This window comes from Plectropomus leopardus, chromosome 5 (genome assembly GCF_008729295.1).
Source record: "Plectropomus leopardus isolate mb chromosome 5, YSFRI_Pleo_2.0, whole genome shotgun sequence".
Classification (NCBI taxonomy): Eukaryota; Metazoa; Chordata; class Actinopteri; order Perciformes; family Serranidae; genus Plectropomus; species Plectropomus leopardus.
The window spans coordinates 37,002,563-37,073,376 of record NC_056467.1 but is presented as its reverse complement, the minus strand read 5'-3'; the positions used below and the strand labels follow the sequence as shown (position 1 = coordinate 37,073,376).

Sequence of the window (70,814 nt, the reverse complement as noted above, 5' to 3'; positions counted from 1 at the left end):
TTATCATCGTGCTCCAGAGCACTGCGAACTGTTAGGTACCTTTAAGAGCATTACTGACCAGCACATTAATGGCAGATCAATGGGTGGTCAACAACAAAATACTGTAATTTGTCATCTGCCAGGAGGTTTTTCCAAAAACAGGTGCAAACTATTGCTGAGTGCTGACACCTCACTGCTACCTGTGGTGATGTTGGGAGTGTAGGTAACCTCTCTGAACCTCAGACAGGTCCGCAGACACTCTCACACTCTGGTGAGGATGTACCAGAGTAAACTTTGGACTGGGGTTGAGTAAAGATAACAAACAGGAAAAGGTGAGGGAGTGCAAAAATAGAGCCTTCATTTCTCTGAACCTTTGGAAGAACTAGAACAATTTTCTTTGCCAGTTTAAGTTGAAATATAGGTGGTCTGGTGAAACCTTAACATGCAGGGACAGCCATATTTAGTATTCTTAGTAATTAGTAATTTAGTATTCCTTTAAAATTGAGTCAAATTGTGCAAAGTTCTGACCAATATGACAGTAAACTGGAGGAGGGGCAGGAGCAAAATGCTAACTTGGGCAGAAAGAGATGCATTTGGCCTCGGCACAGGTCAGTCAGTATTCCAGAAACAGCCTGATCAAACAGAGAGTGAAGCCAAGCCAAACACCTCTGGACTTCAGTCTGGCACAGAGAGGCAGAGATCACAGTGCACACAGTCAGTACATCAACCTAGCACACTCTGAAACGTACCATAAAGCAGAGGTCCCCAGCCTTTCTGGCCTGTAACCCCTTAAAAGGAGGCAAAGCATGTGCCAAACAGCAGTGACAAGTTAAACTTAAGAGTAATTTATTAGTTAGTTTTATCTGAATAACTTTGAAAGGCTTAAGGGGATAAAAAAGGAACCAGTAATTCATAAGAAAAAAAGCAGAAATTAGAGAAAAGTTGTAAAAAATTAACAGTTCTGTGTAGCAGATTTTTTTCCTGTTGTTCTATCTTGGCAATAACAATCCTTTGATATGACCTGCAAACTTTGGGAACCACTGCTCTATAGGTCTTAAAAACTATAGCCTGAACGCAACACTGTGTACTTGTCAAAAATCAAATACATCAGTATTGCCATACATGTTGCAAGATGTGGAAAATCAAACTCTAGTGTGAAACTTTTATATTTGGTTGTACTATACAATCTCTAAGCTCAAATCAGAAGGTTCTGTGCTAATGCAACATTTCTGTATCTAATATGTTATCATTTTTCAGCACGACTAAACTGAAATACCCATACTGGTAAAAGGCAAAGAAAACCAGTATCTGTCCGTCTCTATTTAAAACACGCTGTTGCTCATAGATACAGAAATAGAGAGGAGTAAATGGAGGAGAGAGAAAGAGCAGGAGTCCAAAAGGCAAAAATCACAGACAGACTGAGACACAGACAAATAAACCACATTACAGAGAGCTGAGGCATAACAGGAAGGTCCTTTGTTGTGTTTACTTCAAATAGCTTGCATGTTGTTTATCCATTCTGTTAGTTAGAGTTCCTCGTATTGTATCGCACTTGCACAAACAAAAACAAACCTGTTGTGATGTGAAAACCTTGCATCTCACAGACGGAGCAAAACAGCGATGTATTTATCTCAATGGCAATGCAGTTTTGATTTCATCCAATAGAGCATTGAGTGGGTTTTATAACCCCGAATGGTTAAAGCATTTTCTCAGGCAGCAGAGGAGCCATATAATCCTTTGGCTGACCACAAAATCGGCAAATATAGAGATTTTCACCTGACGGCAGTGAAATGTAATACTCTATATACTGCTTGAATCTGACAGACAAAAGTCAAAATGCATCTCCATTTGCGGGAATACTGTTAAAGAAGATGGTACATGCATGCACACACACAACTATAGCATCCTAAAATAGTGTGATGGAAAAATCTATACTGGTGTCCAGTTATTTCCGCGCTGCTGCGCCGTGGCCTGGTGATACAACAAGGATACAATAGTCACCTCATATTGTGACCACATGTCAGTCATTTGCCAAGCTGCAGCATCACCATGCAGGCTTTAATCATTTGAATAAGGGCAGGGGGCAACGGAGTGGAAGCTCTTTTGGATGGTGCATTACTGTTGATCCCAGCTAATCCAAACCACTTGTGAACAGAGGTCATTCAGACCACAGAAATGTTGAGATGAAACACTCAGTATGAGAATTTGTGCACAAAATGTAATATATATCAAAATGTCCTGCACAATTCTATGCGTTTTTTTAACTATTTAGTTTGGATAAACAGCATGTCCCTACTGTATTATTGGTCACTGCGGCAAGGGGGGAAGTAAAAAGCAATTTAACAGAAAACCATAACAGTCGTAATGGAGCACAACAACACTCAGGACGTCAATATTCCTGCAAAGCACTACCTCTGTTGAGAAATGCATCGGTATTAAGTAGCACATGATATTAAATAGGAATGATATTGATGATATTGATTAAATATTCATGTTGAAATGAGAGTGATGTATTTTAGTAAGAGACAGAGGGAGAAACAAAGAGGTAACTGATTTTATTGTCAGACTATATGACAGTTTAGTTATAATCTGTCCTTAGATGACCAAAACTTTATCTATATACAAGCTACAACTCACAAAAAATAACCATGTTTCAGTTTATTACCCTACAATGGTTTTGATTTACAGTTACAAATATGATAGATTTACATATAAGGAGGCTTACTCTGAAGTTTATTCCATTGTACTCTGATTTATTGGGGGCAGAGAACCAACTTGAATTTCATTTTCGTTCAATTTGTTTAAATTAAGGGAGAGGTTCCTGAAGTACATAATGACTAAAAATAGACCAAAGCTGAAACTTGCTAACCAAACCACATAATACAGGGTGAGTCGATTTCAGATTTTCACGGGGAGCAAACCACAGAGACTGGAGTCAGACAAACACTGTCTGGGATGATGACAGAGCTCTCATCTGCATCCTGCTACCCTCAGTTAGCAAATCTGATTCATCCATTCGTGTGTGTGTGTGTGTGTGTGTGTGTATGTGTGTGTGTGTGTGTGTGTATAGTTGCGTGTGTGTATGTGAGAGAGAGACAGAGAGTGTCAGTCAGGTTGCATCAGCCTCCTGAAACTGCAAAAATCAGGCAGCCCTCAGTTGAAAGGCATGTGGGCGATTACGAGTGCAAAGACAACAATGCGTATGTATAAAAATAGACGTGAAGGGAAACACCTTAACCTATGGACACACAATCACAAACACCTCACTAAACTAACACAATTACAGATCACAACCCTGTGGTTTCATGAGCGCCTTGGCCAACTAAAACTGGTCTGACCCTGATTAGCAGGAATGGCACCCTTGGGCGTCTCTCGCACTACAGATTAGTTTAAAGCCTCTAGCTCTTACTAGAGAAATGACAGAGGCACATTGACAGGGAGAGCACATGCATGTGTCAGTGTGTTTATGTTCAAATGAAAGTATTTGTGAATAAGGGTTTGGGAGTTCACTTGCTTCTCTGTGTGAGTCATTGTGTTTGTGTGTGTTTATGTCTGTATGTATGAGTTTGGGTGAAGATGTGTGGATGCCTCCCTGTGATGCTGGGTTTTGGGTGTGTGGAAGGCAGAGTAGGGAGTGGCGCAGAAGGAAAATGTATGAGAACATTCAGAGAAATTAGAAGTTTTCTGGGTACAATGAAAGCAAATAACTGCCAAAACACGGCAGCAGCCAAGATTACGGAAATCCTAAAGAAACCACCTAACCATTGTTCTCCATCACATTTTTATGTGTTCCTTTAACACAAGCAATCAGAGTTAAAATAACATGCAGGCAAATGTCTATGTGATGTTAAACATGCAGTGGCAACTCCCAAATCTCTCACTCTCTCATGGACAAAGGAGAAACTGTGAACAAACGCTCTCACCCAAGAACAGCCAATCACTGCTGTTGCTCAGGGTGCTAATTGGGGTTTCTTAATTCTCAATTAATGAACGCCACAGCCGCTGAACAGTGTGTGCAATGGGATACGAGTTATAACAGGGAGGCAGGTGGATAGACAGACAAGATGTGAAAACAAACAGGAAGATAAAGAGACAGACAGCCAACGCTTGCAGGCATTAAATATGAGAGACGCTAGAGATTACCACTGCGTGTGATAAATACAGAGCCAAACATATCAGGCTGTTTGGTCCCACACAGACATAGGAAGTGGTTAGTGCAAGGGTCAGCCTTCTTAGTCCAGTGGGAGATGCAAGGACAACCACACCCGTCCAACCAACCGCTAGTAGCTCACAATACACACACAACTTGGGTGTGAAATGCAATCTGCGATTGCAGCACACACATACACACACACACACACACACACACACACACACACACACTCAAATACCTAGTTGGCATACCCTCAGTCATATGACTTTGGAGCCAATTCACGCAAGGGGATCGGCTTTCCGCCACAAACGAGAGGAGCAGATGCTAAAGAAAGAGACACTCAGGGATCAAATTGCATACAGAGAAGCACACATATAAAAATATGCATGCATAATGACACACAGATGCAAAGGAAGATATATTTGTTGCAGTGATACATCCACACCGCCATGATATGCAGAAAGCACACAAACACAAACATGAACATAAATAGAGTTGAGCTACAGCCAAGCAGCCAAGCTGTGCCTCTTAGTGTCTGTGGCATAACATGCTGTGTCTTTCTAAACACATATGCAGACCCACACGCATGCAACATTAATCCAGTAAGGTACATAGATTTGGTGAAATGGATCAGACATCAGTCAGAAGGAATACATATTTAAATGTAATCATGACTGTTTGTGTGTGTGTGTGTGTGTGTGTGTGTGTCTGTTATATACTGAAAAAGCAGCAACCTCCATATGCCATTAATGATTGAAAGTTTGTCTGTTGGTCAATTTGAGTTTCTTGCCATAAACATCAGAGCTACAGTCAACCCACCAGCCATCTTCTTTAAATGCAGTCTTGTTCCTCCTCTGCTGGAACGCTATGTGACCCTGATCCTGTCCTATCTCAGGCCTGTGGTAATTAATCATTTTGAAGGCACAAAATGTTGAACATGTGAGCAGGGAGAGTTTCTTACAGGTGCCGGTACACAGAAAATGATTGCCACCTTGCTAAAAGTATAGACCCTGATACGTCACTGGTAGCTGGTAATGCTGCTGTTTATGAAAACAGAGAAAGCAAGTGTTGCAGGACTTTGCTGATATGCTGTCTTCTGCTGTTGCGATTTCTCTTACGTAGGCTGTAGGCATCCTTTTGCAGTTGTTAGTATGCTTGTGTTTCATTCAAAACTTATGTTTCATGCTATCATTCGATCAAACAAGTCATCAATTAAAAAAGAACCAAACTACTTGAGGTGCTCTGTAGGCTAACATTAGCAGCCTGTGTTCCTACTCCGCTAGTCTACACTGATATTAGAGATGCAGTAACAAGTACAGCAAGTTGGCTGCTGGATTCAAGTTAAATTTTGGGCATCGTATGCCATCAAAGAGGGGGAATGCAGCATAGAAATATGTCAAAATGTAGGACTGTCATGCCCACAACACATTATAAGCTAAGACAATGGTCATCATAATTTTTAAAATCCTTATTAACAAAGAAAATACAGCTGTGCAAAACAGACGGGTAAGGGCTAAGTGGTTTGATGTATTGAGGTGTATTGGTCTTGGGACAAAAAAACCCATATAAGAAACTATTTTGCCATGAAGAAGCATAATTGAGTGATTTTGTTAAATAATTACAATCTAAAAACACTTTCCATACCAAAAATGAAGCTGATCTTGCTGCCTAAAAACCTCTGGCCCAGAACTCTTTCCCCATATTCTGTCAACAGTGAGATTGTGTAATAGGCCTCCCTATCAGTGCAGCCGTCCTGGATCTCTGAACACAACCCCCTGTCAAACCCTGGCCTCAGCCCAGCTCAGAGCTGTCTGAGCAGCCACGACTGGATGAAGACACTTCCCGCCTCAAATGAACCCTTATCTCCTCTCGCCCTCTTGGTCCGACCCTGCCCTGTCCTGTCCTCGCTGGCGTCATGACTGACACCTTCTTATCCAAGTCTCTCACCACACATAAACAGCTCGTTCCTTTAAATATGGTCTTGTAAAGGTGTTGTACCTTCTGCATACATGGAATTAGGAGTGTGTACAAAAAACTGTTGCAGACAAACACTATGTGTTTATTTTGAATTAATATAATTTTTGTATTGTTTAATGGACCAAACTAATGATGACATTTGTTTGCTGACTGTAATTCAGACCAGCTGCAGAGAGCTAATCACACTCACTCTCACACACATACAGTAAAAACAGAGAGAGTGCTAGTGACACAGTGCAGTGGGTTACCACATTAGAGGAAGTTAAGACAGATGTTCAAAGCAGCCTTACATGTGAAATCAGTTGTGGCTGTTTTTTTATGCTCTGAGAGGCTAACAAAGCTCTTTCATCAAGAAGGAAGAAGCTTAGCTATTTCTATTTAAATTTTTTCTATTTAAATCATTTCTTTATCAGTTTTCCAGTTTAAACTTAGAAGAGGAAGTGGGAAATATGGAAGGCTGATTTAGCATGTTTACAGTCATATGCAGTCTGACATCCTCTCCCTCACTCACTGTCTTTCTCAAACTCTCTCTCTCACTCCCTCACCCAGCTCTGCTCTAGTTTCCCCTCAGCCAAAACCCCTTCACGTCCCTCTTCCTCAGGATCTGCACTCTTTTTTCCTTCATTCTCTTTACTCTCCACAGCTCAGTTTCTCTCTTATTCAATTTCAAACAATCTTCGTCTCCTCTTTTCTCCTCTCTCCTCCAAGCACACAAGGCCTATGCTCCTTAACGTTCCCCTCGCTGCCTCAATCTGCTTTCTGCTCTTGCATTGACATTCTTTGCTCACTGACACCCTGTTTAAAAAACAACCAAAGAGGCAGCCAATGAGAGAGAAACAAACTGTACAGTTGCCATCACCAGCACAATCACTTGCTTCTCTCCCTCCCCTCCCCCCCATCGTGTTTTCTCTCTCTCCACAACTTACTTAAGAGGACAAACATCATGTGGTGCTGGTAAGAGACGAAGACACTGTTGTATGCTGACTGAGTCTCTGTTAGTGTTTTTTCTTTTCTGTGTGAATTCCTGAGTTGCAAGCCAAGGATGTGTGCGTTCATGACAACTCTCTATCCCTGCATACATGCATGCATAAACATATAAACAATGCAATCTATGTGCACACATCTCACAGCCTCAAGTGACTCTGGATCCAGTTGTGGACAGACGTGGGCTCAGAACAGACTGTATATGTGTGTGTGTTTGCTTGTGTCAATATGTGTGTGCATGTGACCATATGTGTGTGCGCACAGTATTGCTTAACTCACACAAAGACACAGCTTCTTATATGACTCCCAGCTGTGTGGACTTGGCCCACTAGACGGCTATCCAGCAGCCAGGAATGTTTGGTGCGCAACTGTACTGGAAAGCCCCAGTTATCCCCCCCCCATACACACACACACACACTCACACACACTCAGCCTCCTCTGGAGACAACCCACTCCTCTGAGCAGGGGCAGACAGAGGGACGGGCCTCACCCCAAAGGAAGAATGGTTCAAATTCCACAGCTGATAGAAAAACAACAGAGGAGTGGGATGGAGCGGAGGAACTGATGTCAACTCTATCAGACCCCCACCCCCCAACACACACACATACACACACATACACACACATATACACACACACACACACACACACACACCATCTTCTATGCTCACAGTGAGGAAAAACAAAGAGGAACGAACAAAAAAAAAGGAAATATTTGACTCTTGTGGGCATTGTTAGTGTAGCTGATATCTGGATGCTGGATTGGCTGTTGAAGCCATAGTTGAACAGTAGAGTCACTCACTGTCCACAAAACCAAACAGTGGCTGCTGTAGATACTGTATGGTTTTGTGGACAGTGAGTGACTCCACTGTTCAACTATGGCTTCAAGCTGGACTCACTCATCCAGGCTGCAGTATGTGGAGATATCATATTCTGTATTTGACAAAGACTTTTAGAAAGAATGTACTGACTCACTAATTGATCGCTGTATCGCCAAAGAAAACCTGATAGTAAAGCAGACCTGGGTTTAGCCAAATAAAGTTACATAATTCCGCCGTTTTTAAATATTCCCACAGTGAAATGCAGTGAGACTGAGATACTTATGGTGAGATGAGTCTAAAATTGTTGCAATTAAAGTATCTGGCAGCACTGAATTACTATAATATGGAATGCAACTATATTATATGAGTATTTGGAATTATGATCACTTTTATTGATAAAAAGTCATTTTTACTGTTTTTTTTTTTCTTGAATGTAACTGCAACCATTTGTCATTTTAATATTGTATAATATCATTTTAATATTCTTGTGTGTGTATTTTAACTTAATATATCAGTACTTTAAGGAGAACAAAAGCAAAACAGACATTAAAATGGAGTTGCCATAAAATAAACTACCCCTTGGGGGCTGAAACCACATGACTTTTATTAGTGTTGTAATTTTTTCTTGGGTTGACTCAAATTTCTATTTTTAATTTCTATTTTTAAAGCATAAGCAGATGTACAGGCATAATTTAAAAACCAGGGAAGTTCAGTCTTAGGTTTTAAGTGCAAAACTGTGAGCAAACCAAACTAACTGAACCGTTATGCAACCCTCAGCCCAATCTGTCCACATGTGGTCTGTATTGTAGAGCGTTGTTTTGCGAGCATACACACTTTTAAGAGTTAGGACACAGCTACGTGTAATGATCTTCGTGGCTCCTACCTTTGAAAGACATTCACCTCTGGAATCAGCTCAGGTCTCTCCACCCTTGACGTCCACTTTCACTTCACACCTCTCCGCTGCGCTTTTCCCTTCAGTTTATTCTGGGCAGCGCGCGCCTCTCCCGCTTCTCCCCATCAAACTGCAAGGCACAAACACATGCGATCACTTCAGAGCATTCCTCTGGATGACAACATCTAATCACAACTCACAGGTTTTAACACTTGCTCCGTCTCAGCCTGGACTTGAGCGTCCTCAAATGATCGGCTTCGTTTCTAAATGTCGGCTGAAGATCTGCCAGAACTGAAAAATACTCCCGACTGTTGCAGCCGAGAGACGCCAGGAGGAATGTAATTACATGAAGACTGCTGCATATTGCAAAAGTAGCAGACATGCTCTTGTTTGCAGGCGCCCCCCTGCTATTGTGCTCTGCGATATGTCTGGGCTGTTGTCCGCCTGTGGTCCTGATGCGAGTTTTTTCCACGTCCCTTTGTTGTTTCTGTCACACCTACAAGGAGGGAGCACATGGAGGAGGGGACCCTTACATCGACTTTCTTTTGTCTGTCTGTTTGTTTTTACACAGCAGCGTTGCTCGTCATGGCTGAACAGTCTTTTTTCTTAATTATTGATTCGGCTTTACATCACAGATGCATTCAACGATTCTTATCAGCTCGCATGCATTTCATCCTCGACGCATCTGTATGATCTCCTCTCTAATGATTTATTTTTCTTTGATTTTTCTTTGATGATAATAGTCCGTTTCCTTCTACCGCGCCCATGTTTTTTATTCTAGTCTCTTATCTCACCAAATTTCTCGCCTGAAGTTTAGTCCTCGCTGGGGAGTGGAGCTGACGCTGCTGTCTTTCTCCTCTCCTCCCCTTTCCTTCTCTCGTTGTCTCTCCCAAGCGGTGGCAGAGCCCAGTTATGTTTCACTCTAGACCAGCCTTCACCCACGGCACGCCAGCGCCTATCAACGAGGCGCAGTGACGACAGCCTCATTGCTAGTCACCAGTGCCACACCCATCCATTCATAAAGACGCGAGAGTGCCAGCCTCCGCGCCGGACAGTGCGCACTGGGAGGAGATAGTCAAATATGCATTATGTTTCTATTGGGACTGGCACATTACGATGTTCTGTTAGGGCCTGTACATGCCTCATATTGTGCGTCTCATATTCTAAATAAGGAATTTACATTATGTTTTTAGTGGGCTACTCTGACAGGTTTACTGCCATGTTTGATTTGTTTTACTCTCTCAGAAAACATCAGTAGTCATTTTCAACAGGCATAGAAGCTTTGAACCACAAGCATGAATACCTTGATTTTTGTCAGATATGACCTACTTGTGCAAGTCCTACTTAGTGGTGGAATGTGACTAACATTTACTCAAGTACTGTAAGAACAAATGTGAGATAGTTTACTTGTACTTGAGAATTTTCTTTTAATGCCACTTTAAACTTTTACTCCACTAAATTTCAGAAGGTAATTTTGTCATTTTTACTTCACTTGCCTACTTTTAGGCTATCCGATAGCTTAAAATCCACTAACAACACCACGGTAGAAAAGTAGTTTTTTGTATAAATGGAGGATCAGTGATGATGGGGAGAGGGTCAAGTTTGATGGTGGATGATGTAAATTCCAAGGGACGCAAACGACAGACCACAGGTGAGATGCCTAGTAGCCTGGCCGGACAACAGACGGGAGACTCAGAGACCAAAGGTGGATGATCAAACAATGCATTGTCAGAGGAACTGATGACAAGCTTGTGGTCCATGGTAAGTGTATGTTCAGCGATAAACTTAACTTGGAAACGAGTGCTCAAAACGAAAAGGTTGTGAGAATTGAGACAAACGGGACAAGGGGGTATGCTCAGTTCCAGACAACTCGTTAGTCGAGATGTTCCGACTTCTTACTAGAAAAAGTACAATGAAACACCACTCAAAGTCAGAATTCCTACTTGTGAACTTGGGGCAAATCCATGTACCCCAACTTCAGCGGTCTGATGTCACACAACAATGGCGGCATTCATAGAGGCGCACATTGTAAATGGTAAGAAATCAAACAAAAGGCAATGTAAAGTATATTTTCATGTATTTAATTAAAATAATACATCTACTCTCATAAAGGAAAGCCTGTTCTGCATATAAATTGGTGTCATAATATATCAGACTATACTGAAATAAAATACATTAGCCTAGCTATTAGCACACAGGCTAGTGAATGACATGTTTTGATATGTTTCCAAGTATAAAAATGTCATAAAAGAAAATGTATAATGGCGTCTTATACCTTGTGCGTTGTTAATCCTCTGTTTCGCTCATATGTGTCCAATTGTCCACAGAGTAGCCACACAAACACCAGTTTGTACCTGCCTGTCATGTTTTTTCGTTACGTTTGGTGTTGCGCACCTGGAACTCTTGGAAAATTGGAAATTTCAACTGGGAAATTCTGTCCTCCAACTTTGAATGGAACACAGCATCAGACACATCTATATAAGTCACGGCAAGTGACTGAATTAATGAGGCACAGGTGGTTAACTTAAGGGGGTGCAGGTGATATGAATCAGTGGGAGAGAGAAGCTGGTCTTGTTCCTGAACCTCATAATAACTACATTTAGCTTATTGTCTGAAAATTTATTGGCAACTATTTCAATAAACATTTAAGCCATTTTCAGTTTTATTTATTTATGTTTTTTATTTTATTTTTCAGTTTGTTTTCTTTTTGTTTTGTTTTTTTTTTGTTTTTTTTAAAGATTTTTCTATGCTTTGGGATCTTTTACTTTTGATATTTTCAATACATTTTCCTCATAATACTTACTTAATTTTACTTAAGTAACATTTTCAATGCAGAACTTTTACTTTTAACCTTCTTAAGGAACCGAATACTTCCTTCACCACTGGTCTAACTGGTTAAGAACTATACCCTTTGGTATAGGCTGTATACATGTAAACTCACAGTGAGGCTAAACAAAATCATGTAATGCACCATTTGTCATTATAAATAAATTGCGTTGTATTGGGCAACATTTTTAGGTTTCACATGTGGACAATTGGAGCTGAAACTATTGATGTATTAGGAGATGGCAAATAATTCATCAATTTAAGATGTCTTTTTAGCTCATTATGATGGTAAACAAGATATCCTCTGGTTTTGGACTATTGGTTTGACAAAACAAGACATTTAAAGACAAAAAGACACCCCCTTAGGCTTTGGAAATCTATGATGGCCACCGTTTATGGATCACATCCTTAATTGATTAGTCAAGAAAATGACTTAAAATTAACCAGTTGCTGCCTTATCACAACACAATGTGATGTTTCATATACTGTGATAGCAATACATACATTTGCATAGGCTAATACATTGTGAAAAATCACAGGAACATGTTCCTGTGATCTTGCTCAAGAGTTTACTGCTTCGAAAAGCCAGTCCTCCTTGCTCAGTTGGTCACACTGCTGACTTCATCATGTCCATTTGCTGAACCTGCCTGTGTGTGCAAGGTTGCATAACAGCATTTTTACACCTTTGTGTTTGTCCTTACAACAACTCATCCAAATAATTTGAAAGTATATGGGTGGATGTTTTAAGTCTAGCAAAACACTATTGTGTTGTACAGTAGGGAGCCACCCTTAGGGAGGATGCTGCTCATAGCCATTGTTTATTGCAGATACTGTGTACAGTAGAAACTATTAATCACTAGTCAGTCATCTGCCATGTTTTTGTCAACATTGTTAATTTGTAGCCATTTAAAAAAAAAATCAAGGTAAATTAATTTTTTGAGAACATTATTCACTGGCCAAATTCTTCTGACACTGATACCAAGGAGATGCCCAGTAAAACCACAGCACATCCTCTTTGACGATGCACTTGCCGGCATCATGACAGCAGCACACAACTTCCTTCTGTATGGGTCCCTTTGGGTCCCTTTCTCTGGAGAGACTCCTTTAGTTGTCACCAGCTGACAGAAGCCAGACAGCTCGAGTAAAGCTTAGAGGCTCTCTGTGTTTTCAAGGCTTTGCTGAACTCAGTTATAAAGATCTAAATCAAATTACAAAATATTAAACTTCCACTCATAAACAAGCAGGGAAAGGACAGCAATGTACAAAATGTCACAAGACAGGAAAAAAATCACTCTAATTCAGTCTTCAGTGTCTACTTATTTATTAGAGCTGTCAAAAAAGCATTTCAGCATTAGCCTTCATCAGCATTTATATATTTTTTCTAAAAAAGAATGCCATTCTCTGTCTATGTACTCTGTCCTGAACTTGGCAAAAGCATAAATGTCAGGCTGCGGGGCTGTGAGAGGCCCCCTGTCTCTCATAGATTCTCTAAGACTCCTGCTCAGCCAAGCATCTGAAACAGCCATTGTCCTGTGAAGGGAACTGAGCGACCTGCCCAGGCTTGCTCCTATCTCAGCATGCATGCAAGTCCTAGGCAACCATCCTCTGGCTGTGGCCAGCAAAACATGGGAGTCATCAGACACACACTCCAATATAGACGCCAGGTGGTGGAAAATCATGCTGTAGCCGTGACATAGATACAACTGGGATGAACTGCTACTGTGAATGGTAAAAAAGAAAAAAAAACTAATTTCTTTTCTACGTACAATGTTTCTAAGTTCTGCTGACATTCAGCACGGTACAGTAAAGGTCATATCCACTTGTCTGCTCTCATAAGCCCCTTTGTCCCCTCTCTTCTTCATGCTGCACACAGGTGTACCCAACCTTTATCTCAAAGTGTCTTATACAGCATTTTTCCAATGCCAGTCGCCTCTGCTATAGGACTATTGATGCAGCCATGGGCACAATAGGGGCATAATGGGGGCGTCCACATGGTTCACCCCTCTCTCGGTCTATCGCTCTCCTGAGGGGGCAAACTGCTGATCCCACGGGTGTGAAAGGCCTGCGTCGGCTAAATTTCTACAAACAAACACAGAACACATGACACACACATACACAAATACACATAAAAGCGCATGCAGACCCATAAACAAAAAATACAAAGCTCACACACTCACATACACACAGAACGGTGATCTTTGTCCCAGCTCAGATCGATTTCACTCAGCAACTCTGTACCTCCACTGTGGCATGTTAGGAGAGCCACAATGGCCTTTGACACCAGCCATCGAATGGCCACAATGACATCTAACTTTGGCCGCCGACTGACCACAATAGGCCTCTCTTTGCCTCAGAGCCTCTGCTATTCTTCTGCCTGATCTCACGGACAAAGCCGTGTTACAGAAGTACCAATTGAGCTTGAACAATCGCTCACAAAGGAGGCACTGACTTGGTGTTTCCAGCCTTCTTTGCCAACTGCACCACATGCCGAGCGGTGTAGTGTGAAGGTAAATTGGCAATCATACGTAGCCATGCTCAGAAAGATGATTACAACTTGACTTTGTAGCACAGTTATTGATTTGTAAACATTTTTTTCATGAGATTTTCCAATTAATAAACCACACTGAGATTATATTTATAATATCAAATACCATAAATATGAACTGTCTCAAGATATATTTTAATCTTATTTCTTCAAAATACATGCAATATCATTTAGAATGCTTGTGCAAGTAAGGAGACATATATTTTAGGGGATCTCAGCAAGCATGCAATTTTAAGTGATTATAGCATTATTTTTTTTTACCATCTTCATCTTGATCAGTTCTTAGATGCCCTGTTTTTATTTGTACAGTGACAGTCTGCTTTAATATATGAAGGGGCATTAAAATGTAAGTTGAGCTGCATATTTTTTATGCTTGCACAAAATTAAATGTATTTAATTCAATAAAAAAACAGAAGAGAACAGAAGAGAAGAAAATGCAGAAAGACATATTATTTGTCATTGTTTTTCCAAATAAACATCTCAGAAAGAAAACAGGAAACATGACTGAAATTAAACAGTAATGACTGTGCGTCAGACACAGAGAAAGCACAAGCTTCTCTCACCCCATGATGAGCCAGAAAGTGATGGGTCTCCAGAGTCCTACATATTAATCAACTACAGGTCCCTAATCTGCTCTTCCAGGAACTGGCATAGTGGAGCAAAACACTCCCTCAAAACACCATAACACCATCCTATCTGCTGCAGTACTTCCTATCTTGGTGTTGTGCATTTTGGGGGTGTTTTTCTGCTATAACCTCTTATGCCTGTCGATGGACTGATGACCTGAAGTGCCAGGAAATGTGAAACTAAAGTGTCACAGACCCCCCTGGTATTCGTTTTTAAAATGTAACTCAAATTAATACGCATCAACCAGGAAGAGACTCAAAATGACCACAAAGAGACACAGAAGTCCACAAATTGATGCAAAGGAACTGTAAAGGCACATAAAATAATTATGTAAAAAAAAAAAAATGGCAAAACAACCAAAAAGTCACACATGATGAATACAAAGGGACAAAAAAACATCCATAAGGAGATGCAAAATTACCTGAAAGACACAAAACGCTGACAAACACACAACACAACCACACAGAAACAAAAAACACCATAAAGAGACTCAAACCAACCAAAGTGAAACAAAACAATAAAAAAGACACAAAATTACCTCAGCAACATAAAATCACTTCAATAAGACACAAAACTAACTCAAAGGAACAAACAATTGCAAAAGACACAAAAAAACACATTAAAAAAAAAAATTACCAATAATAAACTCACAATTTACCTCAGAGGGGCACAAAAAGACCACAGAGAGATTCAAAGGAACTGTAAAGACACACAAAATAACTATGGAAACATGTAAAACAAGCAAAAAAAAAAAAAAACCACACAAAACCCCAACAGAAACAAAAAAAATACCACAAGGAGACACAAAATGACCATAAAGTGATAAAACAACCAAAAATGACACATAACAACCACAAAGACACACGAAACTACCACAAAGTCTGTCTAATTGGAGATAGTGGGTCCTTTTGCATAGTGGTGCCCAGGGACCCATTGTTTCATAATTTGCCCATGCTTTTACCATTTATTTTCTGCACCTTGTTTTTATTTGGTCTGTAGTTTACAGTATGATGTGCATTTATATGTTACATTTAGTTATTGGACCTGGCCATTGTGCCCAAATAAAGCTGTACTTGAACCCTGAACCAGTTTGATTCAAAGAAATGCTGCATGACCTCTCATGACCTCACCAGGTTTGTACCATGCACGGCTTGTGCATGTGCATATGTTTACCTTGAAAAAGCCGGGATTTGTGTAATTCTTTGTGGTGACTGAGGGGCCAGATGTCACTTTGTCAGCATGGACAGAGATCAGAGAAAGGATGACATAACCCCTACCATGAGTTCATCCCTCATTCTCTTTATACATCTATCCACCTCCATGAAGGGGTGCAATCCAGTCCTGGGCCAGCATCCACCCAGTTATGGGCACCTGGCCTCCTTGGCCCACACTCCAGGCTGTCAGCATCCCTCCCGGGTGTCACTTAGGTGCTATGAATAGACACTGGCGTATGCTCAGTGCTGTCAGCTGGGCATTGGCACGTGTGGCTCATGTCAGCACGGCCACAACGCAATGCTCCTGACTGGCGTCACTGCACTGACAGCACATTCGGGTCGCCATGGAAACAGGGATGAGCACAGCTACCTCTGCCCTGACATCCACTGGTTGTGTTTTCCAGACAAACTCTGATCTCTTTGTCTCTCTCTGTTTCTTCCTGTCTTTCTCTCCCCCATCTTTTCCCTTCTCTTTCATATTTCTTCCTTTCTTGCTCTCTCTTGCTTGTTTTTTTATTTCTCCTCCTCTTGTTTACGTGACTTTTGACATTTAGGAGGGAACAGGAGGTTTGCAATTCTATCCGGAGGGCTTTATATTTATGAGCTCTTTGTCATTTTCTCATTGTTCTAATTAAAAATACAGGAACACACCCATGAAGTGATCATATTGTATTGATGCAAGGTCTGGGCCTTCATGTCTCATTTGGATACTGAGTAAATGTGTGTATGTCTTGCAATAATTTCCCCACCGGTGAGTCAATGGCAAAAGCAGGAGCTCCTTAAAGTCTTCCAAGTACATGAGGTCTGTCACGTCTCTCGTCTCCTCTGACTGTCTCTCATAGCCAAACTTCTCTCTCTTTTCCTCCCTCCATCCACACAGGCATGCTGTGTGGGAGTGACTGGCCTTAATGGAAGGGTGTTTGGGGTCAGTGCATTTTTCACAGAGGTCCGACAGCTTTCTCGGGACAAATGAGCAGATTGCAATGTTTGTACTTCTGCTCCATTTACCTTCATATCATTTACTGTGTCCTGGCTGGCAGGCAGATGGTCAGATGGGTGGAGGGGGCAGGTACTAAGTTAATAAAACAAAAACAAAGACAGGAGTTACTTTGCAGCTGCAGTACAGTGGTTTTGAAGGGTTTTTTTTAATCTCCTGAGAGCGTGAGTGTGTGACACAGATCTCTGCTTTAAAAGTTTGACTGGTTTATATCAATAAATTGATAATCCTCCTTCTCTTCCTTCAGCTTTTCATGTTCTTGCTAAGCATTGTCATCATGATTTCAATGATTTCATCATTTAATATTTACATTTTGAGCAAAACCTCCTGTCATACCGTTAGATTTGGCATAACAAGTACTGTTCTTAACTGCATTAACTGCAGAAGAGTTGAGTTCATCTATTAAAACTACTTACTGTAATGGGAAAATATATATAACAGTCAGACAGAAAGGCAAAATGTACACACAACTTGTCTCTTTCTTAGCCTCACTTTCTATACACCATGTGAGAGAACTGTTACATGATACTACAACACTCTTTTCAAAGGAGTCATTTATATCTCAGTCATTGAAGGCTTGTTTGTGTAGAGAGAGTTGAGCAAGAAAACAAATTATCTAGCAATAATTAAGTTGGAGCCAGTCAGTTAAAGTTTAAATCTCTCGAACACTACTTCTGTGAGTCGTCGTCCATGTAAAGTTATGAGTATGGGTTTGTTTTTGTGGGCACACAGTTAATATGTGTGCATGTGGTAATTTTGAGTGACAGAACAGCTGGGGAATGGGTTGCGTAAAAGGGGGTCAATAGGGCACAACTCCAGCTCATCTTTTCTGATATGAAAACTTGTGTTTAAAATTTAAAGAAAAATGTTTGAGTCAAAAGAAATTACTACCAATTTATGGTTAAAAATTCTAAATTTTAAACAATATGATCACTACAGATTGTAGACACAGTGTCCAACAGTAATAGACCACACCATGCTTATACAGGGATACAGCCAAGACTGTCAATGTGTGGCAGCACCTTAAATGAGCTGCTGAGTTACCAAACCCCTGGCATGAAAAAGGCTACTCAAACATAGACGGATGAAAAGCATGCACTTAAAATAGAGCTTCCACAATGATAATTAGAATAAAAATTATACTGTCTCTGAAGAAGTACTTTGACATTTTAAGTTGATACTTTTTGTTTAATTCAAATCCCTCGTCTTTGTACTTTAACTTTCATAGACTGGGCTTTGCTTAACTTGTTCAAACAAATGCTGCTTTGATTAATGAACTCCAATTCAACCACTAACACACACATGCACACACATGCACGTGACACATGCACACTAGAGCTGAACTTAAGACCCTCTGTTGAAACACAGCAGGTGCTGTATGAAGCTGCCCTCTTTGTGGTGCTGCTAAAGGGTAACGTAAGAATCAGTTTCATTTTGCGCTTTCTACATTAAAAAAAAAAGACAAAGAGTGCAGTTATTAAGTGACCCTACACATTTTTCTCTCACCACACTTTTTACTACTGATAGATGCACTTTTTTGTTTCTTTGCTGCTGAACATGGTGCATCTTGACACTTACACTTATAATGACTATTTCTCTATATCTGTTTTTCACTGGTGCACCAGATAATTCCCTGTATGATGTTACTGCAGTGTTTGTGTCCCTGGGCTTTATCTATGGATGCCAATTAGGAATGGTTGTGCGCACTGAGGTGAATGCCAAGTTGGTCCACTCATAAAGCCTGCATTTCTCTCTCTCTCTCTCTCTCTCTCTCTCTCTCTCTCTTCCTCTGTCTGACACACACACACACACACACTCTCACAATGTGCCCATGCAGAGAAACAAAGAACACACATAACCCTATGTTTGATGGAAATGTTTATGTACTTCAAATTCAGGTTGTGCCCTGAAGACGCCCATTCATCTCTTTCATATTAACCCTATTAGCAGTCTCACTGATAGAGCACGATGATATGGGTTGCCAGGATATTGCAGTTATTATTGCTGTGACTCTATTTTGAGACTCAATAACTCTCTCACCCAAACACTAGAGGCAATGAGAGGGGTATTTATGTGTGAGAAAAAGAGTGGTTGGAATTAAAAACAACCAAATCTTGTTCAGTTTCACTAAGCAGATGTCTAAAAATTGACCATGAGAGTGAACTGTTATGTTATTTTTTCTGAGAGGAATAAACAACACAAAGCCTGCCAGGTAGTTTTTTTTCTCACAATTAAATATATTATTATTAAGATAAAATCTCCTACTGAAAGAAGGGTGTGAAAACAAGTCATCCTTTTTTTACAGGAATTAGCACTGATCATTTTATTAGAATAAATATTCGCCCAAGCTAAACCTAGATACTCATGCACAAACACACATACATAATTGTACACAGACACAATGATTCAAAACTGAGACAAGGCTGACTTTATTTGGAAGCCTGTTTAGAAAATGAATCCATCATCGTTTGAATGATGCCATCTGCACATATTGTCGCATACACACATAAGGATGTGCACAAACACACACTCCAACGTCAGCACATCAACGTCAGACAATCCAAACACTGCCCAGTGCTAGGCAACCATGCCATCCCAGTGCAGATGGCAGGGTCTGATCATGTTTATTTTACTCTAATCTAATGCACTTAAGTCCCTTTGCCTGCCTTCGAAATGACGTTACTGGGGATATTCAAGCTGTGCATGTGTGTGCGAGCAGAGAGGTCAGGACAAGAGGTCAGTGTCCATTTAACCCTGCATTAACTTCCTGATTTTAACAATTTCAATCGCATAACACGACTCATCAAAAACAAAGTTCTATTATACCCAAACTTGTTGGAAACCTAAAATTCATAAATACATGAAATGTCGGATCTTTTAACAAGACTTTTAACAGCCTTTTCATTCAGAATAATTCCAATCTGGTCTGAAGACATATTAAATGTGCCCTTATATTTTGTTTATCAGTGGAGTTGGGACTTGTCTTCTGAGCTTAGTCTTAGTCTCATGAGCTGTAGTTTCCAAGGAAGATCTGGGATACAATGAGTCAGTTTGTACATTGAGCCATTTCCCCCAAATCAGAAGCCCACAAAGACAGGAAGTGGATTGTCCTGCCATGACGTGTGGGTGTGGTTTTCCATGGTGGTTACATGATGCCCGAGACTGTGGTTGTGGCAGTGGGTTGGTTGCCATGACTTTACTGTAATATAGTTTGGTAAAACAAAGCTGAACCATTACAGTACCATCAACCCGTTTCTGTCATCAGTGGATATTCACAGACTAGATGACCTTTCCAAATCATCAAGCCACTTCAGTCTATCCACATTCCAATTAGCTTAATCACCAAGATGAGATCACAGATATTTACACACCCTTTCTCTTCTTGTTAACCTGTTCCACCTGTCATATTGGGCTGCATATCGTTTGACTATGTCAGTCACATAGACTAATTAAAGTTTGTAATATAATTACAAAAACAAACTGACAAAAGCTATTTTCTTATTATTTGCAAATGTTATTTGATCTAGTTCTGGTTTGCACCTCTATGTCTGCACATCTGTCTGTCAGCATTGACAGATTTTCAGGTCTGTCAGTGTGTAGGACCCCCCGCCCCCTTCCCCTTTCACTGTGTTTAAAGAGGAAGATCTATTTATACAGGAGCTGGTTTCCTGGTTGCTTCGTCAGAGAGCTGGTCTGTCTGTGGCAGCAGGCTGGAGGGGCTTTAGGCTCTTCATCCCCCCTGGTGAGGCTCTATCCCAGTAGGCTTAGCAACCCAGGCCTAGGCAGCTGCCACAAGGCTGGATGGGCATGGGATAAATTGCTTTTTCTCCACCAGAATAATGAAGAAACACACAAACAAACAGCCTAAAAGGATATTTATGCTTTGGTGTGCACTCATACAGATACCTCCCACACCCAGTAACACTTAAGGTCATATGATGGATGAACTAGGATTGGTATGGTATTTGACAGCCCGGGCTTGGTCGATACCCATGTATGGCTTGGTTTTGCACTTCCCAAACTTGTCTTGTTGGTCAATCAACTTTAGATGATAAAAATGGGAGACTTCATGTCTTGATAGCTGAACAGCTGAAAAAAAGACCAGTGCCTTAAAGGCACTGGTCTTTTTTTCAGGGAAAATTGCCTGAATTAAGAAATCCAATGAGTTTTTTACATGGCTGAGTTCAGTCAGTGTTTGTGAACACATGCTACTCTCTCTCTCAAAGCCAACAACCAGAGAAGTCTCATACTTGCGATTTCACCAAATAAACAGTCTAGTGCGGCTTCATAGACAATTACAGGGAGAATGATTTTGTGGACCTACAATATGTTTGTTTTCTGTTCTATACTCAAATCGGCTTTATTCTATTGTAGAGTTCTCACTTTATGAAACAGAAAATGTACCCATATAGACCAAATCACAGTGTTTGTTTACAGTAACTTCCCTTGCATCACGTACAGAAAATCAAATGATTGGAGCAAACACTGCCTCAAGTGGTTCATTTTTAGCCACCTAAAAAGAAAAACACCAAAAGAAACATTCATTCAGTTTAATTGTTCGCTTTATTCACCATATTTTCACCACTTTACCTTGCTGTTAGATAATTTTACTTCAAAGAACATGGGAGTTAATGCTGCCTTGACTGGATGGTGTGTAAGTCAGTGCAGATAAATATTTCAAATATAGTCTACACTCATACTGATATATTTTTTTAAGTGGCTAAAACATGTTTTGCGGCAGCCCCCATCAGCAGCAGTACTTTACATAGTTTCTGTGACAGATTTAGTTTATCAAAACTGGCAAAGCAACACAGTCTAAGAATAAGCAGAACAGGAATGTCAGATGTGACTGTCACAAACTGGCTCAGTGAATGTGACAAAGAGGGACTCCACACAAGAGATGTTGTAAAAACCAATCATAATTAAGAGAGATACTTAAATGACCAATGAAGTGTCACTTAGCAAAGTCAGTAATGAAAGCCATGTGTTTCAGGTGTGCTGCCTGATGAGGCTGGCCAGGACATCCTCCAAGACAGTGGGAGAGTTGTCACACAGACCAACATATTTAATTAGATTAATATCTTTACACATTACAGTTACGGCTGAAAATTTCAACAGAAACAAGCAAGTTTGCCGATTTCACCTGTCTGCACAACTGAATCAGTTGCCAGTTCACTACCCCAGAGGTGATTGTTGTTGTTACCCTGACATCACAGCAATCAGGTCTATATTCAAATCATTCCCCTGCATGGTTTCAGTCAATGCATTTACATGATGTTAGAAAAAGTCAAATTATTATGTTAGTCCAACTAAAATCGGACTAAATCGAATTTCTCAAAGTAACTAACACACCGAGGTAATTTGATTGGAAGTCGAGCTATGCATGTAAATGTCCTGAGTATAACATCTTTCCCAATTCATTATCTATGGAGCAGCTCCAGAGTTTATACGCTTGGACATCACAAATTTGAGTTTTACTTTTATTTTAGGATGGTTTGGGGCTATAGGAATATATGAGTAGGGAGAATGTTGCTCTATTATCCTTAGTACATAACACACATGTGTACAGTCCAAATAGATTCCCATCCAAATCTGAGAACAGTTCATACTGAGGTCCGATCTCCCAAACATTGTGTTTTCAGCTGTGTGTAACACCTAAGAGCCAACTATTGACAACTATTGTAGCAGTACACAGCGTGAGTGGCCCTGAGGCTGTGTACGGGACGAGAGTGTCCCACAGAACTATTGACTTTGTTAACAAGGAATAAATGACTTGTTTTTCTCCATGTTTTTCTGTGAAAAGTGATGTCATATTCCCCTTCTCTGCTCTTAAACAAGCTCTTTTACACCACTTTGCACTTCCTCTGCTCTTTCAGTCCTTTGCTTATTTCATGTGTCACTTTTGACCAACCTTGCCCTCCCTCCACACTGTTCCAGTTAAGTTATGTAATCTCAGTGTCCATATCATTTTGGACCTCATATTGACAGCTTAGTCCTCCACTGAGCCAACTGTAGTTAGCCACCCCACCCGAGGCAGCTGGGAAGCATGACACAACATGACATACTGAAAATTATTGATTCCATGAAGAAATGTGTTCGTGTCACTGTGGTGCATGTTTGTGCGTAACAATTGAGGTAGCCATCAACATTAACATGACTTTTAAATTGGTACCTACTAAATTTGTGTTACATAATCTGCCTTGTGTGTGGGTTCAAAACAGTCTTGTCAGTTGATGTTATGTGACCAGTGTTGACTGCAAACCAGAAAAGACTAGAACTCATGGGATTTAACACACGCTTAGCCCTAAACTGACAAACAGCATACAATTCCTCGCTGACCTGATTCTTCTGATGTTTGCACGATAAAGTGGGCGAGATTACAATGATACCTGGTTGCCTGATCTGACCTTAAAAAAACATCATGTGACCTGTCATGGAGAAAAATTTACAGCTGAGTTGGCAAGATTTGTTTTCAGACAGAGCTTCATCAGCTCCTCTTGACAGATCGTTGATTCAAAATCTCTTTCGTCTTTTGTAATGTTTTGTTTTGCGCTAATTTTGGAAAGTAATTTTGAAAAAATGGTCAATGATATAAGGCGTCATTTGTTTTAATAAAGGCCTTTTTTGTTGTTTTGTGTAATTTTCTAGTTTAGTTCACTGTAACTACAACAAACTGCTCTATTTACCACATTGAAATGCCTTTAAACTGAAAAGAAGCATAACCAATAAGCATGGATAACAAGTACATCATAGACATCAAAGAAACAGTTGGGGAAAAAAACCACATTTACCTCAGATGTATATGTCTTAAACTATAAAAGCAATTGTAATAAAAACAAAATACATAAAAATAAATATCTAACTATAAACTAAAGTCTGTAATGTTAGACTTGTGGACATGAGCAAGATGATGCAAAGGAGGACTTCAAGAAATAAGATAATACAATGAAAAGAACATGTTTATGAACTCCCTTTCAGATCATAATAACTGGTTGGCATGAGTGTCTTGTGGTCTGCAAACCATATCCAATCACAATGTGGAGTTTCTGAAATAGTCAGTCTTCAGTTAGTAACCTTTTGTGCAGCTTCACCCTGTCCTCCACTGAAATCTCTTTGCACTACACTGTTAGTGTCCTGTTCAAGAACATTTGACCCACGGCTCCATCTATTGGTCCATTTGTAAAGTGCAAAATTAAAATCCACACACAAGAGCTTTCTCTACAAAAATGTTTACTGGTACAGTTGCTTCAAACAATAATTATCTTTGTAACAATAATAGACTATTTTATTACTTTTTAAAGCTACATTCACATACATGTAAAGGGTTGTACTTGAAATATTTACAGAAACTTTAACACATTACTTTTGCATTATCTTGTAATATGCTAATCTCCTTTTACCCTTGTAGACATAGAGACAGAAATGCCATGACACAAGATTATATTAAATAATCTCTTTTCTGTGTTCCCTCTTGTTATCCTTCCACAATCAAATTTGCCAAGTTCATATTCATATCCTTAGCTTCAATTAGAGCGAAGTCCTACGTTTGGGTGTAACGGATAATCTCACTCAGATCATAGCCTGTCACTGCAAAGGCATAACCATCACCGTCACAGAACTTGGCGCCACAGATCTGTGTATCTGTCACACACTCATTGTGCAAATGGGCAACCTAAAAGCAAATGAGGAAAACATGCCATCAGGGTCGTATATAATCTTACCTAATATGAATTAAACCCAAGGGTACATTGTGCTGTGTTCTGATTTAAGACCAGTTACCTCAACAGTGTTGGTCTCTGGGGTCAGCGTCAGGTGCCACACCCTGACTAGAGAGTCCTCAGCAGCAGACAAAAGCTAAAGCAGAAGTAAAATCAAGACGCATGACATAAGTAAAATGTAATAAAAATAACCAAAAACTTCTCAAACATGCTTTGAGCTAAATAAACTTAACAATTTAAGTAGTTATTGTGCTAAAGTAGAAAATGTATGAATCGATTCCTATAGTTTTCTGTTTGCCATTTTAAATAATAAATGCAAATAAAATAAAGTTTTTCTTTGACTCATTACGTTTACTCAGCTTACCAGCCCAGAAAAAGGAGCAATGTCCAGTGAGTATATCCAGCGAGCGTGGGCGTTAACCTCAGCATGCAGGATTCCCGTCACTGCCTCATAAAGACGAATCTGGCCTGTGCCGTAACCTGCCACCACTGTACCTTTCCACAGCTTGACAGATGAGCAGCTCATACTAAGGGCAGAGAGGAAGATGGAGGATGATTGCCATCGGGAAATTAAGGGAAAAAAGATAATGGGAATCAGATTAGAGCGATGAGGGGAAAGGAAGAAAAAAAACAAGGACAGTGGAAAAGAACATAATGTAGATGTCGATAAGTGCAACAATGCTTGGAAAAGAGAGAGAGATAGAGAGGAAAGTAAGAGCAGAAGAGGAGTGATGATGATGGAGTTTTAGTGCAGGTCACTTTATTTGAGACCACATTGCATACCAAACATGACAAAACTAAAATGCAATCAACGTCTTACTCAAAGCCAGGGATGTTGTTGAGTAGCTGAAATTCCTCCCCTGACTTCCACACACACAGATTTCCCCCATCATCTGCACTGACCAGATCAGCTATGCACTCCTGAAGGGAGAGAGACCACAACAGAGTGGAAGGGATTATGGAACTGGTTTTAGTTCCTCGAAGTATTGCATAAAGTCGTAATTTATTTATGTATGTCTGTCATTATTGGAAAAGGTAAAGCAAATATCTCACATCAACAAAGGTTCACATAGGCAGAATGCAGACAATAAACAAGCACAAACACACAAACACACACACACACACACACACACACACACACACACACACACACACAAACGTTATACCTGGCTGCCAGAGCACTCTGAAGCAATGTCAGTGATGGACTCCTTGTGTTCCTCCAGGACCTCAGACAGGGTAATATTACTGCCTTTACTGGGAACATCAAACACTAGAATTGCACCAGATGAAACGCCTAAAGAAAGGGAAAGAGATGGTGGCCTATTAAGTTTTGTCCTGTCTTTTGAATACCAGTATAGATATTTCACTTAGCACTTACCCACACATATATAACTCTCCATCACTGCCGATATCCCACGAGCAAACACGGCCTGAGCTGAGACACAGATACATTTTGTGGGTATTTGGTATAAAAATACATTTGGTGACATGTATGACTGCACAAACATAATAAGAACATGTGGTGTTTCACCACCCCTTGGATCAACAGACACCAGGAGATGGAGCCAGAGCAAGGAACAACAGCCCTGTAGAAACAGATGCCAGCGGGGGATTGTGGTGGCTGATCAGTATGTCCCCTGCCACATGCAGCAATCATGGGGAGAACCAGCTGAAGCTTATCTTCAATCAACTCAGCAAGCCTCAGGCAGAGAGGGGAAGGACAGAGGAATGACCTGTAAATAGGCCCTCTCTCACATGCCAACAGCTGATACCTATTGTAGCTGAAGTTTTATTGTTGCCTTCACCTCACAGTGTGACTTGTTTTTGTTATAAACCTGAAAGTGGTGTTGATTGATCAATCATCTCAGTATAAAAGCTGAAGTCCCTAAGCGCAAACCAAACAAAGCAGAAACAACTTGTTCATGTGTACAGTGTCTTCACTGCCATTTGTGATTGTGTGGATACAACAGTGTAGGTGTGGATGACAAATAAATGATTGATTGATTCATTCATTCATTCATTGAAAATTGTTCATTTCATTATAATAATCAAGTCCTCCTACTGATGTTCTTAATTATGTTTGCATTATGAGGATGGATTAAACTACACTGAAACATTTCCAGGAACAGCAAAGTATACTTGTGTCATATTCTATTGTATCATATTTCACCAAATTATATGTTATTGTATTGCATCATATAATCTCTATCTTTATGGTTTTCATGCAAATAACTTAACAGGTCAATCTTTTAGTGCCTATGATAATAATGATACTACTACTACTACTACTACTATAACTACTGATACTACTACTACTACTACTACTACTACTACTACTACTAATTATAACTATTACTACTAATAATAATAATAATAAACATTTATGGCGCATGCTCTGTTGCAGCAGCACAGTCTGTCACTGGATTACACACACTGCCTCCAAAATCATCCACTCCCCTACACCTAACCTCTCAGACTTGAACCACAGAACAATCATACTCCTCGGACAAACAATAGCCCATGATTCTCATCGCCCCTTCAATTCACACTTCATACCGCAGCTTCACAAAGTGCATTAAAATAAAACAAAGAAACATGCAGTTACAATAATTAAAGCGTTGTTAAGAGCGAGAAAAAATAGTGTGCACAGAGGCAAATATAGGTATAGAAAATCTATAGTTTATATGTAAGTTTACCTGTGGCTGTTTCCGGAGTATCCAGTGCATGCCAGTACACCATGATGGAGCCATCAGATTCATACATCTAAAACAATGGATTTATATGAAAGTAAAAGGCTGCAAAAACACACATTAATACATTTGTTTGGGGTCATATATAAAAAACATGACACAAATATAAAACGCCACCGACTATAAGTTCACAAGTAGCAGTGCCTCACCCAAATGTAGTGACTCCCAATGACAGCAGAGAAGAGCAGAAACACACAAAAACTCACCTGGATGCCTTTCTGTGAGGTCACCACCAGCAGATCACGAGAAGGCAGAGGACAAAATGCAGCCTGTTACAAGAAAACACAGGATTTCATTTATTTTTATGTCATAGCCAAAAGCATATGCAGTATGATATAGTATACATATAGTGGTCTTTTTTTCTTTGTTTAGAGATGCACTCAAGTGCACCGGACTGGAAATTAAACAGTGACTATGTGCTTGCATTCAACATATCCCCTTTTCATTTTACTGTGTTGATATTATCTTGTTTTATGGATTTCTCTATGAGCTGAGTCCTTAATAAAGTTTTGAATTGAATTAAACTGAATTAAATTGAATTAAAAGTGTTTGAGGGCGTTTGCATCCATATTGGGGAACAGAGCAGGATTTGCAGCATTTTTTATTCATATAGTCCCCCAAATTTTTGATATTACAGCAGGGCACTGATACTAAATGCACAAAGACAATTGATACGTTTGTATTTTCTGTCCCCTAAAACTGGGGCGCTATGTAGAACCATCGATTCCTACAGTGTTTATCTGATCTGAATACATACATTCTCAAATCAAAGTCAATGTTGGGAGTTGAGACGTGTATAAGTTCCAAAAACTGACTCTGACTCACTGTCCCACCTGCTGCTCACTGTGTACAACAGCAAAGGGAGATGTCAAGAACAAGGCGCTCAAGTCGCTCTGTGGCCTGACCTGCATGATTAACGATGTGCTTGTGACGACATTGGGCTCCTTGGACTGCAGCTGACGGTGGGAATAGTTGAGACCGTCCCAGGACGCGCTGACCATGTTGACCACGTTAGCATGGACCACTGTGAAGTAGGTGAGGCGCCGGGGGGCGATGCGTAGCACGCCGAGGTTGTTGTACAGCGCCGAGGCGCTGTTTTTGATCTGGATGCTCTTCTCTTTGTGATACATCGAGCTGTCTTCTGTTTGCAGCGCAGTTTGTTTAAACGACGGTGGGCTATTTGGTAACAATATAAAAGAAGAAGATATCACTAACAGCAATTACAGTCTGGATAAATAGGACTGGCAACTTCATTAAGAAATCGCATGGGCGTCCATCATTTGACAGCAATTGGCAACGCTAGGTGCTTAGCATTAGCAGCAAGCTAACCCAGGTATGTTAGCGAGAAGCCAATTGCAGCGTAAATAAAAGAGCCCGACGTTACTTTTCTGTGACAAATCGCATGAAATATTGCTTCAGATTACACAACGATAGGTCCTGCAGCCAGTGACGCTGTCACAATCGATCATTACTTATAAAGTCAATGTTAAATAAGCATTTTCTAGCTCTTGTTAGCAACAGGATTACCTCCGCGTCGTCCGCAGCCATAGAGACAACGCCGCCTCTACGTAATACGTCATCATTGCGCCCTCGGTTGCTGAGCAACCATAGACTACACAAAAAAGGGCACAAAGAGGAGTGTGTGGTAAGCTTGTAAACAGTTAAAAATCTTATATAATTGATTATTGTTAAGAAGCAGCCTGTACACGGTAGTGTTGCTGTCGAATGTTAACCGTTTACCTACAATGAACTTATCTAAAGTGAAATGATATACATATATACACAGTTACACCAAGTAATGTGTATCTATCAAACGTTAACTAACTGACAAAATTAACTTTAGCTCGCTTGTTAATAGACTATAAGACTCGTTTTAATTAAAATAAAATAAACAATATCCTATGAATATGGTCGACATGTCTAACATGACATTTTATTAAAATGCTGTTTAATGATGATATGAACTGGAAGGTTGGGATTTTACATCTCACAAAAATAAGTAACCTAACGTTACGTCAAGTGGAAAATGTTATGCATACACTGCACTAAAATTACTAAGTCAAACCTTTGAAACCTGAGAAAAATAGCTGTAGCCCCTTTTCTTTCTGTATCATAATTTTAAATACGCAATTAAAAGACTACATAAAATATAAATGCATTATTATTATAATGTCTATTTTAAATATAGTTTTCTGGACATTTTTCTCTCATTTTATATATCATATATCATAATATATAATCTTACAATCAAAATGTTTTGTTTTTTCTATCAAGCTTCACATCTGCCTCTAAACCAAGATGCCCCGCTCTGCAACCAAGCAAAGACGTGCGTCGTCTGTCCAAGTGACTACACCTCCAACACAGGACCTGGAAGTGGAAGATATTGTACCTGGTCGCTTAACTCAAGCCCAGTGGACGGACATGTTGATCCAAGAGGATGCAGATGAGGCAGTGGGGGAGATCATGGAGGACCTGCTGAGCATGGTCATGGAGGGCTGTTTTAAAGTGTACATTGAAAGACAGGTAAAACTAAAAAGGCACATAAGCTTTCTGTTTTGATTTCACTGAAATTTGAACATAATGTTACTGATTGACCCTCATGGAGAGACCAGTGCATCTATTTTTCTTCCTGTAACCAATTTTAACCACACATTGTGTTTGTACATATAACATCCATCATGTTGATTGTGTTTGTCCTTAAGATAGCACCTTTCTCTGCATCCTGGGCCAAGAGCTACCTCACACAGACTATAGAACAGCAAATCTTGTGCCCAGATGAAGGAGAAGCAACAGATGAAATATCTAAAACAGAAGACTCTGAGCCTCTGCCAGCAATTTCTGACCCCTGGGTTCAAGGATGTGTACCTGTTGTAAATGCTCCCCCTCGACCTCACTCCATCTCAAGACAGGTACGCACTACAGTACTCTCTTCAAATTTCAACCCAGAGATTATCTGTATCCATTTCTACAGCTCAGCTAAATCTAAATTCTATTTCTACCCAGCAGGGGGCTGATGTTCCAGTGAAAACAGAGCCACAAGTCAACCAGCAATGTCATGTTATAGCCCAAAGAAACAGCTCTCCAAAGCAATCTGAAAAGGGAACAAGTCCCAGGAGGCCTGTCAGTTACCAGTGCTTTCAAGTTCCTAGTCCTCCCCGACTACCAAAAACTGATCTAAAGAAAAAGCGCCGCGTTAATGTACATTTCAAGCCTGTTCCAAGCAAATTACTGCCTCCCCAGCCCTGTTCAGAAGAAAAAAATAATGAGGTGGAAGGTAAAGATCGGACACATTCTGTTTATAACCATAAAGCAGGATCATCATATCAGCGTGAGAACTACCAAGGCTTACCAAAGCTTGATCACTCCTGCCTGCCTCGACACTGCATCTTTCCTCAGTACGACATTGTGGATAACAACTACGCAAAACCCAACTCCAAGAAACCAAGTGGACTTTCCAAACTAGATAAATTTAACAAGCAGCAAGCTGAGTGGACAGTAACCTCACTGAAGCAACTAACCAGCTCCAAAGATCAGCCGGTAAAGTTTCAGGGGAGAAATGAGGCAGATGTCTGGCTGAAGAAATTGTCTTCTCCTAGACATAGCAAGGAAAGGATTGTGTCCTCTGGGCCTCTGAGGCTGGACACGATGGAGTTGGCCAAGGGTGTGTCTCTCCTGGATCCCCAGGCAGTTGAAATGAGCCCTCTGAAATGTAACCCTCTAACAAAATCTATCAATCTGAAGCAGATACAAAGTGATGCAGCTGTGCCGCTGTTCTCCGTGGATCAAGTTACTGCAGGTCCACCACCTCAGGTCACCCCATTCTTTCAATCCAAGAGCTAGAAGAGTTTGTACAATTTAAGGATCGCACATGTCTGTGGTTGTATTTAGAGCAGAATGAGCTATATGTTAACACATGGCCATTTTACAAGATGGGGCCTCATAATCTATTAAAACACTTTCAGATCCCCGTGCTTTCTGTTTATATTGTGCTTTTTGTGGTATAGACAAAAAATTGACAAAATTGTAATGTATCCAATTATCAGACACACCAAAATAGCATGAGACAAAAATACAAGAAAAGGCAAATGATATATCCCAATAATAGTGGTTACTGAAATTGAATTGGTGTATGGAATTATGCTGTGTGCTGCAGAATGTGCCAGTTGCAGCTGGAGCAGCTCCCTGTGATTGAGGTGATGATCAAAATGATCAGTAACAGAATATTCAAATTTGAAAGGTTATTACAGTGTGCGCAGAGCTAACTGGGGAAAGTAAAGTAGCATTTACTAACATAAAAGTGAAAATGCACCTATATCGCTAACGTTGGAGGGGAAGGTAATGTTACTATAGAGTTGACAGGAAGTAAACAGCTGTGACTTTTAATAAAAGGTCACACTATACTGTGTCACAGCCCAGGCTCAGTGAGCTGGACGAAGAAGGAGATCACACAAGATTACAACAATTTAGACAATATTTTTGTTTGAAACTTAGCAACAAAGGGATGGTAAATGAATCTGCAGTCTGTATATCAGTGGTGTTTGTAATGTGCAATGTATGTATGGTTTTATAAATGCAAAACAAATAAGGCAACCAAACCAAAATGGTATATGGTGATGCAGAGAGAGAGACAGAATGAGGGGCCAGTCTTAATAACTTAAGCCCAGCTTGCCCAGGTGGAACTGATCAAGCTGATGACCATCTCTTCCTGCAAGACACCTGCAAAGAGGGAAGTACAAAACAGCAAGGAGCACTGACAGGGTCAGGGGTTGTCAGAATTGTGCAAGTAGATAAAAGTAAAGTGGCATAGTTATGACCTGACTTGTTGAGCTGGTATCCAGTGTTGTGGTCAAAGTCAATCAATATGGGATATAGATGCTCGCGTTTTTCACTCAAGTTTTGTGGTTTAACTGCATTTTTTAGGCAACAGACCATTTTACCCTTCAAAATAAAAGTGTCACATTGTCACATGACAGAGATCTAAATCTGACATTTATTCACGTATAGTTTATGTGGGACGCAGTGTAAAAACAATTGTAATGCAGCAAAATAACATTTCAAGCAGTGATTACAGTTTGTAAAGGCCTATTTAATGTGTAATTTATGTAAATAGCAGAAAAACCACTGTGTATAATACACACAGACTAAATTAAAGTGTATTCACTGCATGAGTTTTCTTTTTTAACCACTAAATGCATTAAAATGTAAGAGCCTTTTCCCTGACGCTGCAGTGGCTCTCCAACAGCAATCGCACGGGAGCGTGCTCATGCAACCTAACATGCTGAAAACTGGCTGGACGCTCGACGTGCAGCGAGCCAATCACCATTCATCTCCGCCGCTTCTGCACCAATCGGGAAAAGTTTTGTCGGTAGCATGTTTAACTGACCCTTTGCACATGTGAAAGCGCAATAATGGGAAAGCAGTGTTGATTAAAACTTTCAAAATATCGGGATTACAATCACGCGGAAGGTAGATCAGACATGAAGAAGAAGCAGACGGTGTCTGAGGACCCCACAGAGGTAAGACTGACGATATTTATCGTGTTTTTAGCTGATTGGAGGCTACCGCTTCGTTAACACACGGGACAGTAATGTGGTTCAACGTTGTTGCATGCATGCTTCGCCTACAATTTGGCAACTACACCTTTGCTTCTTGTGCAGTGTCTGATTAAGATAAATTAAATGTGTAACAGCTGGGCTACGGTCAGTAATACTTATTATCCAACGTTGGACAAACGCCAGATTTAACGGCACGATAACACAATGCTATTTAGTTAGCTCAGTTTTTAAATTATATCCTGATTATTCTGATTTCTCAGTGGAAATGAATGACAGGGTCGAAGTCAAAGTGTCTTTCTTACACATATATTCTACAGATCTTTTAGTAAATCAGTCAATTTTGCCTGCTACAATCCTAACGTGTAATTGCGTTAAGGTGGAAAGGCCGTCACAAACCTGATGTCTTGCAGCCTGGCATTAGAAAAATACGACTTGTATAGTAACAGGCAAAACTGATGGTTTTTATGAAATGTGGACACCTTTCTTACATTTTCTGAATGGCCGTGTGTATATGCCTGCTTTTAGACAAATGGGTTCAACCACCATCACCCAAAAGGAAGCTTGTAACTTACACAGCTGGAGAAAAATGGCTACTAGTAGGAAGAGAGAACAGGATTATAACTGTTTTGCACTTTCCTTATTTTTAATTAGTCAAGGAATTATGTTTGTGTGATTTTTGGTTTTAATGTATTATGGTATGTATGTAGGCACTGATGTACAAGTAGTTATTTATATATCTTTATGTTATCTTGTTATTATTTATTTAAATTAATGTATTATTAATGTTTATTCATTATAATTATTTACTTTTTTTTAATTTATTTTTTACGTTTACCCATAACTATTTGCTTAATTATATTTGATAACATGTTAGTCTAAGTTTATCCTCATACCAAGAAATATTTGTTATATGGGACCGAAGGGATGGGGTTTGTTGTTTGTTCTGTTTGTTCAAAATGAACAACAAAGCTGATGAACATAATTTGGAGGGGAAAAAAAACAACAAAAAGTTGAATCAAACTGAGCTTCTAAACATTGCTGCCAATACACGTGTTGTTATTTCACAGATGATTCTCTCAGAGAGCCACGAGCAGGAGGAAAATGATGCTCCTGTTAAAGCCAAAAGGAGCAAACCTGAGGAGGCTGGAGGGGAGGAGGTGGTCTATCATCCAGTGAAGCTGTCCAGAAGTGATCTTTACAGACCTCCTACAGCAGAGGAGCTCAACCAGCTGAAAGAAGCGGAAAGCCTGTTTCACTGCAGCCTGCTCAAAATGCAGGTGAGACCTCTTGTTGTCTAATGTAAACAATAACCACACAACCTTTTGCACACTCTGAATAAATGTCCATAATTTATCACCAATAACAGATGGAGGAGCTGCTGAAAGAGGTTGTCCTGAGTGAGCGGAGGAAACGGCAAATCGATTCCTTCATTCAGACAGTCACCAAGCTGCTCCAGAGCGTACCTGAGTCACCAGAGGCCGACGTATGTACTACTGTAATTGTAGGAAATAGGGGCTCATGCTCAAAATAACCAGTCCTGATCTATTAAAAAAATTGTTGATCAGGCTCAATACTGATCCTTCCGATCCGAACAAGACTTCCTTAGTAGGACACACTTCTTGATTGGGCGTAGAGACTCAATTCCATTCATTAGGCTCAAAATTCACACACATAAACCTATAACCATATTTTTTTTACTCAATCTCTCTCTGTGTTCAGGCAAGTGACCTGTCATGGCTGTCTGGTACAGTTAAAGTCCCTTTCCTCCTGGTACCCAAAACAACAAAGGGCAAGTTCCACATGGCACCTCCTGCTTCTGTGGATCTGGTTGGCAGCTACCCCCTGGGCACCTGCACCAAACCACGCATCATGGTGGACCTGGCTGTCACAATTCCAGCTGTAACTCACTCTCCTCTTTTTAATGTCAATACATTAATTGCAGCATTGAGAGCAATATGCTTAGTCATGTACTGAACGCAGTATGACAACACAATAGTCATTCGATTCTAAGAAATACTGGTAACTTCTGGCTGCTGATCCCTGCTTTGTTAGAATGTCCTCCACCCAAAGGACGTCGTGAACCAGAGATACCCGAGGAAAAGGGCTCTCTACCTGGCTGGCCTGGCCCAACATCTCGCATCCTGCTCTGACATTGGACCCATGCGTTATTCCTGTCTCCATGGCAACAGACTCCGACCTGTTCTGCTGCTGACCCCTCCAGGTATTGAACTTTCAAAGGAACACTTTACCCCCTAAACGATTATTTCTATGTCAATTAGTCAAAAAAGTTTTTCTGCATGCCTTTGGTGAATGAAAAATCCCCCCAAAAAACCTGAAAATTCCTGATGAATTAAAGCCATAGGGGAATGCTTTTAACTACATCAAAACATCTGCAGTATGTCGCATGCTCAGTACTTCCAGAACACATGTATTTTCACCATAATATTTAAAACTTAGCTTTAGTTTTGGGTTATATGTGATTTGTTGTGTCTCATCTTTCAGGTAAAGAATCCTGCAACTTCACCATACGTGTTCATGCCTGTCCACCTCCTGGATTCTTCAAGCCCAGCCGATTCCATCCACAGAGGAATAATATCCGCACAGAGTGGTACACCGGATTGCAGACCTCCCAGTCTGGTAGGATTGTTCATTTATAGGGCTGGTTCTACAAATATTGTGCATCACAGTTATCCTATCAATATGTATATTTGGGATCATATTGTTTCTCAGTCGCAGTACAATTGAAACATCACTTTAATCAAGACCAATTTATTTTCTTGTCTGTTTGTTGCAGAGAGCAGTGAGCCTCCCACTCCGCATTACAACAGCTCTGTTCTGGGGGATTTACTGCCTAGGGCTCACCTCCAGTTCCTCTCTGCTGTCAGCTCCCAGTGCTCGGCTTTTGCTGATGGGGTGGCTCTGCTCAAAGTCTGGCTTCGTCAAAGAGAGCTCGACCAGGTAGGAGGCTTGAGATGGCTCTCTTAATTGTTGTACTTCTATCTTTGTATTTATTAATCTTCTGACACAGTTTATCACATCACCATCTGGGTTTCTTTCATGTCTTACAGGGCACTGGCTGTTTTAATGGATTCCTGGCTTCAATGCTGTTGGCTTACCTGCTGACCACTCACAGAATCAGTAACTCCATGACAGCCTATCAGCTGCTCCGAAACACCTTAAACTTCCTTGGTAAGAACATTTAAAATCCATCAGAGCAGATTTGAATAAATGGTAACATGAAACACAATGTGATATAAGGTAGTCGTACATATCTCTGTTCTAAGTATCTTGCAACTTGTACACTCAGCATCTACAGACCTGACAGTGAATGGGATAAGCCTCGCCAAAGAGCCTGACTCTACAGCTGTGAGTCATCTAAACCTGTACACGTAGTTTATTCACACACATTTTGTGTTATTAGAATTGTAATCAACTTTATTTTCGTTCTTTACCCTGCAGCCATCTCTTGCGGAGTTCCACGATGCTTTTCAAGTGGTATTTGTCGACCCTTCAGGACATCTCAACATGTGTGCTGACATGACTGCTTGTACCTACAAACAGGTAGGTTTTGCAAAAACAAAATGTGTGTTCAAACTAGATCGTTTTTACACTGGTGAGATTAAGCAATAGATTTTTGACAATTTTTTAATTGGTTCTCAGCTGCAGCACGAGGCATCTGTGTCGATGCAGTTCTGGGACGACCCCACGATGGATGGGTTCCACAGCCTCCTCATGACCCCCAAACCCATGATAAGGACAAGCGACCACGTATTCCAGTATGGTTCAATTTATCAGCTAATGCAGTGCAAACTATTTCCATCCAGTCCCTCTTTTATGTACTTCATATGCAGCTTTGTATTGCGTCTCCTCTGCAGCACATATCATTTGTCTAAGGCATGTGTTAACTTCTGCTTTACAAGTTCTGGCTAAAGACAGTTTAGACACCCTCTCATACAAAGTCATTGTCAGAGTCCTAAAGGTCGGGCAGTAAATAGGGTGCTGGTCCGGACATCCTGCACCTCACTTTACATCAAAAGAGTTGGTTTTCATTTCAGAGCAGAATTCTTTTACGTCGTCTTCCCGTTTTTCTTCCAATAAGCTCTTCTGTTTTTCATTTTAAACACAGGTTATGTGAGCTGGTGAAGCTTCAGTCCAGTTGTAAGAAACTGAATCTCCTCAGTGAGCTGATGGACCACAGTGGAAATTACGTCCACACTGCGCTCCCTTTTATTCTGACGCTGCTTCAACGAGGATTGGGCCAAAGGATCCACCTCCTCACCCACTCCCTTTCTCCTGACCCTGAGGTGAGGCATATTTGGTTCGATCTGGCTTAAGATCTGTCTTTGGCAGAAGGTACACACTGACTTTGTGCCTAACTTTACAATAAGTCTAAACCCAGGTTGAATCAGCACTAATACTACTACTGATGTACATGTTTCTGAATCAGCACAGTTCAAAAGTGTCTTACAAAGGAGTGAGTCAAAAATAAACACACATCTAAACTGATGTGCAATCTTTAAATCCCTTTAAATCATGTTTGTTTCATCACAGTGGTCTGTAGAGAGCGAGGCCCCAAAACACAAAGCTCAACCTCCTCTCTCCTTCGGTTTGCTCCTACGGCCGGAGCTTGCAGCGTCTGTCTTGGAAAGAGGCCCCCCTGCAGACAGCCCCAAGGTAACCTCACCTGTCTCTCCTTTCTGCTCGTGTGTGTAGTGTTTTATTTTTGCACCTTTTAAAAGGCTTTTTGTCTTGCATGCCAAAGCCACAAACATGTTGCATGACAATTTAGAATTTATGCTTGTTTTATTAAACTGTTTGTTTTGTAGACTTTTTTTATCGTATATGTTACCATGCTTGCGTTACGATTCAATATTAATCACAGCAGTGTTCTTCTGCCAGACAGCTGAGTTTCGTCAGTTGTGGGGTTCTCGCTCCGAGCTGCGTCGCTTCCAGGACGGCGCCATCACCGAGGCTGTGCTGTGGGAGGGAGAGAGCATGTGCCAAAAACGACTGGTCCCCAGACAGATCATTGCACACCTGCTACAGCTGTATGTATTTTATCTTTGCGTAGCACATTAACAGACACAACAGACAATCACAATAATACAGTTAATTAGTTTGGTCAGCAAATTTCTTGCTGTGTTGATAATACAAATATCCAATATACTGTCATGCTAACAAAAGAACAGACTAGTGATATTACTTCTTCAGTGTTTCAAATTTTACTGGTGAGTTTAACTCTGATTTGTAGATGAAATACCTGTGTTAAGGTAAAGGTTAAACTGTTAGCAGCCTATTAGATGGTTGGGTATGTCTGATGTTTGATGCAGAATGAGAAGGATTTGCAGTGACATTTACTCAGATATTTCTGACTTAATGTCCCCATTGGCTAAGTGTCCCCTTTTTAAAGCCAGGAGGGTCACATCCAGAGAGGTGATGAGACAAATCACTGTGTTTTAATGATGGGAACTTAATTTATAGGTAAGTTATAGTTAGGTATTTGACTGCAGCTCACAGTCACTGTTGAGGGAAAAGTTTTCATTGACAGAAAAAAAAAAAAGAAGAATTTTGTAGCCTTATTCGCACCAGCATTTACAACATACCAACAGTTAAGAGTACCTGCCATCTTCCCCATCTTCTCTCCTGTAATGTCTATACCTAACTTGCCCCCTAGCACCTTACAGTAACCTTATAATTGGTATAGGAAATCAGTGCACTTCTCCATCATGTTTGGTCATGCAAGTTACGCATTTCTGTTAACGAAGATCATCATGTCGACATGCTCTGGGTTCAGTCTTGTACGCATCGTTGCAAAAGTTTGTCCAGCCTCGGACAATAAAGACGGTAGTGATACTCCAGGTATACATAAATAGTGTCTCGCCAGAGTGGCCAGTTTGGGAAATCTCGGTCCATTTACCCTCCACCAGTCAAGCGGGTTTATGTCCAGTGAGGGAGCAATGTCTCTCAAGTAGTAATCTACCTGAGCTTCCGAGTCCGTGGCATAGGATGAGCTGTAGTTGTCACCTAGAAGCAGCATCATAGTGTTTTTGGTGTCGCTTCTCAGTTGTGAGGGCATAGTCACCTGGCTGATGTCAGGTGTGACCAGGATCTCCTGCTGTTCATCCTTTGCGCCCACAGTAGTTGTGATCACATCTAATTTTGAAACCAGTTCATGCAGTTTAACCTTTGCGGCCAGCCTCCCTGTTGGGGTCAGGAAGCTGAGGTGTTTGTGTCGAGGGTCCAGCATCGAGGCAATAAGAGCTGGTTTGGAGGCGAGATCATTAGAGTCAACCTGCGAACAGTGAAAATACATTTTTAAAGAATCATGATAAGGGAATGCAGATTATTTAACTCAATCAGCATCAGCAGGTAACAAATATATTTGCATGAAAGCGCAAATTGATTACTTTTTGCCTACCTCCATGTGATTTCTAAGTGATTTCTGAACTTTCAGCTTGAACTCAGAGACTTGCTCAACGTCATTCTCCTTTGGCACAAGGTGGGTCTGAATGAGGCTGAACGTGATTGGGTAGATGTTTGAAATGGACACTTCAGTTTCCGCAGATATGACCGTCGTTGCCCATTTCAGCGTTGCCAGCACAGGTGTGAAATTCTCAATGATTTGCCAGCAATCGTCTTCGATCTCAAGGATCTGGGCCTCCTGTCTGTTGGTGATTGTGCGATCAGAGAGCACCGCTTTAATTGCCCACCGCTGTTCAAGTAACCGTTCAAACATATCACAGATTGTGTCCCATCTAGCTTTGCTCGACTGGATGAGCTTGTGCTGTGGCAGGCACATCTGAACTTGCTTCTGCTCCAAGGCCTCACTTGCCAGCAAGTTGTGATTGAAGTGCTTAACTAGTTTCCCTGCAGCGACGATGATGCGGACTAGATCCTCACTCAGCCCATCACTCACTGCTAGCTGCAATGTGGTGGCAAAGCAAGTTGCATAGTCCCAGGTGACACGGGCACACGCATGTGTCGACAGGATGTTCTGTGTGTTGTTATGAACACATGCCGTCACTTTCCCAGCAATACCCCAGGACTGCACAGTGCTGAGAAGCCGCTCTGTGACACTGTCAGTAGTAAGGTGGCCGTCTGATGATAGCTTGTGTGTCTGCAGCACAGCTGACCTCCCCTGCCAGTCCTCTGTTATGAATGAGCAGAAAACTGTGATGTACCTCTGGTATGGGAGGGCTGTCCAGAAGTCAGCAGTGAGAGCCACTTTCTCCACTCTGCTCAGCTGCAGCACAAGCTCCTCCACCTTCTCATGAAAATGGCCCTCAACAAGGCGTGCTATATCACCAGGAGATGGCATTTTATAATTATGCACAGTGTGTGTAAGCAGCTCACGAAAACCATCACCAGTCACCACGCTGATGGGAAGCATGTCCTTCTCTATCATCCTGGAGATGAGCTCAGTCACCTCTGCATGTGTTGCCAGCGACACCCCATCATTGGGCATGGTGTCCGGGTGCTTGTTTTTGATGTGGTACATCATGCTGGTGGTGCTGCTCCTGTATTTCAGCTTTGTGTCGCACATCGTGCAGTGCACCTCGTCGTCCACTTTGATGAAAATGTCCCACACAGAGCTCCGCTTCAGGCGCTTCCTCTCTCCATAGTCCCGCTCAGGGGGGTTGGCAGTCATATTTAAATTAGGTGGCATGATGGCAACCTGCATGACGTCTGAATTAGCGGCGCTCTCCTCCTCCATGCACTGAACGGTGCAAATCACCGGTTTCTCATCCTCGTCTATGGGCGCAGTGGACGGATGGTGCCTGCTCATGTGGTTCATCATGGAGCTGGTGGCTCCGCCGCAGTACTTCAACGTAGCGTCACATTTCATGCAGCGGACGAAGTTCCCCACTTGTTCAAAGCAGTCCCACACAGAGCTTCGTCTCCTCCCCGTGCGCTTCATTTTGTTTCGTGGAGCTAACTAGCGTCTGGAAATGTTATTTACGTTAGCGAGCTAGCTAATGTTAGCGGTTAGCGTCAAGTGCCATCGCTAAAATGGGTCATAAAAAGCCGATTTGCGAGCCGCGTCATTTGTGCATATGCCCTTACAGAATACGACAGTGATGTGGGTGTAGGTATCAGTCTGCTGATGCTTCTTTCTTAAACAGAAAATAATGCATTTATTGTCCATCAGGCATGCAGATATCCCCGAATCCTGTATGCGATATGTGGGGGCGATGGTGGATGACGTCATTAAAACGGGAAGTGAGGTAAATGTCAAATCGTTACGATTGATTTTTTTAATTTCTTTTTTAAACAAAAAATCTTAGAAAAATCAAAATAAAGTCGATGAGATTCATTGAAAACAAATAAAATAGCGTCTTTTTATGTTTTATGTGATGGATATCGTATGAAAATCCTGCTCTCTTTTGATTTAACATTGTAAAGTTGTTTTTTTTTTTTTTTATTAAACTTGTGCTTTTTTGTGTTCCTGTTGGAGTATATCTTGTGTTAACTGTGCAATGCTTTTCTATTATGTTGTTTATTTCCTGAGATGTTGTAATGTTTATATTATTGGTTGCTGTTCAATCAAAAAAATGATGCAGGCCGACAGAGGTGGTAGTCAGTGTTACTGATTCATCACTAAATAAATATGGTTATGTGTATGTACCTATAATACATCCATGGTATGTACAGCATTTGTTTGACATGTATTTTGCTCTTCAGTTGTCTAGTACTGGAGAGGAGGAGAGCTTACTGGTGGTTCAGTCCTACGATGACTTGAGTAGAAAACTTTGGAGGCTGGAGGGTCTGCCTCTGTCAATCACAGCAGTGCAAGGAGCCCACCCTGCGCTCAGATACACACAGGTAAAACATCTAGATCTTAACAGGGAACTGCTCTTGTTAGTGCAGTGGTAAGTAGTGGTCATAATATGTCAGTAATTTGCATTATTTTAAACACCACAGCAAATACAACTCAAGTTCAGAGAAGTTTTGCAAAGTTGTTAATAGCTGAGGTTATTGTAAATTGTGAATTTGACTTTATGACACTTCTAACATGTAATCTGTGTCTTGCAGGTCTTTCCCCCTTCGCCACTGAAGCTGGATTTTTCCTTCTTTGACAGAGAAAAGACTTCAAGATCATTGGTACCAAAGCAGGACAAACCCTGCCCTGCTTATATCACCCCTATCACAGGTCAGCGTTTCATCCACCAGCAGCTACTTTAGAAGCTGTTAACTCTTGTTAAATATGTCGCAAACTACATCTAAACTTAATTTCTTTACCGTCTGCAGAAGAAAATGTTTTTGACTGAAACATAACTTCCTTGGTTTCTGTAATGTACCTGGTTAGTCACAGACATTTAGCAGTTCGTACTCTTAACGAACAAATTGGTAACCTTGATCTTACAGTGATCTGTCACATGGAGGGGAGCGGAAAATGGCCTCATGACCGCCTCGCCATCCGCCACATCCGAACTGCCTTCCACATCCGCCTGGGAGAGTTACTGAAGAAGCACCATAATTATACGTGCAGGCCGTGCCCCACACACCTAGATGTCTGGAAGGTATTTTTTTGAGTTTGTACAGGTCCCACACTTGTCTGTAAACTGGAATGTGGTTTCTGTGGAATCTAATTATAAGTTTGTGGTATGTCCCGGCAAGTTTGGCACAGTGTTTAACTTTAATCACAGTATTCTGTTCATTTATGGTTTTTACCCCCTTTTTTATGCATCCAGGATGGTTTGCTGTTCCGCATCCAGGTGGCATACCATCGTGAGCCTCAGGTGCTGAGGGAGAGTGTGAATGCAGAGGGTCTGCTGGTCGTAAGAGACAACGAGGAGGCTCAGGCTCTGGAGATGGCCACCGTTCACAAGCCTCTACTCACCAGCACATTGCACGGGTAAAATTAAAACAATAACAAAAGGTAGGGTCAGGAATTAGGGATGTAGGGCTCCTTCTGGTTCCCCCAGTCTTTTCAACCCTGCATGTTGCTGTTGTAAACAATAAAGCAGTTATTTTTGCTTATATGTTTTCACTTTCTTTAACCTTGTCCTAGTTTACCTCCTTTCTGTCCCCATATTTTTGTTTCTTTCCAGATTCTTCATTATTTGGTTTACCCTGCATGCACCATTTCCTCATATTGGCTCCATCTTATACATGTCATCCTGTTGTTGGCAGGCTCCAGCAGCAGCACCCATGTTTTGGGGCAGTGTGTCGCCTAGCCAAACGCTGGCTTGGGGCTCAGCTCTTCAGTGAAGACATCACAGAGGACACAGCAGACCTGCTGGTGGCGTCGCTTTTCCTGCAGCCTGCACCCTTTACTCCTCCCGGGTAACTACCGCTTCGATATTTTAATAATCTGTCCTCCTCATCAGTTTCATTTGTGGAATTATTTTTTGTTACTTCCTTTTTTTCGTTCAGTAGGTCATGTGAATGACTTTGTGTCTTCCTCAGTTCTCCACAGGCTGGCTTCCTTCGTTTCCTTCATCTGCTTTCTTCCTTTGACTGGAGGAACAACCCGCTGGTAGTTAACCTCAACAACCAGCTTGCAGGCAAGCACACACACACCTTTTCCGTCTGTCACACACAAACAAATCCCCCCCCCAGCCTCGTTCTATATACAAACCGGACATGCTTTAAGAACCCGCTCGTATTGGTCGCTGTTTCAACACCAAGTTTAATTGTTCATTTCTGTGTCACGTGCAGCTGCCGACTACACAGAGATCAAGAATGACTTCATGGCCTCCAGGGAGTCTCTGCCCGTCATGTTTATAGCTACGCCTAAGGACAGAAAACAATCTATGTGGACTAAGCGAGCACCTAGTGTACAGGTCAGTGGACACAAACACAAATACACAACTCACACAACAACACATTTAATAGATCAGCTCTCAATGCTGACTTGAAGAATTATTAAATATTACAAATGGTCAGTAACAGGGAAAAAACACAAATTTGAATACTTGGGAACTGGGAAATCAAATGGATCACAAGCTTATAAGTCTTTTTTAACACAGAGAGAATCACAAACAGCGGTGCAGAAAGGAGTTGCATGTTCGCGGCAGAAAGCAGTCACATAGTTTCCCGATCCTGGAGCCTTTCCTTAGTGCACACTGGTCTCCTGGATCACACTGCAAAGATATGACACCAAATTAAATCAAGATGAAAAGATAACAAACATATTGCTCTTAACAGATTGACCTGACTGATTTTAGGAATTGAAATAATTAAAGATGGGCTGAGATGTTGGTTTACATACCACAGGCAGATATCCTTGCCTTTTTCTTAGAGATGGAATATGATTGTTCTGAAGTCTTTCCAAAACACCATGTAAATCATTGATCTGGAAACAAAGAAATGTTATGTATTACTTTACTTAACATTAGAATACCACCAGATTATCAAAAAAATAAACAATAGTATTGGGAGACCATCAGGTGTAGCTCACCAGTTGCTTTTCATTGCTGTCCTCAGTCGTAGTGAAATAAGTTAAATATTTAGATTTGTATTCCTCTGTTTGGACTTGACCGTAGCTGTAGAGGAGTCCAGTGGCACACAGTAGTGTACAGAAATGATAAACACACCAGCCTCCCATGCTGCGTAGCTGACCCAGATAAGCTTCCTGTGTTATCCGGCCTCACTCTCCCTACAAACCCAACATTAAAAGTGAGCCTCTCCCAGCATCCTCCTTTATAACAGTGGGGGAGAACAGGAACTTTGTGCTCTGTGACGTCCTTACACAGACGTCATGAGGCCTAATTCACCACTACAAGTTTTTTCTTGAATTTGTTCTTGAGAAAGATCCGAAGAAAAGTCTACATCAGATTCATGTTGTGTTCTTAACCGCAGAATTTTTCGTATCTGTGTTTTAATATAAGAGGAATCCCCTTGTCCTCGTAAATTGAAAGTGCCCGTCATTTAATCTTAATTAGCATACAGGGTAAACACCCCGCCAATCGCCATAAAAAGACACGAGACTGCAGAGCCATCTGCACACATAGAAACTGAAAAGAAAAGTTGAAAGAAATCAAGAATGCCCAAATGAAAGTCTGAAGAGGGTGTGTAACACGAGACTCCAAGCATTTTAAAAAAAAATGTCAGTCGCTCTGGAACAGAGGCACTCCTACAGGAAGTGAACACTAAACAAGCTGTAATGTGTAGTAACATCAGTAAGTGATATAAAATATCACAAAAAAACAATGCATTGAATGCTATTGGGTATCAAGTGAATGCTGTATCTGCATAGTTCATTAAGTTTTTTTAAGGGTTTAATCTTAAATCTGAGGCCAAAAAAGAAATTGACAAACACAGAATAGATTTTGACCATGGAGGGGGCTTGCCTTAATCATTCGCTGCAAATAGATTTATGTGGTCCTCTTTAAGGTACCATCTGCAGCACCTGTGAGCAGCAAAAGGCTTGTTTGGGCCTATAAATGGTGTGATCAGTCACTATTTGTTGGATAACAGTGTTAGTGGAGTGATTATTTGTTTTAAAAAACCATAATGCTTTGTAAAGTAATTATTAAAAAATAATATTTATTATGAAATTATAGTTGCAATTTAAATCCTAAAATATTATACAACTGTAGAAATGAAAAGAAAAAGAAAAACACATCTACCAATTATTTTTGCACAAATGTGTTAGCATTTGTAACATTCTTTTCTTTTCCACGAAAAAAAATCCCAAATAAGAAAAACAGATGGATGTCAGAATCTCCATGAAAACTGTGTTTCAAGGAGAAATTTCTTTAAAGAAAAAAAAGGGAAAAAATGGAAAAGTTTTCTCAAATCAAATAGCTGAGGTGAAAGAATGATCCCAATTCACTCTCTTGGTTGTAGTTCTCAATGCCTCAGAATGACCACTAGGGAGCAGATTGGGATTATATGAAACTGTTAACAGAATGAGTATTGGAGTTTCTCTCAGAACACACAAGATCCTTTCCATCAACAAAATACCTTCATAACCTCAAAAATGTTAATCGGTTTTGCACATGTCATGATTTATAACTGAACCTGATAGAGATTTCAAGTTAGTTTGAATCAAAGTACAAGTTTTATATTTCCCTGGTGAGTGAACATGGGTTATAATCTGCATCATCTGCCTAACTGCAGTAAAAAAAACAACGTAGTAGTAGCAGAGGTACAAGTTCTACCTGAAGGAAATGGTACCTGTCATTACTGTAGGTTACATGCTGATGTAAATGGGCTTAAGTACCTTTAAATAAAATCCTAAATTGATAGAAGACTACAAATTAGCACATAATAGTATAATAATGACAATACGGTGGAATTTCAAGTACATTTTTGGTATAGCTTTATGTAATTTTAAATTGTCAAAATGACAAACTGGACGACCTCCCCTTCCTGCAGTGGATCACTGCTATACGCCATTCAGGGGCTGTATTCTGGAGAAGCAACCATACAACTGTCTTCTTGGGGTTGGAATATGTGAACAGTTAAATCATTCCACAACCAGAAAGCATAAATTTCCAGAACCATCCAGAAACGTGGAGAATTATAAAAGCAGCAGCCAAGAATGTAAGAAAATGCAAAAAAGGACTAAATTGCAAAGCGCAAGTTAAGGAGCTGATACGATCCCTTTTTGCTGGAGTTGTACCTTCTATAATTCCATGGGACAAATAAATGATTAACTAATTTACAGCAGAGTGTGTGTAGTTGGCGTCGCCAGTATACAGTTGAGCCCAGAACACACGTTAAGTTAACTCTAACGCGTGTCCTCATGCTACCTGTGTTGTGTTGCAGCTATATTTGCACTAATGCAAAAAACATATGGGTGTGCTTTGATCAGATGGGTTGAAACAAATACATTAGGCGGCTCCTTTTAACACAACAATTGCTGGATATTGCTTTACATAATGTTGTCCATGTTGTTATTGCCTTTTTGCATCTGCAATTGTTGGGCATGTCGTATGTGTTCTGAGAAACTGGGAAATGGAAATCCCAGTGCTCACTGATAGCTGTTCGACCACAATGGTGGTCTATATATTATATGATATGTCACAGTATTTTCAGTGGGAATGCTCAGAAATGTCCAAAGCTACCATGTTTAACCATTAGGTATTCTGTTTTGGTCGTGTGTCTTCAGATGCTGCAGCGTGTGGTGATGGTGGCTGCGGAGAGTCTGAAGTTACTGGAACATCAGCTAATGGACGGTAGCCAAATACAAGATGTCAGGGTTAGTAAAAAAAAAAAAAAAAAACAAACTTAAAAGCTCCTATTTACTTTTGCCTTAATAAATGGTCCACAATCTGAAGGAATTCTGATTTAATGTTTCAGCGTTTTGATGCATTTGTTTTTGCAGGTGGTCATGCGCCCTCCTCTGGATGCCTACGATGTGTTGATTCACCTGAACCCCAAGCAGGTTCCCCTACTCGCTCAAGCAGTGGACCCTCCGACTGTTAACTTCAGCAGGGGCCTCATGACCGGCAGTGTGGCCCAGTCTGGAGGGCCCCTGCCTGTCGTCGACTACAACCCCGTTGCCCTCTACTTGGCAGAGCTCAGGGTGAGTCTTATCTGTTAGGGATAAACTTCAGATTAAAAGGAAGGTGTGGTGTTACTAACGCCTTGTTGACACAGGATGCGAGGAAAGCTGTACAGCAGGATTTGCGCATGCAAGTTGGCGCAAGGCTCATCAGCCCCAGAAAATATCCTATGTGGCCTCCAGCGGCTTCCTGACCATAAAAATTAATTACTGTCAAAGAGAAATACCCAGTGGCACTAGGCTGTACTTGCATTGTTCACAACACAGGTAGATTTCCTAGAAACAATGATCACATTTCTTTAACCTTTTTTAGTTCAGCAGTTATTTACCCTGGTCCTCACCTTCTCCATACACTGTTTTGCTCACAACTCTTATGGTTAAAGGTGCTTATGCATCATTCAAATCATATCTGCGATTCAGAGTCCGAGCCAGGATCAGAAAACATGGACGTGGCTGAGCCTGGCCGCTACCAGCCAACGGTGCTAATGGTGTAAACAGTGCTAGCAACAGAAACAGTGCTGACAGAGCTAATAGCGTTAAGGTTGGAGGAACTAAAAAAAACAGCACCTGATGAAACATTTTTCAATAAGGTGGAGCAGGTAGGCTAATAAAACAAATATATACTATACTATTTAAATATGAACAATCTACTACTTTCCACCTTTTCCTCTCCACATCTCTTTTCCATATAACAACATCAAAGATGAACATTACACATGAAAACCAACTACATTTTCACATTTTTCAACCATTTCTGCGACTAACTTCAATATGTTAGTCAAAGAGTTGATTACAAGCAGAGATCACACTGTTTTTCAGGAAGCACAGCAAGCTCTTCATCACATAACTCTTGTCCTTTTTAGATTTTCGTTTAAAAAACTGTAGCCAGAGGTGAAAGATATAAATGGCAAATGTAGTGAAGTAAAAAGTGGATTACTGGCTCAAAAGTATCCTCGTGTAAGGAATAGAATAGTAGTAGTATAGTATAGTTTAAAAAAAAAAAGAAACAGGTTCCTGAAAAACTACTTTTTTAATCATGTGCATTGCTTGTTATCTGTTACTAACCACCCCTGGCAGACTGTCTACCACAACAAAGACTTACGCCACCATTATTCCACTTTATTTTTACATGGCAAATTGTTGTTGTTGATTTTTGCTGCTATATCAATGCTCTGAATGTTGTATACAGCCCCTTTAAAAACATTTCTCAGACAAGGTCTTGCGTTTTTTGGCAGTCTGGCCATAGGGCCTTTCTCTCTGTCTCCTTTATTACTCCTTCCCTTATTAGTGCGATGTGGGCTACGATAAGCAGTCAATACATGTCTAATGTTGTGCACAGTATGAACAAGTCTACACATGAACATTAATGAAAAGTCAAAGCAGACAGACTAAGAGCCGATGACTAGACCAGGCTCATCAAACCGAGCTTGTTCAATCTAACAGCTTGTGGAGGACAGTTTGGCAACGAAATGGAGTCTGTTATCTAGTGTCCTGGACTTCTACTGCATCTTCTTACCAAACTGATTTTCAGGAGGCCTTCGGAGACCTGGCCCTCTTCTTCTCTGACCCTCATGGTGGAACAGTGATCGCAGTTTTATGGAAGCCAAAGGCCTTCTTACCATTGCCCTTTAAGGTGAGTCATTTCCTCTATCTGAAAGCATCAATATGTAAACAAGCCTTTTTGACTGCCAACAGCTTGCTTTGTTGCACCATGTGTCTCCCTCACCTTTGCCATCCTCTTTTTACTCCAACATCAGCATCCACCATTCTGAACTGATGTTTTTCTTCTTCAGACGTCGCAGCTGTCTGCTCGGAGTGTACAGGTGGCTGGGGAGGAGGCAAGTACAGTTCCCAATGTCGAAGCAATACTGGAGGACTTCCGGATTATGGGAAAGGGCTTGATTAAATCAGTGGAAGCCAGGACTGAAAAATGGTCATTTTAGACACACCGTTTTTACCAGGTACATTACACTGTATTACATTACTGTTGTTTTGTTCGTGCCTGACCTATCAACAAATCAATGTCAACATCAATGCATTTCGGACATCTTGTTCACAATATTATTAATTAATATTAATATTAATGTTGCTGTTAAAGATCAGTAGCATGTTTGTTTTGGTGAAGCTGTTTCATGTCTAATAAATGCATCTCTAGTCTTATGATTTATGTTTGATTCCTTTGCCTTTGTGAAAAGAAAATGATGAGTATATAATTGGTGATTACATTATGGATGGCAAAATAATACAGACTTGGACCATTCATTTACAAATAATCTTAATTGAACTTGGAGTTTAGTTATGCTGTTACGATAGAGCTGAAATGATTCGTTGATTAATAAAAAAATAAAAATATCAGCAATAATTTTGATAGTAGATTTATTGTGTAAGTCAGTTTTCAACAAACTTCTAAAATGTGAAGATTAGTTGTTTTCTTTGGTAGTAAATTGAATACATTTAGGTTTGGACTGTAGGTTGGACAAACGGTGCAATCTGAATGCTTCAGTTGAAGATCCTGGAATGGTAATGGTCATTTTTTGAATATTTTCTGATACATTATTGACCATATAAAATACGTTTAACTAATAATCAATGGGACAGTTGCTTGCAGCTCAGAGTTGCAGTTTTGCGTAAATCAATAAATCATGAAACTGGTTGTTAGACATTAAAAACAGGACTCAGGTTTCCATGAGTCTCCTGTTGACAGTATTTGACACTTTCAGACACATATTCACTGCTTCTAAGAAACTCAGGCATAGGGATTGTCTCACTCCTTATTTTTTTAGGAAAACTGTGATGGAGGTTCACAGCCAAAACTTTAAAGTCATTGTTACTATAAGCAAGATAATAATCACGAAAGCAGTAGACAGGGGATAATAACTAGCATAATCAGTTTCAGCAGAAGTATATTAAATGGAACTGAACATCAAGAATCTGACAAACATATAAAAGTGTTTTATGTCTGTTCTAAATTTCTGGTTAGTTGAAAACTCCAGCATAATGGCTGTGTCACAATCCTTAAGAGTACCAGTTAATTTGCTTTCAGACAGGCGCTACAGTCCCTGAAAATGTGTTTAAAATACGAGATTGGTGTTAAAGAAAAAAAACAAAAAAAACAGATTCTTCATAAATTACTGACATTATTGCTCCACTGCTTCCAAAACGCAGCTCTGGGGATCAACATACTCCACCGATTTACCAGGAAGTGGAGTACTGTTGAAATTTTACTTGATACACTGAGGCTTTGAGGTCACAGTTTCCAGTTTCTGCCTATACTTGTCATTTCTGCTAAATTAACCTACGTAAGAAAGGTGGATGTGAGCTTTCACAACCTTGGTGACAATCAACAAACAGGTGATGCAACAATAAAACGTTTCCTTGCCATCTGCGACATGTAAATACAGGCTGACAGTTTCGTTCATAAACAGTAAAACTGCTGGTCTTCAGTGGTCCTTTGATAATAAATTGTAAGTGGACCTGTGTGTGATAATCTATAATAACCTGGATTCAGGGAGGGTTTATAGTACTTAAAGGTGTTCAGTGTTTGGAGTTGCGTGATAGTCTCTCTCTCTCTGGCTGTCTTTGAGGCTTGTCTAAGATTTCACTTGTACTTCCAGCGGTGACTGAAAGGGCAATAAAATCTGAGATGCAGGTGAGGGTTGTGATTAGCGTGAGTATAAATTGTAGTCGAAGAGTGATGAGATTCCTGTCTCTGTAACATTATGTTCTTAACACAATAGTCCCTAATGTAATCAAGTAAAATGTGTGCAAAACGTCTGGACAAATGCAAGATGGTAATACTGTTTCTAATTTATATATAATTATTGCATCATTTGTTAACTGTGGGCATCTGTGGCTCAGAGGTAAAGCGGGTCGTGGATCGTCCTCTAATCGGAAGGTCAGCGGTTCAATCCCCGGCTCCTCTGGGCAACATGTCGTAGTATCCTTGGGCAAGATACTGAACCCCAAATGGCTCCCAATGCCATGTCAATGGAGTGTGAGTGCGTGTGAATAATTACTGAGTAGCAGGTGTCACCTTGTAAGGTAGCCTCGGCTACCAGTGTGTGAATGGGTTAATGTGATAATGTAGTGTGAAAGCACTTTGAGTGGTCAATAAGACTAGAAAGGCGCTATACAAGTACAGTCCATTTACCATTTTTATGAATTTGTTCAAAGAAATGTGACACTTCAATCAAAAGCAGAGATCAATTTATTGAGTCCGAGGCATCAAAATTCAACTGCAGAAACAAAAGCTAATCCATACGATGGTCTGCGGCATAGCAAAGGTCTGCAAGTGTGTTTGTAACATCATTGTGAGCTTAGCCGTGAACAACACAGCATATAAAACTTCTTACGACACATTTGGCTGTGTCATAGGATGTGTCTGTGTTTGTGTCTGCAGCTGTTGACAGAGGAGCATGTTGTTTTGATTACAGTCCAGCTTAATTATAGAGAAAGTGGAGAAAGTGGAAATGTACCAGAGACAAGCTAAATGCACCACACGCAGGACTCAGTACAACATTTAGACAGTGATATAAATCAAATCATCCAATTTGACTGATGTTTAATCGTATGCCTCTTATATATATTATACAATTATCTGTAAGTTCTTGTCTGGCTGCAAACAAATGTGAGTCTACGTTCGTTTTACAAATCCCTTTTGGAGTGATTCATCGATTACAAGACGCTGCCAACCTGATCTTGAGAGGAGCTAACAATGACTCTGCAATTTGGTGGTTGTTATTAGTCAGTTAGTCAGTTAGTCAGTTCTGTCATGATGCGACATGACTGCTGATTTCTCTTTCACACAGTTTAGACTGATATCACGGGGCTATTTGTTCTGCTAAAAACTGTTGAGCGAAGACTCATTGAGTGGATTGACACATTTTTCTTTTTTTTAACAAGGCTGTCTGTCTCAAAGGTCCAGTGTGTCAGATTTAGGGAGATTTAGTGTCGTCATCTAGCAGTGAGGACTGACAACCAGCTGAAACTTGTCATAATAAGAATTCCTTTAGTTTAGGATGTTTCTGTGATGTGATATGTTAACAAAGGTAGAGCATTTTGCTGCAGCATAACATATAATAGATTGTTGTTTTATAAAACACTCCTGCAATTTTACCTGATAACAACAGAACAACAGACAGAAGACTGCACTTACCCCATTGAGAATGATGTGTTAAATGTGTGTAATTGAGTTCACAGCTAAAATATAGCACTTTTCTATGAATCACAAACCCGGCTAGCAATTTTTGGTTCTAAAAATGTTCTGAGAATGATACTATGCAATGTTCTAATAATGCTCGCTGGCAATTTTTCTTTTAGTCCCCAGAATGATGTTCTTTAGGACAGGATAACATTCTATTTTAAAAAATCCCAAACATGTTGAGTGATAACCTTCTTAAAAGGTTTTTGATAGCGCCAGACTTCATCAAAATCAAACCCAGGCCTTCTTTTACAGAAGATGTTTTGAGGAAAAGCACAGGCGTAAATAATGAAATTAATGACAGCTGATTTGATGTCAGAGTCCTTGTATCCTGCATACATGCTCACTGTCCCTCTCACAGGATAATGATGTAAAACACTGCATTCAAACATTGGAAAATAATGCCGATTCAGCAGCAGTTATTACTTTCATTGGCCTGTCTTCTTTGTTTACACAACTAATGTAAGACTGCATGCTGTGAATTTATCCCGGGAAATGCTAATCTTAACAGTCATCTAGCTAAGTTACACTGGTGAAAAGAGCGTTTACCTTAATATTAACATTAACATTAACAACAGATTTATAACAAGAATATAATATTTATCATTTTGCGTTCTTAACTACTTTAAATGACACACGTGTTATGTATACTCCAAGTATCCCTCACAATTGTCATATGTTGCATTGAATGTGTAAAGCTATTTAATAGTGGAGGAAAGAGCGATGTGGTGAAGCCAACTGTGTGTGTATGTTTTTAATGATGTTAAAATGAAACTACTTGTGTTAGCACAAAACATTTGTATAAAGTTTTTTAAAGCACATTAGCCTACACTTAAGTAATGCCATTCTGGGGACACAGAAAATACCTCGCTACTAAAGACATTTTGAGAATGGGAGGGCATAATGTTCCTACCTTATAGTTTAAAAATAAATAAACAAGGGTTATCTGCAAACATTTTTAGGATGTTTTTAGAGAATGTTACCCTACCTTTAGAAAGAATGTTGAAGGAACTAAAAAAAAAAAATTGCTGCTGAAAACATTATGGGAACTTGCACTGTAACATTCTAACAATGTTTTTAAAACCAAAAATTTCTAGCTGGGAAGTTTTTAGCAGCCAAATTATCCACTAAGGTCTCTTCTTTCCCAAAACAAATGGACCACATGATTTAATTTAGCAGAAACACAGTATAAAGCAGTTTAAAAAAAAAATCTGTGTTTTTCTGGCACTGTTCTTCGCGGAGGGGCTTCTAACTGTGGTGGTTGACGTGTTAAACACAAAAAATGTCAAAACGCAAATGTCCCTATCTAGACCTAGTGTTTGGTGTGTCTGTTCTGGGCTACAAGGTGGTACATGGCGATCTGTGGGGACGAGGACCCACCCCCTAGATATAAATGACTTGTATTATATTCCATTTGTGCCAATATATCCCCCTAAATCCTACACACAGGGCTCTTAACAAATCAAAAAGGGGAAATCTGAAACAATGAACTGAAGAGTTTCCTGTGCTACTTCAAGGACCCTTGACCTGCAGTGAAGTGGATCGGTCTTTTAATTTCAGTGTTTAGTTGTTGCAAACGTAATCTCTGTATGCCCCGAAGGCAGTGAGCCAAACTGTCTCTCTGAGGGATATCAATCTTTCATCACCTGTCTGTGTGTCGTGTCTTCCAGCACCTGATGGAAAACAACTGCCACACTGGCAGTCCGACTGAAAGACAGACACATCTGGTAGACACATGGTACATATGGCCATCAATCACAGACATTAAAAACAGTGATCAGCGTATTTCCTAAGGATATCAGGGTTATGAAGGAAAAACATAAAACAACAGTGCGTGCGTGTGTGTGTGTGTGTGTGTGTGTGTGTAAAACAGGAAAGCTTAATTGTCAAAACTTGTTATTGGAGAAAGTAGACAGAAATACATGTTGGTTTTAAAGCTTTCTCTTAATGTTTGTGGGTACCACCATTCTTTTCCCTTTTCCGATTTACTGTCCTGTCTGGGAGCCAAACCATTCCAGGAAGAGTTGTTTAAAACCATGTGGCCCAAAAATGCAGCTCCTCTAGCTTTTTATATGGGATTCCTTCTGGCAGCCTGAAGAGGTAAACTGAATCAGACACAGACAAAGGCACACAAAAAACAAAAACAAAAAACATGTGCAACCAAACTCCTTAACCTATCTTTGTAGAAGATGGCAGCACTGGTCAGGTTAAAATAAATAACTGATATATGCCAGAACAGATTTGTCAAAAGATGGCTTTGGAGCAAAACTTAAGAATGAATAAGCACCACAAGATGAAGAGTAAACTATTTATTATAGTAAGTACAATAATGCTTTTATTTTAAAAAGAATATCTTTTCTATGCATGCATACCACTTCTATGGATGCTGGTGCTTAACCTAAAAAACACACTTGTAAAACACACTTTTTTGTGGATCAATCCCTATGGTATCATTTTGTTTTCCTGATTTCTCTGTTATCACCCATTACCTCTGTTTGTAAAGGGTAACACAACTTTTACATGAACTTGTGAACTTAACTGTAGTCTTTTTTGCTGGTGTGCTTTGAGTTTTCTCTGTGTAGCTCACATGTTAGCTATAATTTATTTATTTTTATCTATTTTCTGTTTAATTGTGTGCAAAGCACTTTTTTTTTTTTTTTTTTACAAAAGTGCCATACAAATAAACTTATTATGCCCAAGGGCACACCTGTAGGTGTAAATTATAATAACCTGTAGGGGGCATTTATCTTTTCTATCTTTTCTATCTTTATATTGTTTATTTCATTTAAATATCCAATAAAAGCATAAAAGTAGCAGAGGACGTTAATTTTGTCAAAATAAGACATTTACGGTAGAAATTGATTTAGAAAAGGCAAAAATTGCTGCAGAAAAAAAAATTCCCCAGAATGCAGGAAAGTGTGTAATGCTCAAAATTTTCTGGCAGAGGACCCCCAAACCCTCTTTTTCACATTTCCCTGTAAGTGTTTAAAAGTACAACCTTGCACACTTGTATGTAAAGTTTTGATAATTTCTTAATTGTACCCTCTTTGGTTGGTGTGTCACAACAGGCCCCATAGGTGACTCCTGTATGTCTGCCGGAGTGTGATTTTTATTTATTTTTTACAGTCACTTTTGTGTGTTTGGTGTGTGCCTGTTGCGTTTCAGTTTTGTCTGTCTTTTGTTCTCCCCCCACCCCTTGCCTACACTCTTTCACCCTACACACCTGGTGGCACTCATCAATCTACAAACCAGCTCTACAATCATTCCCTGCCAGATTGTTGCTGAACACAGTTTGTTGAGATGCAAGTCCAGCTCTTATTCACATTTCCATTTTTTTGCATGCTTGCCTTTTTGCGTTTTTGCTAAAACTTTTTTGTGATCTCTTATTTTTAGCAGTATTATTGCCCAGATATATAATGTGTAGTAAGCAGGTTAACAAATTAGAGACAGTCTAACACAAAATGACTCATTGTCATTCATACTCGTGGGAAATAATTGTATTACCCGTCTTCAGTCCATCTGACTTGCAGCTGGATGGTGAGAGGAACCTCAGGGAGAGCCAGTTATCACTCCTGTCATGCACAGCAACTCAAAAGTACCATAGTTCAACCTTTTGAAAATGTTTCATGTTCACATTACTTTTTAAACTTGGCTCACATCCAATCCCTTTACCTAAATTCCCGTTAACATGTCAGCAACGTATGACACGGTTGGCAAGCTCATATTTTTGTGAACCTGTCATATTCTTCTGTCCCGCCCCCCTCCACAGGGGCTGGACTCATACAGCTCCTTGTCGAGTATTGTGCAACATTCATGACGCATGTAGGTTTGACGCCGGCGCTGTGACTGACATGACTCACATTGCCACAGGGTCCTTGAGTGGTGTAACATGTCACTTATCTATAATTTTCTGTATCATTGTTCTGCCCGTGCTCTCATTGAGATACAGTCTGCGTGCAAATGAAATGGAAGATTTTCACAAAAGGGATACTTTTTTTATTCTAACTCACATCTTTCTACATCTATACAGATGTGCACAAAAGTTTAATGTTCAGTTCGCCGAAGTTGATAATGTGTTCCCCTGTCACAACAAAATAGGCATATAGCCCAAAGAGAACAAAAGAGCTCCAAACAGAGTAAAGAAATGGTACACTGATTTCCGACTGATAGAGGCATGTCTGTGGGCTTTTAAAACTGGCAATGTTCTCACACCTCTATTGAAATCAGACAAAGACGGTATAATATGTGGTGATGAAGTTTCAGACGGGGCACAAAAGAACAGGTCAGAGGAAACGAGGTGAGGAACAGAGAGGGAAAAGAGAAAAATGTGTGTGAACGGGTGAGAATGAACCAGTAAGGGCTGCAAACAAGTATGCATTACAGTTGTGTGTGTGTGTGTGTGTGTGTGTGTGTGTGTGGCGTGCTGTATTTCTGTATCTACAAAAAGAGTGGGTCTTCATCTACAGTGGTTGCCAAATTGCACTGTGTTCTACAGCAGACCAGAACAGACGAACCAAACAATGGGTCTAGATATGGCCATTTGGGTTTTTGCATTTTTCTGGTCACTGTAGTTAGCTGCCCTTCTGTGACGAGTAATGTCTCAAAACACAATTTTTTAAATATGAAACTGCGTTTTTCTGTGTTTTTACAGGTTTAAACCATCAGATCTGTTTGGTTTGGAGAGAGATCATTTAAGTCCCGCTGTAAACCTCCTCAGCGTTTGGATAAGAAGAAAAGGTGAGCACACATTAACAGATTCTGGTTGAGTTTTTGATGAGCTGAACAACATCAGAGTAACTCTTCAATCCATAACACTGTAACCTGAAACTATTTTATTCAGTATTTTTACCAGCTTAAATCACCAGGTCCATTTCTCTTGGAGAGGAAGAAACCTCTGCGGATAATTTGGCTTCTGGTAAAAACCTCTTGAAAGTCTGGATCTGAAGTTGTAGGAGAAAAAACGAGAGCGCACCTTAGCAGGTGCTGGGCTAACAGCCTGTCTGGGACGTGCCAACCATCTTAGGAGAAACACTGATTTGTGACGTTTTCTGTTTTAATCGGTTTGAAATCACCCAGTGTCTTGCAAATGAAGAGACTCCTGCGAATAATTCAGCTCCCAATGAAAACCTCCTAAACAATGAACACTTAAGGGATTCTAAGCAGGTTCAGCTGATAGCAATGTGCGATCCTCACTGCAAGATGCCACTAAATCCCCCTAAATCTTGCACACTGCTCCTTTAAGTGAAAACAGGATCTTTCAGTGCAGGCACTTCTCCTTTCTCTCTGTAAGGTATGTTTTCCCATATGTGAGTCAGGTGCCTAATCTAAGACAGGTGACTGCAAATTTATAAAGAGACAGACTCTCTGTAATCTATGTGATGTATGTAAAAACTCTGTTTCTTTGTCGTTTTTATTTTCTTCGTATCTTGTGGATGTCATTTGTGGTCTTGTCAGTTGTATGCCATGTATGTTTTTGCATCTACAAAGCCAATAAATATATCTGAAATAATAACAAGATTACCATCAGATCAGGCAACACTTAGGTTACACCATAAATCAGGTATTAGCATAGAAAGTGTACAAAATAACTGAAGAGGTAAATTTTGCTTTTCATTTAAAATAATCAAAATCAAAGGACAAGATACATACAAATCTCAAAATGCAAAGATATATAATCACACTTCTTATAAAGTGGCCTTTTACAAATTTAAGAAGCATCATTAAAGAAAATCATTAAAAATCACTAAAGAGGCATCATAAGTAAACTCTTTCTCTGTTTATGTAGCTGCCTGATCTCAAGACCATTTTGATTATGTATCTGGAAGTTTTTTTTAAGTTTTTTTTAGCTGAACTTTTAATGTGCAGATAACTGAATAATATTCAGGCAAGGTATATGGTTATGGATGGGCTTGTGTTGAGGAGGCCGAGGTATCTTGTTCCAGTAATGAATGAGGTCAATGAAGGAGTCACTGGTTTAACAATGTTAAGTGTGTGTGTGTGTGTGTGTGTGTGTGTGTGTGTGTGTGTGTGTGTGAGAGAGAGAGAGAGAGAGAGAGAGAGAGAGAGAGAGAGTGAGACAGAGACTAGACAAAGAGAGAGAGAGAGAGAGGGAGAGAAAGAGTGAGAAAACCAGAATGTGATTCACACTATGACATGCAGGGAGGCGTGGTGCAGAGGGTGGGGCTGAGCTCAGGCTTGGCACCAGCCCAGTCCAAGCCCATCTTGGCTCTATAAGAGCAACCTGGTCCTCCTAGCCTCACAGCCACTCAGAAAAACCTACCTACCCATTAGTGCCTTTCTTCTCACAGTCTCATCAGCCTCCAGCAAGAAAACATGGGCAGACAGAAGGCGTACTTAAACAAACTCTCCAGGTTCTTCCAGATCCGCAACCTGCTGCTTCGCCAGGCCCTGGCAGAGTGTCTCGGCACCCTCATCCTTGTGGTAAGTGCGTGCGTGTGTGTGTGTGTGTGTGTGTGTGTGTGTGTACAATTGTGTGTGTGCATTTAACTTATATTGCATGATCTCATGCTCAACTAAATATGTTCAAAATAACTTTACAAAGCAGCCAAGTTTTAAATGAAAAGGTCACAACGTTCATACTGTAAAAAAGGCTCTATATTGAGCAGTTGAACTCTGTCCCCTTTCAGTGTTTTCTTTTCTCTAAGTACCCGCACCATTCAATATTAATATTCTTTTGATGTTGCAATATGATCAATGACACTCTATATGACAGCATTTGTGCGCTATCATTTCTGTATTGCAATGTTTAAAGCGTGATGAATGACTGCAACAGAAACTACATGCAATTTATGAGCCATTAATAGACTTCAAGGCTAGCAAAATGACACTCTTTGTATTAGATGAAGGCATTTGATAAACTGAGTTCAGAACAAACAGGTAAGCGACAGGTTGATCAGGACTTCATGTTCTGTGGAACAACACATGTTTAAGATAACACAACAATATTTGCTTGGAAGCTGAGCTCCAGGATCCCGGAGACACGACCTCATGACATCCTATTATCACTTTGCAGTGTGTTAGGTGTGTGTGTGCATGAGAACATGCATGGTAATGTCAGAGCTGAACACTAACTCAGTGTAAAAGGTATGAAACTAAACACACAAACTACACACATTTAAACAGTCTTATGTTAGTCGCCTTTTACCACAGACTGATGCATTCCAACACACAAAGAGGAAATCTGAAAAAGTAGCTCGTCTTCCAATTATGCCCTGGTCATAAAAGCTGCCTCAGGTTCAAATGAACATAAAGCAGAAAAACAGACACTTCTTTTGTTCATTGAGTAAAATGAACAAAAGGCATTGGGCCATCTATGCTGATAAACAAACAAAGGCTACTTCTATAAAAAGTATTCTTTTATCACCCCTTTCTTGGCAGATGGTTGGCATTTGATGCAAAATAAGTTTTACAGTTAATACTAGTATAACAACCAGCTTAGTGAGCAACTTAAAGGCACTTGTAATGGTTTAACATTTGCAGTGTGACTGTGCTGAGTTTACAGACTCATTTCCAGTGATTAATAGCAACATTTATGAAAGCCTAGAAGCATGCTGCTTTTAACTGAAGTAAACATTTTATTCTAATCCAAAAATCCAGTCAGTGTAGGAAAAAAATAATTCATATTTTCCTCTGTTAGACTTTTTTCAGAATTTCAAGCAGCTCATATAAACACCAAAAATGTATAAAGACCAATATGCAGTGGAAAACTACTATCTACTACTTACATAATAGCCAGGGACTGAAAATATTTATTATCAGTTGTTAGTCAGATAATTAAGTGCATTAAGTGAAATAAGCAAGTGACTACAGATGGGACAGAAAGGTGTGGCACAGTCCTTTAACAGGTGACACATGTCGATGGCAGCAATGGGAGGATCATTTACAGAACAATAGGTATCGCATCATGCATTTGACTGACATTATATTCCTTCCGCTATCATCGAACACAGAGTCTCTCTCTCTGGTGCTGTTATCTTTGTTTGCCATCTTCTCTCTAGATGTAAGTCTGTTAACACACTTTCCACAAGTGGCAAATTAAACAAAGAGCGCTTCTTTCAAGGAATGACCTAGGATGAACTGGCAGGATAGGCGACACGTGAGGGTGTGCGTGGGTGTGTTGAACTCTTTGTATGCATTGATTTTGGCACTCTTGGCATGTGTCACCAGCTCCTAACTTGTTAGGATCCTTAAACAGAATATTTCAGGACTCGATTCATGCTGAGGAAAATAATGATGATTTAGTGTACTTTCTGGCCATGGGCTGATGTCAGTGTAATGTGTCTGGATGTCTGTTGTTCACACTCCAAAAGTGGGATGTATAGTATCAGGTCAGTCAATCTAAAGTGGCTTTGGAAAGATGTCCACATAGGCAGCCACTGTCTTCGGTCATCCTACTGTAACTGTTTTGTTAACCCCTCACTGCACTTTCACAACGTGCACTTCAGGCTTCACTTTAAAATACTTTTCCCTGCTCTGAGTTGCTGCAGGGGGGCTTCTGAGGTTCTCCATCCTGATTTGAAAAGATCACACAGGTAGTGATTTACTGGTTCCAGGCCATCAGATTTTTTTTCGCCTTCAGCTCCTAAACAATTGCCAAATGTGCTGCAGTTGGCTGACTGCTGCGTTGTTTTTTCTCATTTAATAAGTTCCCCGACTGTGCTAAAAGCTGTAAGTAGCTGCATGGATGCATGGCCAGCTGAATCAGCCAGCTGGTTAAGGAGGTGGTGGCATGAAGTTAACTATATGACAACAACAGAGCAACTTGCTGGAATGCTTTATCAGAGTGAACACACAGTCACTGGTGAATATGAGAACTTTAGAGTGAGGAATAATACTGCTCTCAGATTCAGTGTCGGATTTAAATAAGACCTTTCTAGTGGAATGTGAGGAAGTTGGCGCCAGTTAATGGACCATCATTTGCAATCGGATGCCTCTGACATTAAGAAAAACTGAAGTGAAGTGAGAAGTCCTGAGCTTTTGAGTTTTTATTGTCACATCTCACAAGTCCATTGTGGCATAACATCAAGGAGAAATTCATACCCATTCCAAAAACAAAACTAAGCACAATCCTAACATGGGGCCAATTTATGTAGTGTTTTTTTTCCAGTAATGGCTGGCTTCATCAGGGGTGGAAAAGAGTTTAGACTGAGCCCAGTGATGATGAACTCCCCTCAGGCGCCAGTCCCTCTGAGTGTGGTTCCCTCAAGCTAACCTCAACATCTGAGTCCTGTGGTCGGACTGAAAATCATCCTCATCAGGGGGCTTAAAGAGCAGTAGCCTCGGCATGGACCACACATATTCCTTTTACCAAACACATATAAAGAGGGCATACACACACATAACCACACAGTATGCAGAATAAACTGTAAGGCACCTGCTTAGCAGTAGTGCACCTACATCTAAAGGCAACACATTCTGTAAATCCTTCTTCTTTTGACAGAATCAGTCACGTTGCCCATGAACACATATGTTTTCCTCATTTTCTTCATCCAAAGTGGAAACAGAACTCGGTTTTTTTCCCTTCCTAGATAAATCAGTTGGACAGCAGCAGCGACAGTTCTGCCCCAATCATGGTCAACCTTGACCTCTACATACAGTATCTGTTCTCCTGTGTGCCATTACAAACACAATAGAGCTCATTAAAGGGGTCTTTGTTCCACTGGTTTCACTGATAATGATCACACTGCCTCATTTCACCCCTCAGTTTAACCTTGACCTTGGTTGGCTAACAAAGTACAGTGTTCATGTTTTTTGCACAAAGATACTGAATATAGTTGATGCACAAAACTTGATTATTCAAAAGCCCTGAAAAATATGCATTTTCTGTATTTTCTGCTTTTTGTAATCACACTTGAATATCACACACAGCAAACACCACAGCATCATCGCTGGATTAATTGTTGTCTCTACAACAGAAACAAATTTCAAGTTGTTACATGCACAAGAAGTTAATAGGACCCAGTGTAAACTTGCTTTTCTTCTCTCTCCCCAGATGTTTGGCTGTGGTGCTGTGGCCCAGCTGGTGTTGAGCGGTGGTTCCCATGGCATGTTCCTCACAGTCAACTTTGCCTTCGGCTTCGCTGCCATGCTTGGCATCCTGATCTGTGGCCAGATATCAGGTACGCAAAGTATTTTATTGAGAATTACAATATCTGACCTGTTTGGTTTCATTGTAGGTTTTTATTATGGCTTAGACAAATTCAATTTGCAGGAACACATTAGCAGTTTTGTACCTTGTATTGATAAATCTGGAGTCAGGGTATTTTTTCACTGTCCATAACATGTACTGACATACTGTCCTCATGTACATTATCAGGTGGCCATCTGAACCCTGCAGTGACCTTTGCCCTGTGCTTGCTCGGAAGAGAGCGCTGGAGAAAGTTCCCCATGTACTTCCTCTTTCAGACGATTGGTGCTTTTTTCGGTGCCGCCATCATTTTCGGCATGTACTATGGTAAGAGATGACTCCAGGCGTGGAACCAAATTTGATTTGATTTGATTCATTTAATATTGCCAGTCGTTTAAACATGTCTAAACAAAAGATAATTTATGCTATATTTTGTTTTTTTTGTATCTCTTTAGATGCCCTGTGGGACCATCCTGGATGTTTCAATGTGACTGGGCCTAAAGCCACAGCTGGCATCTTTGCTACCTACCCTGGAAAACATCTCACCCTAGTCAATGGCTTCTTTGATCAGGTACCCATTTGAAATGTAGAAACAGCAATTGTACACTATATTTTAACTGTACATAAACAGATGATACAACTCAGGTATCCAAGTCATAATTTTGTCTCAAATGTACCTGTCTCCAACATAGATAATCGGCACAGCAGCGCTGATTGTGTGTATCCTGGCTATTGTGGATCCATACAACAACCCCATCCCCCAAGGGCTGGAGGCCTTCACTGTGGGATTTGTGGTTCTGGCCATTGGACTGTCCATGGGCTTTAACTCTGGCTATGCTGTCAATCCTGCCAGAGACCTCGGTCCCCGTCTGTTCACTGCCATGGCTGGGTGGGGCAGCGACGTTTTCACGTAAGTACACACATTTTTTAAAGCATTTTCTTTCTCAATAGTTTATGTGAGTTCTCTTTTGTAACACTCCCATAGTGCTCACTATTGACCTTGTAAAGAAAAACATTTTTTTTTATTTGTCACTCCTCAGGGTTAGAAAGGGCTGGTTCCTGGTGCCCGTTTTTGCCCCATTCCTTGGTGCCCTCATCGGTGTGATAATCTACCAGCTGATGGTTGGCTTCCACACGGAGGGAGAAGTGCGTGACAACAAAAGCAGTGAGGAGGAGAATGTCAGACTCACCAATGTCGCCGCCAACGACAAACCCAAAGACACTTCCAAAGAAATGCACTGAGTGTGTTAGAGAGCCACACACACATATGTGCACACTCTGTAAATACCGACACACACCAGCATTTTTCCTTCCAGCCACAACTGTTTTCTCCAAACCATCTTTACAGCTGTTGAGGAATCTCCCAAGATAGTTGTGTGTTTGTGAAAAACGGGTCACTGTCTTTACATTATCATATAATTGTATTATATTTTAGAGGAACGATTGTGTGTGAGCGTGGAGGCGAGAAACACAACTTCAGAAACACAGAATTACATTAATTCTTTTAGGAGATCAACGTTTGGATTTTAGTGTCTCCAGTTTGAACAGTATTGTATGCTTAACACCAGTGTAGTTTTATATAACTTTTTTATATAATTTTACATAGTGGATGTATTTAATCAAATGTACATCTTTCCCTGCCAATTACTATGCAGTCCAGAACCTTTCACTGTTAACATTTGAATCAGGGAAATTGTTGGGGAAATTAAAATTTTAAACTCCAACCTAAAAACCAAATATTTAAGAATATTGTACATTTTAAGTACAGTGAGTGAAATGATGCCATATATGTAGACTACGTCGACTCTGTTTAGAGCTGACACATGGTGGTGAAGCAAAATCCTTCCCACAACATTCCTCTCATTACCATGGCTATCTAAAAGCAGCTATGTTAAAGCTGCTGTCTTTTTATAGACACTCTCTTTGTCCTGCTAAAGTCTTAACCAGTAAAAAAATTTGTAATATGTCATCAGCTCTCAAACTTAAACATTTACCCTTTGTATGAACTAAAAATTAACAGAAGAGTCATTGTAGCCGTTTAGTTTAATGCTTGAAAATATCAGATATATGTTGAATAATGACAATGTACAGCACAATATTAACTATCTCTCTTATAGTTGTTATTTAGTTTATGTCTATTATTGTTTTTGTGTCTTGTGCTGGACTTTGAGCACCTTGGTGGATTGTATGTAGGTTGAGGGCAAATGCTTTTGTATTGATACAATAAAGTTCTGTTTTGATTGATGCATAACTGTGGATTGTGTTACATTCTTTTTCCTGTTCATTATTGTTTTCTGTCAGTAGTGCTTCTCAGTTTTAGAGCGGGGGCGGGGGGTAATCAGATTACACCACAACACAATCCATATAGAGAGTTAAACCACACTGTAAACAAATATTCAGGCCAACAGTGGGTCAGATGGGGTGTGGGGGATAAGATGTGCCCCAATTCTCTTCTCAGCAGTCTTAAAAGTTTTAATTCAAACTACTTACAGTGTTTTTACGATACAGTTGAAAGCTGAAAGAGTGTACCAGCAATGTTAAGCAGGAAACAAGACTACACCGTGATCGCTCCATTCACTCAGCTTTTTTGTTCAACAACAATTTTATGCTCCCAAAACAAGACCTGCTCCGTCATTATGCAGTGCAAAGCAGTATTTTACACTGCTATTTCAAGGCTTCACTTTATTTCCAGGCATACTTCAGTATCCACAGACCAGAACTGGGCCTCCGTCCTTCAGCGCATAAATCAAATCATATCAGGCTTAGGCCTTCATGCCAAGGGACCATTTTGGTAGAAACTCTTGCCTATTTGTCATTTATATAAAAATATATATATATATGGACACATGGAACCACGCTTGGTCTTTATTCAGCTTAATACGTTTACTCTTTTTCTTTTTCTTTTTTTTTTTCTTCTTCCTCTTCGGGGGAATTTCAGGAGAGTCAGACCAAGGGCAAATCTGTTCCTGCAGTTTGGATTCTGGCAGGCCATTATGAATCAATAGTTTTGTACAACTACTTCCAACAGGTCTTAGCAGGTCAATTTGCATGTGTGGGAGAGATTACCAACTGTCGTCACTGTGAAACACTCATGTGGCATGTTGCTGAAACAGACAGGTTTGTACAGCTTTCATCTTGATGACAAATGGAGACTAAGTAAATTGTACTGAATCAAAAAACAAGTTGTGTTATCGTCAAGAGTTTGCCTCTAAATTTATGGAAATGATTTACAGAAATGATCAAAGCATAAATCATTCCTTGTAGTAAACGATTAGGCCTTAAACACAGACCAAAAACTACCTTACAGTTATTAATACAAGCAAAATTGTTGCTCAAAAAATTGTCTAACTATCTGCCCAGCATGACACAGCAGATAAAGTAAGCAACAAGCTGGTGAACAAAGTACACCATTTAGTAACTAAATAGCCAGATGTTTTTCTCAGGAATAGGTGGACACCAAAAATAGAACTAGAAGGAGAGTGACCATTAGAGTTAGATTTGCTATGTCGCCAAAGCATGACTCCAAATTGCCAACAAAGGTGATAATATGTCAATGTTGTATTCACAGCTTGGTTCCGCTGCCCCCAAGTGGCTAAAAAATGTTGTTGCAGGTTTTAGTTTGCAGTTTACTTGTATGTTCCTTTAAGTCCAAATTTGGAATTAGTCATCTTATTATGTGAGCAACTTGATACTTTATATGTAGGTTGGCAGCTGGCAGCACTGGAGAATGAAAGATGTAACATGCAATGCAGCCCAGACAGAAAGGACCACACCAACATCTAAACAGACCCACATCATGTCTGCAGCTAAATTATGTGATGCGTTTATAAATGCTGCCACATTAAACAAAATATATTGATGTTTTGGGGAATACACGTAACTGCTCTTGTTTAAGTTAGATGAGATGCGACACACTCTTGTCTGTGCGTTAAGTATGGAGGTGGAGCCAGGAGGCAAAAGGAGGGCTACGCGCTGTAGATATTTCTTGCTGACGTGTTGGTGTATTTTCAAAATCTGAAGAAAGTCAGCCATCTACTTACCCCTGCTTCCAGTCTTTATGTTAGGCTAAGCTAATTGAATGCTGACTAGCTCCATAATGCACAGATAAGAGAGTGGTATGACTCCTCTAATGCAACTTTAAGCAAGTCAGCAGCAGAACATCATTATATTCATCATGATGTAATAAAGGCCAGATTTCTGTCATCTGATAACACCAAAGCATCTTTTAACACATAAGACTATTTGAAACCATTCCTCACAATACGCAATGAAATAAGAGTTTCAAGTTTGTGCAAGGTGATGGCAGTGAAACTAAAAGCCATTGTAATGAAATTAACAAAATGCCTTGATGCCCTTTGGAAGCTTGTCAGTAGTAATGTAAGGTACACACAATCTGCAGTTAATGGACTAAAACATGCAAAACTGCCAGTTAAGGTCTGATCCAAGCAGCACTCCAAAGCCTTATGGGGACATGTGTTTTCTATCTTGAGCTGCCTTGAAAGATACAGTATGCTGCCCGAGGCTCTAAAGGAATTCTATAGATCAGGGCTGATGTATTATGGCTTCATAAGTGAGATATTGTTGCAGCAAATTTTCTGCCCCTTATGTTCTTGAATTATCATATTTAAGTCCATCAGATTCACCTGGCTCCAGATGTTGCAGCTAGTCTTTGCCATATTTATAAAGTCTTATTAGCCACACAAAATGGGATTTGCATACCGATTATTTCTACTGCATAGCAGTTACTGGTGAAGAAATTTCTGTAGATGTCAAATGTTGCCAAAAATTTGCCAGAAATAAGCCAACCAGGTGTAACTAGCCATGACACAGGAAAGCGCTGCTTGTTTCAGCAGGTCCTCTGGTTAACCACAAAAACAAAGACACGAAAATTCATAGGAATCACAGATGCAAAGCACAAAAGCTTCTAACATAACATCTTGCAGTAAGAAGCATGCCTGGATCCCTTCAAGGCATGCTATAAAGAAAAGACCCCTCCTTCCCAAAACAGAATGCTTTCATGCTAAACCTGTGTTATACCCTCAATATAGTAACTCACATACCAGGAATATTCCTTTTCACGGGATCTGGTCCCGGGTATACCTGTAAAATCTCCATTATATCCCCAAGGCCTGGTTGCTCATGCCAGAGTCTCATCAAAGCTTTTGGGCCTGGCTATATTTTAGGGTTGTATAACACACTTTCACAGGAAAAACAAGTCGATGGATATGTGGGAAACACCAGCAGTCTTTAACTTTTTATTACAATGTCTGTTATAAAAAAGAATGAAATAAGATTTTGTTTAAGCAGCAAATTGCCCTGATAAGTTCAAACAACTTTTTCTGTATATTTTACAGAGCAATAAAATGTATCTCATACGGCTGTATGGAGTGTCTGGTTCAGGCTGGGACACTAATGGCCTGTTTTGTTAAACATAGTATGAAACACCTAAGGGGAGAGTTGGTACCATATGCAGGCCATGTGTGATAACAGCAGTTTTTACTGTGAAGCAGCAGGAATTCCAAAAAAGACACAGCTACATCAACACGTTTAATACACCGATTTTGAAGAACTCGGGGATTCCTATCCAGTTACTATCACTCTTGGAAAATTCAACAGAGTGACTATGATAGCCAGATTTACAGTAAACTACAACCTGTAGGGCAGTGAATAAATCCTCCATACCATACTTGCTTTGAAGATGGTACAAAAATGGTTTTGTGAACTTTGGTCCAATGAAGCACACAAAAATGTATCAATATTAATCACATTTTCAGTACTTGATATAAGCTGCAATAATTCTTGAATGCATTATGCAACTGCTGCCAGGGTCAGATCAGGCAGGCATATTTCAGCCACAAGCAACTCTGCAAACCTTTCCATATGTAGAAAAGAGGCATTCGCCCACTGCTTTCACTTCAAAACAAAGCCTGTTCACAACTCAGTCTAGATCTTAGAAATGAAAAGAAACGCACTAATCTAATGTGCAGACTTTGCTTTTTCTTCTTATTGTTACGCCCCTCCAACAGTCTTGGAGGCTGTTGGAGGCCAGCCTCATCAGGCAGCCTGGAAACAGCTCGTTAGCAATATTACGCTCACCTGGGCCTTCCCGGCTATAAGCCCAGGTGTTGACTCGTTCTCTCCCTTTCTCCAGCAGACATCCACTCTGCATTGTGATTTTGGTTTGGTTGGTTTGTTCTTTTTGTATGTCTTAATTAAAAAAAAAATTGAATTTCTTTTACTAAATCTGTTGTATGGACTGCTTCCTTGTCACATTCACTGAGTCAGTTGCAGTCAGACAGCAACTGGTTACATTTAAAGAAAAATAAAAAATAAAAAGTGACAACATTGAAAACAGTGAGTATCAGTCAATGGCTGTGATGAAGACAGTTTTAACAAAAATAACAGACACATGCTAACAAGATGTTAGCATGTCTCTTTGTGGAATTTGGATTAAATTGGAGAGTATCCATTGTTCATTGCTAAGGAGGAAATAGAGGATGCTTATAAAGCTTTGGTCCTTAGAACACATCTGTTTGTTGTTGCCTCTGTTCCTTCCTCTTGTCTTTTCCCTTTCATCCCAGTCTCATGCTAAAATGTCACCCACACCACTTCACAATGCAACAGGATTTTTACTGTCGCTCACTAGCTGATAGACATTTAAATAGAAAAACAAATCTACTTTTTCGAAAGGTCATGTGAAGGTCAAGGAGGCCCCATGAATTCTGCTTCATCCAAGGACTGTTTCATGTGGTATAACTGTGATGTTTAGGGATGAGCACCACAATAACTGTGGTTACTTTAAGTGTCCATGCTCTGAGAAACTGTGTTCTCCTAACAGGACTATACACTAGAGTTTTTCCACTTTCTATAGGTCCCAAAACAATAAGGAGATCACCTCATAAGTAAAACATAACAAAAAACAGGAACAAGTACAAACATCTTTTTTTTTTTTTTTTAAAGAAAAGGTGATTATAATGGTTTTACAAATTGACTGATGTAAAGAAACCATTTTAGGGAGATTGTGAAACCAGATATGGGACCTGCCAGCTGTTGAGAGTGCTGAGCAAGTGCTCTCACACACACCTCTTATTCATACAAGTGTCACTCCCACCCTCCTCTGCCTCACCTGCAGGAAGACACGTCTGTGCACATAAAGTGCAGCCTCTCAGTATTTGGACAATGACACATTTACTTTTGTCTTGGCTCCAGCGCACTGGATTTCAAATGAAAGATTGGGTGTGTTTTCAACTACTTTTTTTATGCAAATTTTTCATTTCCACATAAAACTAGAATGACATAGAATTACAAACTATTGTGTGTGCCTCCACACACCAGTCAAGTAAATCTATATGGTCAGCACAGTTTCAAAGCGGGCACCCAAGATTTGTCAACAATTCAGTATCTGACGAAATGTCTCGCCTCCTATTTATGAGTTATGATGTTGGGTAATTGCCAGAAAACTGTTTTGCTGAACATTGTCATGGTGAAGCTGACTTTTGACCTATTCAATATAAAATGTCAGCATTTTATCAATATATATGATATAAGACATTTCTGTGAATTTTGCCATAATTAGCATATGAATTCTTGAGTTATGGTCAAATACATGATTTGTGAGGTCACAGTGACATTGACCTTTAACCTTCAATCACCAAATTCTAATCAGTTCATTTTTGTGTCCAAGTACATGTTTGTGCCAAATTTTAAGAAATTCCCTAACGGCAGTCTTTAGTCCTTCATGAAAATAGGACCTATGGACGTATATGTACATATGTACCCACATAGACACATAGAAGTATGGATGTACGGACATATAGACAAACGGATGTACCAACAAATGGATGGACAATCCTAAAACATAAAACCTGTGTGGAAACAACAACATTTTGCAAAAAAAACCATTTGGCAGATAGAAAACATGGTGTATCAATTGAAGTTAAATCCAACTTGTGCAATAGACACAGATTCAATG

At 40.2% G+C, this 70,814-nt stretch overlaps 6 protein-coding genes across 8 annotated transcripts; 3 read left to right on the top strand and 3 right to left on the bottom strand.

Annotated features, from left to right (window-relative positions):
• Nucleotides 1–24,227: 24,227 nt before the first annotated feature.
• On the bottom strand, nt 24,228–28,669 carry LOC121943141 (WD repeat-containing protein 54-like). The gene is made up of 9 exons (XM_042486575.1): nt 28,388–28,669; nt 27,689–27,751; nt 27,429–27,495; nt 26,111–26,167; nt 25,899–26,026; nt 25,553–25,653; nt 25,097–25,259; nt 24,794–24,868; nt 24,228–24,686 (listed from the first exon to the last, which is right to left on the bottom strand). Exons 1-9 carry the CDS (start codon nt 28,610–28,612, stop codon nt 24,555–24,557), a joined length of 1,011 nt encoding a protein of 336 aa, XP_042342509.1. The 5' UTR covers nt 28,613–28,669; the 3' UTR covers nt 24,228–24,554.
• LOC121943135 lies at nt 28,455–31,446 on the top strand. 3 transcript variants are annotated; one of them, XM_042486563.1, is made up of 4 exons: nt 28,455–28,517; nt 29,757–30,005; nt 30,185–30,391; nt 30,486–31,446. In XM_042486563.1, exons 2-4 carry the CDS (start codon nt 29,781–29,783, stop codon nt 31,320–31,322), a joined length of 1,269 nt encoding a protein of 422 aa, XP_042342497.1. In that variant the 5' UTR covers nt 28,455–28,517; nt 29,757–29,780; the 3' UTR covers nt 31,323–31,446. The 3 variants fall into 3 exon arrangements, with proteins under 3 accessions (XP_042342497.1, XP_042342499.1, XP_042342498.1); XM_042486565.1 differs by lacking the exon at nt 28,455–28,517 and adding an exon at nt 29,110–29,127 and having other exon boundaries at nt 30,489–31,446; XM_042486564.1 differs by lacking the exon at nt 28,455–28,517 and adding an exon at nt 29,110–29,127.
• Nucleotides 31,447–32,323: 877 nt separating this feature from the next.
• Nucleotides 32,324–49,658, top strand: LOC121943127 (nucleolar protein 6-like). The gene is made up of 26 exons (XM_042486547.1): nt 32,324–32,998; nt 34,105–34,314; nt 34,404–34,520; nt 34,757–34,936; nt 35,090–35,258; nt 35,540–35,674; nt 35,832–35,995; nt 36,106–36,226; nt 36,345–36,403; nt 36,497–36,598; nt 36,698–36,813; nt 37,164–37,341; nt 37,589–37,711; nt 37,937–38,085; nt 41,187–41,262; nt 41,720–41,860; nt 42,071–42,188; nt 42,404–42,558; nt 42,730–42,893; nt 43,172–43,324; nt 43,448–43,545; nt 43,700–43,824; nt 47,100–47,189; nt 47,316–47,516; nt 49,027–49,128; nt 49,289–49,658. Exons 1-26 carry the CDS (start codon nt 32,960–32,962, stop codon nt 49,436–49,438), a joined length of 3,435 nt encoding a protein of 1,144 aa, XP_042342481.1. The 5' UTR covers nt 32,324–32,959; the 3' UTR covers nt 49,439–49,658.
• LOC121943132 (E3 SUMO-protein ligase ZBED1-like) lies at nt 38,127–41,175 on the bottom strand. Its single transcript, XM_042486560.1, has 2 exons — nt 39,456–41,175; nt 38,127–39,329 (listed from the first exon to the last, which is right to left on the bottom strand). The coding sequence occupies exons 1-2, from the start codon at nt 40,953–40,955 to the stop codon at nt 38,781–38,783; spliced, it is 2,049 nt and encodes a 682-aa protein (XP_042342494.1). The 5' UTR covers nt 40,956–41,175; the 3' UTR covers nt 38,127–38,780.
• On the bottom strand, nt 43,854–44,644 carry LOC121943150 (cocaine- and amphetamine-regulated transcript protein-like). Its single transcript, XM_042486584.1, has 3 exons — nt 44,442–44,644; nt 44,253–44,336; nt 43,854–44,124 (listed from the first exon to the last, which is right to left on the bottom strand). Exons 1-3 carry the CDS (start codon nt 44,586–44,588, stop codon nt 44,017–44,019), a joined length of 339 nt encoding a protein of 112 aa, XP_042342518.1. The 5' UTR covers nt 44,589–44,644; the 3' UTR covers nt 43,854–44,016.
• Nucleotides 49,659–58,946: 9,288 nt separating the features above from the next.
• Nucleotides 58,947–65,093, top strand: LOC121943147 (aquaporin-3-like). Its single transcript, XM_042486580.1, has 6 exons — nt 58,947–59,136; nt 62,708–62,834; nt 63,032–63,169; nt 63,298–63,413; nt 63,535–63,752; nt 63,883–65,093. Exons 1-6 carry the CDS (start codon nt 59,029–59,031, stop codon nt 64,082–64,084), a joined length of 909 nt encoding a protein of 302 aa, XP_042342514.1. The 5' UTR covers nt 58,947–59,028; the 3' UTR covers nt 64,085–65,093.
• The last annotated feature ends 5,721 nt before the right edge of the window (nt 65,094–70,814 follow it).

Coding starts and splice junctions, on each gene's coding strand:
- LOC121943147 (XM_042486580.1), top strand. CDS start 59,029: ATGGGCAGACAGAAGGCGTACTTAAACAAACTCTCCAGGTTCTTCCAG. Junction 63,414..63,534: donor TCAATGGCTTCTTTGATCAG/GTACCCATTTGA, acceptor TCTCCAACATAG/ATAATCGGCACAGCAGCGCT. Junction 63,753..63,882: donor TGGGGCAGCGACGTTTTCAC/GTAAGTACACAC, acceptor GTCACTCCTCAG/GGTTAGAAAGGGCTGGTTCC.
- LOC121943150 (XM_042486584.1), bottom strand. CDS start 44,588: ATGGGAGGCTGGTGTGTTTATCATTTCTGTACACTACTGTGTGCCACT. Junction 44,337..44,441: donor ACAGCAATGAAAAGCAACTG/GTGAGCTACACC, acceptor CTTTGTTTCCAG/ATCAATGATTTACATGGTGT. Junction 44,125..44,252: donor GGCAAGGATATCTGCCTGTG/GTATGTAAACCA, acceptor ATATCTTTGCAG/TGTGATCCAGGAGACCAGTG.
- LOC121943135 (XM_042486563.1), top strand. CDS start 29,781: ATGCCCCGCTCTGCAACCAAGCAAAGACGTGCGTCGTCTGTCCAAGTG. Junction 30,006..30,184: donor AAGTGTACATTGAAAGACAG/GTAAAACTAAAA, acceptor TTTGTCCTTAAG/ATAGCACCTTTCTCTGCATC. Junction 30,392..30,485: donor CTCACTCCATCTCAAGACAG/GTACGCACTACA, acceptor ATTTCTACCCAG/CAGGGGGCTGATGTTCCAGT.
- LOC121943132 (XM_042486560.1), bottom strand. CDS start 40,955: ATGAAGCGCACGGGGAGGAGACGAAGCTCTGTGTGGGACTGCTTTGAA. Junction 39,330..39,455: donor CACTTAGAAATCACATGGAG/GTAGGCAAAAAG, acceptor CACTGTTCGCAG/GTTGACTCTAATGATCTCGC.
- LOC121943141 (XM_042486575.1), bottom strand. CDS start 28,612: ATGTATCACAAAGAGAAGAGCATCCAGATCAAAAACAGCGCCTCGGCG. Junction 25,654..25,898: donor CAGAGTGCTCTGGCAGCCAG/GTATAACGTTTG, acceptor CTCTCCCTTCAG/GAGTGCATAGCTGATCTGGT. Junction 24,869..25,096: donor TTGCTCCTTTTTCTGGGCTG/GTAAGCTGAGTA, acceptor CTTCTGCTTTAG/CTTTTGTCTGCTGCTGAGGA.
- LOC121943127 (XM_042486547.1), top strand. CDS start 32,960: ATGAAGAAGAAGCAGACGGTGTCTGAGGACCCCACAGAG. Junction 36,599..36,697: donor CTGCTTGTACCTACAAACAG/GTAGGTTTTGCA, acceptor ATTGGTTCTCAG/CTGCAGCACGAGGCATCTGT. Junction 36,814..37,163: donor ACAAGCGACCACGTATTCCA/GTATGGTTCAAT, acceptor TTTTAAACACAG/GTTATGTGAGCTGGTGAAGC.